The sequence below is a fragment of the Myzus persicae genome, unplaced genomic scaffold (genome assembly GCF_001856785.1).
Source record: "Myzus persicae strain clone G006 unplaced genomic scaffold, MPER_G0061.0, whole genome shotgun sequence".
NCBI lineage: Eukaryota > Metazoa > Arthropoda > Insecta > Hemiptera > Aphididae > Myzus > Myzus persicae.
In genome coordinates, this window is record NW_019104064.1 from 1 (window position 1) to 72,089 (window position 72,089).

A 72,089-nucleotide genomic window follows, 5' to 3' on the forward strand; every position below is an offset into this window, starting at 1 on the left:
AACTCGTTATTACAAATTTAGGGTTTTCAAAATTGTTGGATCTAAGTAAGATATTTTTATATTCCTTAATAACGGTATTTTGCAAAATCAAATGCATACAACTTATGTAGCTAATTAAGTTTATAAATTTTGTGTCTCTCTACTTTCGTAATATCTCTCACTGTTTTCCAGCAAACTGTACGTATACGAGAATATTTTCATTTTTCGATAATATGAATTTGCATTCTCGTTTTATAGGTCTCCTGGTGGTCAAACGAAAAAATATCACAGAGGTTATAATATTCTACAAGTAATTCAACACTAGAATTAATTTTTTTTTTTTTGAAAAACTCGTTTTTACAAATTTAAAGTTTTCAAAATTGTTCGATCTAAGCACGATATTTTTAAATTCCTTAATAACGATTCTTCGCAAAATCAAATGCATACAACTTATGTAGCTAGTTATGACACATTCAAATTAATGAGAACAAGAAAGAGTTTTTCATCATTATTTGTAGAGAATTAAAACTGTAAAATTATATAAAAATTTTTCTTTAAATTTTAATAATAATAAATTCATAAAAAAAGTCTAAATACAAATTTTAAATAAATAATTTTTAAAGCATATTTTCATATTTTTAGTGCATATAATAGCGCATATTTCATGATTTTTTAGTGCTATAAGTCTCGATCCCTGAATTAATAATAATTTATGTTCTAAAAACTCACTAGGTATTTGTCGGTGCACGGCCGGCGATCTACCGGTACCTCTAATCACATTATAACGGACATAACGCAACAATTCTAGAATAAAACAATGAATAATATTATAATTACACTGGTAATTATAATACAATAATAAATATATATAACAGAGGAATGTGCCTAGTAAATAATAATGCAAAAAACAGTGGTGATTCGAGTTCACATTATAATAATTAGGGGCGATTAGCACCCAAGACATGATAGTTTATAATGAGAAACAGTAGCGATTAGCTCCACCGAAAAACAATTATAAAATATTGGTCGCTGTAACGGATGGTATTAAATTTGAATCCCATGATATCATATCATTGTATATGAAAAACGATTTTGAGCGGAGACGGTATATAAGTCAAGGATATTTTATATTATTATTACTTATTGTTAGTAAGGTATATTGAATTAATATTATTCTTAAATTATCAGTGATACTGGAAAAATATTAAATATACCTATGTAAAATTGAGCTGTTTTGGAACTGAATTACAACAAAATGATAAACGTTATTCTTTGTGTTAATATACAATTTTTTTCCAAATTTAAACTTAAAATGTCTATAAAAATGTTGTACTCATATATTTTTTAAATTTTTTAATTTTAGAAAAAACTGCTTAAGTAGGACCTTATTTTTAATTTTCAATCCTTTACTATAAAAATTGAAAACCTTATACATTTACGAAATCATTTTCAATTTCAATTTGATAAATATTGTCGAAATTTGAACTTTAAATGTTGATCAAAAAAAAATCATGTAAAAGGAATTAGAAAAAATGAAAATTGAAAATAACCGTCCACAGCTCAAAACAAGTCAAAATATTTTGAAAATCTTATTAAGTATATGAATTAATGAAATACACATTTGGTGTAAATTTCAAGTGGCAACAGAAATTCGTTTTTGAATCACAATAAAATAAGAAAATCGCTACAAATCAAATCGAGTGAATATCCAATGTTTAAAAATTTCAACTTCAAACTCTCATAGATATTTAATTTGACTTTCCGGTAGACAATTTTTTTTTTTTGATTAAGGTTGATAAACTTGTAAGAAATCTTGAATGAATTTTTTAAATCTAAGATTTAAATAGAAAAAATGTTATGAATTTCTAACTACAGTAGAACCTCGATTATCCGAACCTCCGTTATACGAACCCTCTATTATCCGAACTATAATTAGCGTATCCGAACGTTCTGTTATCCGAACATGAAAATTCGTATCCGGCCGGTCGGCCGGTTTATCGAATTTATCATAACTATCGTTTTTGCCTTTTTGGATTATTATTAGTACAGGTTATGTATTTTACGTGCGTCAATCATTAGTAGATAACCAAAACGCAACAGGCTTATCTAAAAAATATAATACATACATATGTAAATAAAATAAATGTAATGTACCTATTTCTTATAATGTATGATAATGTTTTTGATAATGTAATTTATGTATGTAATTCTAATAAAATATTAATAACAATAATAAATATTTAATTATAAAAATAGTAAATAGTTAATACATACGTAATTCTAAATTTTTTTTTTAAATTTCCAATATCCGAACTTTTGCGTATCCGAACTAGGTGCGGTCCCAATTAGTTCGGATAATCGAGGTTCTACTGTAATTATAATTCGCTAATTTTCGTGAATTTTACGAATTTTGTCAAAATTTAAGTTTAAACGTTTATAAAAAATTATTGTTGATTTACATTAACTAATCAACTTTATATTTAATTTCCATTAAGAACAACTTACAAGGAACCTTTTATTACATTTACAAGTTTTCCTGCAGAGCGAACATTTTTTTAGTTTAAAAAAACTAGATAATAATCGAACATTTCACATGCGAATAAATAGTAAGTTTAAGACAAATCAAATTATTTTGAAAATGTTATGGTGTATAAAAAATGCCAATTTAAATATTTAATGAAAATTTTATGTATCTACTGTCATTTTTTTTTTATAGTTATACTAAAAACCAAAATCAATTGTTCGAAAACTGGTTTTTGGGCAAAAATTCCAGTTTTCCTCAATATTTTGTTTGTTTTTCCTGAAAACTATTGGGGATCTTAAATGTTGACCTCTCTAAGCAACAACTAGATTCACTTTCCTACCAGAAAAATTGCTGTTGAAGAAAATGGAAGCACTTTAACTGCAAGAAACCATGATGACAGACACAAAACAAAATTAAATAAATATTTTAAAAACACACATCGTTGTAAAATCAATACATTCATCGCTCCGCTCAGAATTTAAAATAAAGTGAAAAATGATTATAATAACTTAACGGACAAACAAACCAAATTTTAGTTTATAATTATATAATTTATTATACTAGTATGTATACTATTATTATATTATATTTATATGATTAATATTAGTTAAAGAAATGTAATTCATTTTAATGTAATTCTAATAATTCATTTGGTAATTTGTATACTTATACGTACACATATTTGAATAATTTATATGTATTAATTTACTATTTACTATTTAGCATAGTAATGGACCATTGGTGAACAAATACCTACATTAAAATAATTACAAATGATGAGTTGAGAATAAAAGAATTTTTAAATCGCATAGGTCATTGTTGGTTTTTTAGTGAAGTGTAGGTAAGTATAAATAATAGTAATCAAATTCAAGTATAATATATTAATAAAGTAAATTATAAATAATAATAGGAATAATAATTACATTTTTTAAATGAATATTAATTTATTGTTTCTGATATGACAATATATATTATAATTCAAATGAAAATTTCATAGAATATTTAGTATTTTTGGACTTAACGTTCAACTTTTTCAAAATGGATTGTTTTTTAATTATCCTACTTAGCGACTAATATCCGAAATATTATAACCATATTGAACATCGGTAACGGCCAAAGAAATAGATCATTTTAATGGCTAGAATCTAAGTACGTGCATATTCTATTTGTACGTAGGAGGAGCATAAAATATTATTATAGAATTAAGTTTAAAATCAGTTTTAGAAACAATTTATGATTCATAGATTTTCCGTGTAGAGAAAAAATATCGAGTAGAATGCACTTGTAACATTGATTACAGAACGAAATACAACTACTAACGTGTATTTGTATAATTATACCTAAATTTCTTGATGGTATGTTCTGCCCGTCGGACGTATTATCAGTTTGTCTCGTGTTTATCACCGCGACACCGTCAATTTCTATTTATTATGTTTTGCACTAATCACACTTGCATTCGATGTGGAAATAAATATACTACATTACTCGTATTCAGTGTTTGTGTTTTTCACTATCTCTTCTGGGGGCCAATTCTTGAAATCGTGATAAACTTTGTCGCATGCGATAAACATTTTATCGCATGAAAATAAATATTTGGTATTCTTGAAAAAAGGTATGACTGTAATCGAACGAAAAACATTCGACTATTAGTCGACTGGGTAAAACTCGGTGACAAGACTATATCGCATGATAATTTATAAATATATGTCATACCAATAATCATTTAATAATTTTAATTTGATAACAATTAACAACTTAAATTTATATAATGTTGTATTGTGACTTATGGTCCACATTAAATAAATAAATATCAATACAATTTTGCATAGGTACATTGCCGCATTTACAGCGTCACGCGTCATCAAATTTGTGGACTGTTTTGTTATTACTTGTTTTTTCCCATTTTCTTTAATATTATAATTATAATGGCCAATTTTGAGGAAATGGCAATGTTGTTTGCTGTTAATAACGTCGAAGAACATCAAAATAATTTCAATAATGCGCATCATGAAAGACAAACACGAAATAAGGAAATGATTACGGATCCATTTAAATTAACCGATCGGTTATTCATAAAAAACTTTCGACTCACTAAAGAAGTTGTAAAAGATTTAATTATCCTATTAAGTCCCCATTTATCAAATTCTTTCCGTTCATCTGCGATTGATCTGAATACTAAAGTAAGGCATAGCCATTGATAGGGAACGGATTTGAATGCAATTACATTTTTTCTTTATGTCCAAAAACATTGCCAAACATTCCAAGCACAAAGTTAATTTCATACATCAATGAATTAAAAAATGTAACTTAAATCGTACTTTTAAGGTATTTTTCTTGTTTTTTAGAGTATTCAAATCCATAAGCATGCGCAGAATTTCTGGCAGGGTAGTCATACATAAGTATACATAAGTACATAACACATTAACACACACACACATATTATGTATATACATATAATATTCATATTCACACCTAAGTTACAAAAACTAATTTTGATGGGGTAACCTCATTTAACTACATTTACCATAGTGAAACAGTATTTTATGATTGACTATCAATTATCATAATAATAATATTGAATATTGAAGGGGGCCAAAGGAGTTCGCAGAGTAGTCAAGTGCCTACCATGACTACCCCGTGCGCACGCTTATGTTCAAATCCATTTCCTAGTCATTATATTATTATAATGGGAATTTTATTTAATTTTTTTATATAGGTAATTTTTTATACTACCTACTATACTGTATATTATTAATCAATTATGGTTTACCTATTTTTAATTTTCATAAATTTTTGTAACTTTAAATTTTTTGGCTACGGGCTCTTACCAATCGCCTATTGGTAACAGTAGATTTATGGGTCTATCCCAACCTTCTGTATCCCGCTGTATCAGTGAAGTTGTGACTGCATTAAACCTGCCCGAAATATTTAATGCTTGGGTTAAGTTTCCAAAAAATATAAATGAACTCAATGATATCCGTAATGGGTAAGTTTTAAATTTAAAAAAAAAATTGTTTGGCATGTTTTTAAATTATATATCATTTAGTTTCTACAGGAATACTGGATTTCCTGGTGTTGTTGGGTGTATTGATTGTACACATGTGGCAATCACACCCCCTTCAACAAATTTAAATTTAAATGAAAATCAACATCCCGAATACATATATGTTAACCGTAAGGGATATCATTCAATCAATGTCCAATTGGTAATATGTTGTATTAGATTTAAATGTTAACTATTAAATTATCATCCAATTTTATTAAAATTTTGATTGGAAAATATAATTGTTTTTAATTATTTAAACATTTTTAAATCATACAATTTTTCTGTGATATCATAAACACAAATGCTTTAAAAAATTCATAATCAGATCTTATTATTAATGTATTTAAATTTCTAAAAACTGTTTGTACTTCAACTAGGATAATTTAAATTGATAGATAAATGTTATTTGTAAAACATAGGAATAAACTTGTGTTAGTGCTATATATTAATAATTTGAACTTTGAACTAGATTTGTGATTCAAATTTAAAAATATTGAATGTCAACGCTTTATTCCCTGGCAGTACTCACGATACACATGTGTGGAATAACAGTAAAGTTTTACCAATTCTGCAAGAATTGCATAGACGCAATTACAATAATTTTTATTTATTAGGTAAATATTATGTCTATTGTCTAACAAGTCCCTTATTAATAAATTCAGTTTGGTATATCATTATTTATTTAAAAAATATATTAAGGCGATTCTGGATACGCTTTGCGTCAATGGCTATTAACACCTATACCAGATCCTAGCACTGAAGCTGAAGAAAATTATAATAGAAGACAAATGTCAACTAGGAGTATAATTGAACGCTGTAATGGAGTGCTAAAAATGCGATTTAGGTAGGATTTTTTTTCAACTTTTTTTTTTTTTTGTAATGATATTTTAGCAATAAACATTTATATATTTATTTTTAGGTGCTTATTAAGAGATAGGACACTGCATTATAAGCCCGAAAAAGCATCTTCCATTATAAATGCATGTGTAGTACTGCACAATATGTGTATCACAAATAATGTTCCTATGCCTGATGGTCCTAATATTGAAGATCTTGATAATTTGGGTATGGTGGAAGATCAAGACATCTTGGCTGATTTTAACCGAAACATAGATTTAACACTGGGAAGACAACAGAGAAATAGAGTAATCAGATATTTATCACATAGAAATGTTATATAACTAATTACATTATATGCATTTTTTCAACTCTCTTAAATCATAAGACAACCTAACAACACATAAATAAGTAATAATTTTTATTATTAAAAAACAAATTAAAATAAAATGTGTAACATATCCTTGTAAATATAAAGTATAAAATAAAAATGTAACCTTTTAGTAAATATAATAACATGTATAACTTATTAACTAAATAACTAAAAACAAAATAAAAAAAGTAATTTAAGTAGCCAATCTTTGGTAAAAAAAATTAATCAGTCATATAATTTATCATTAAAAATAAATTTTTCATTCTTTAGTTTCATCATAAAATTTTAGACTTTTCATGTATAAAAGTAGAGACTACGGTTTCTATATTTTTTAAGATTTTATTGTTTTCTTCCATAAGTTTTAATTTTTTGTCATAATATACTGCTTTAACACGACATTTTTCCTCTGAAATTTTAGCCAGTCGCTCTGCAATTGAATTGCTTTCATCTAATTTGGCCCCAGCAGTTAATTTTCTCTTTGAATCTATAATATTATACGAAATACGAAATCACTTATAAATTTGAGCAAAACTTAAAAGGTCAAAGATGCTTGAAAAAATTCAAATTTGAACTTAACTAGTTTTTTAACTAACTGTATATTTTAAACATTTTAATTGCTAAAAGATAAAAAAAAATAAAAAACTAAAAACAAAATAAAAAAAGTAATTTAAAAGCCAATCTTTGGTAAAAAAAATTAATCAGTCATATAATTTATCATTAAAAATAAATAAATTAATTAATTAATTAAATAAATTAAAAAATAATAAAAAAATAATTTTTTTTTTTTTAAACTTATTTGGAAGTTTTTACTTGGTTTATGAGCACTTGTAGTTGTTGTTAATGGTTCAAAAGTTGAAGGCTCGTAATAATTTTCATTCACAGCTTTAATGTTTAATGGGGGTTCATTATTTTCTTTCTCAGAATTACTGTAAGTGATTGTCTCTACCAACTCTTCAATACATAATTCATTAGCATCTAAAAACAATACAATACTATAGTTGAACATTACTTAACAAAATGTGAAATACATACAATAAAACATGAATTGGTAGGACTTATACAAATAAAAATATATTTAATTCAAAGACTATACTGTGTAATTATTTATGTACGATTGAATATTACTAGAATAAATGAAATATATATAAATTTACCAGTTAACACATCTTTAGTTGTATCATCAAAGTCAAACTCAACCACTGACTCTTCAGAATTAAAGTGACCGCTAACAGATGCTTGGCTAAATAAAGGTAAAATTTCCTTTTGAACTTCATTTAGTTCAATTTCGCATTTTGATCCACCACCTGTACCTCCTATGTGCCTTTTAATAGCTGCCGCTTTAGATTTTGTTATGTTTCTAGTATCTTGCCATGTCTTAATTATTACAATACAATTAATTTAAAGATAACTACTTTTTAAAAATTAAAAAGATTAATTCATAGGCTATTACTCTACTAAAAATGTAATACCTAATCAACTTAAATTAGTTTGGAGTCTCAACTTCAAATAATATTTATTTAAACATGTAAGATAACTCATTAAGAGTTTTTTAAGATAGATAACAACATTTAAGATAGTATGTAGTGGCCCTTAATTTCTTTTAATACAAGATTAAAGTTTGGTTACAGTATTTTTACTCATTTTTAGCAGAGCAGAGATTTTTAGTTCAGAAAAAAATAATTATAAATACTTATAAAATTAATATCTCCACCAAACAAATTAACTTACTTTCTTCCACTTATTCCAACTCTTCTCCGCACCTGGTAATGCATTTAATTGAATAGAGATGCTTTCCCATCTTTGTTGAGCAATTTTATGTGTAAAACTTTTAGTAAACTTGCCCGAACACAATTGTTGATCATTGGCCATTAGATCAACCAAATACCTCATCTGGGTTTGAGTTGGTCTCACTTTAGTGTCTTTAGACATTATAATATTAAAAATGGTAGTATGGTACTTATAACAAAATAAACAAAAAAAAAATATAACAAATACTAAACTGTAAGGTTGTAAAGTTAATCACGGTTTAGAGACTAGTACTATCTAGTACTATCTAGTACTTCTTATCTAGAACTAGTAAATATTATGTAGAATTCCGGATTATTTGAGGTTAAAATCTAGATTTTGTGTTGTTACCACAGTGGTTCATTCGGAATACTTTATCGCATACGACAAGTGATAAAATCTTATCGATTTAGTTCAAGAATACCAATTTTAAGTCGCATGCGATTAAAATTAGTCACCTTCGATAAAATCTGTGACTTTTATCGCATGTGAGAATTAGTCGCATAATTTCAAGAATTGGCCCCCTGTTCTTCCATCATCGTCAGCTACATAGGAAACCTCAAGCAACCAACATTACGTTAAACGGGTACCCGCACGCAACCGTACTATACATAGACAGCTGTGAAAGACTTATCGTAATTTCGTTACAATTGTATGAATATTTATGGCAGTACAAATAAACAAACGTACAATTAGGTACACAAAAGTTTATTTATACAGAAAAAAAATTTTTAAATAGCTATAATTGTATTTCATTTCACAATATGTGTGAATAATAATTTTAATAATAAAAAAAAATATAATAATATATATATAAATAAATATAAAATGAATATGACAGTAGTGAAAACAAAAAAAAATTAATTAAATGTCATGGTGACAAATTTTGATGGGTCATAATCCACTATTTCTTTATGTGCATTTTCATGATTAAAAAATTGTGTTCTGGAGTCAAAAAATCGACCAGTCGAATAAATATGTATTTGTTCTTCTGCTTCAAAGCTAGAAAAAGAAAATTAGAGTAATATTAATTAGAAATATTTCAATCGTGTATTATAAATTGTCATAATATCAGAGTAGAGGGGAGTTCGAATTCATAATGCATGGGTTGTAGTATTTAAAAATGTAATCCCTCGATATGAATAATTTCAAAATAATATCTATTCAGGTACGTTGCACCTAAGTACAAAAATAACTGCACCAATGATGTACAGTACCTACCTACATATTATATGGGTCACAGTAATACTGTAATGGATGAGTGATATGTCTACTAAATGATAAAAAATCGCTCAAAAAAATTAATTTGACTAAATATTAACATTCGGTGAAAATGTCATGTATCTATGGTTATTATAGAGTTAAACCAAAAATCAAAATCAATTTTGTCGTAAACCGATTTTGCATTCAAATACAGTTTAACCATAATTTATAATTTATTTTTTCCCAGACTTTCAAAAACTATAAGGAAATGTATAATTTTCTATTTATATTGATTAGATTCACTTTCCTTCCAAAACCTAACTGAGGTTTAAAATCGGAGCATTGTTATGAAAACTTATCATGTTGATCACAGACACTAAAAACACAAAATAAAGAAAGACACACACACACATCAGTATCTAAAACATTATAATATAAAAGCAAATAAGCAAAATGCAATTTTATATAGATATATAACTAATAACTTTTTTCTCCATAACCCAAACTTTTAATGGTATATATAAAACGAAAACAATTTAACCAGAGGTTTCGAAGACTCACTCTTCCCAAATTTACAATGCAGTTGCTTTTATAAATACGGACAAATAGATATTTTAATAAATATTAATTTATATTTACGTTTTAAACAATTTTTGTACGCCTGTGATGTACAACAACCGTTTTTTTTAGACATCATGAAATGTTTGAATGTTGGGCATACGAAGGTAATAGTCCCCGATTTCTGGATCGTTCATTTTTAAAACACATTTCAGCATTGTTGGCCTTGATTTTTTCCATTTTTTGAACAAAAAAATGTAATTATAAGTTAATACATATACTTGTTATAATAATGTAGAAAAATAATAATAATAATAATAATAGTAATTCAATATAGTATCAAAATCCACCAAAACAAAATACACAATTATGTAGGTACATCACAAAATGAGGTAGGTTATATCATAATAGATGTATATATATTTTTAATATAAAACAGATATCCATCTCATATAAGCTATTTTAAATTTTAAAAAAAAATCGACGGAATACAACACATCACACTCAACTCCTCAATAATTCAGTAGATGAGATAGGTGATTTAAACAATAGTTAATACCAATATAAATCATCATTATTCAAACAGACCAAATTAATATTATGCCTAAGCCTAACTCTATAGAACTTAGGCTAGAAAATAGACATTTTTAACGACGAAATTAAAGTAGTATTTTTATTATCATATTGTAGATTTTAACAGCCCTGTTTCAGAGTCAAAATATCTTATTCGTTATTACTACAGTCTGCAATATTGTAAGCTTATTAAATAACCTAAAATATATTGTATATTATTGTTGCAAATATATTATTGTTATTATAATTAGTGCTGTTAAACCAAAGAAATTAAACATTACTTAATATTTGAATTATACAACAGATTATTATTTTATAAATACGGTTCACTCGCAATGTGGACAAAAACTAACACTTAGTAAATAAACGTTTTATATTACTATTATTAATGACTTAAAATTGAAAATTAATTTATTCATAAGATTATATTGTAAAAACATGTTATGACAATAAATATTGTTTTCTAATAACTACCCAATTATAATTTAATAAATGTTATACATAGATCAGAGATATCTAATTTTAGTAAAATTGTATAACCACCAATGTCTAGAATAAGGCAATACTTACATTCCTCACAAGTCAAAAATTAAACAAAACTTTGTGTCGCTGGCAATGTGATCTTTCAATGAGTGATAGTTATTCTGTCGATGATTCTTAGCAGTTTCAAACGATGTGGTAATTTAGACTGAAAATTGTGCAATAAAATATATTAGACCCAAGTGATAGTAGATACCTCATGGTATAAATTAATAAATCATAATTAGAAATAGTAGCATTTTTAATATTACCATATCGGTTTTAAGAGCCAAGTAACGGAGCCGAAATATCTTATCAGTTAAACCAAAAATGTATAACATTGTACATGTACATATATAAAGATATTAGTAGCTTCGGTGGCTATGGCATATATATTATATGCCCTAAAATTGTTATTTGATATACAAAAAATAGATAGTGCCTATTTACTAAATTATTAATTAAGGTGTGTGTACTTTGAGCTTAAATATTTAATGATCATGTTAAGTAAAGTAGGTATACACACTGTCAATTATCAATAAATAATAAAAGTTCAATAAAATTGTTATGATACAAAAAAAAAAGTTAAAATTATTTGTATCATGTAGGTAAATATTGAAAAATAAGTTTATAATTTTTGAGTTTCAATGTTTCTTACGCTAAACTGAATAAACATCTAAGTACATAACAAAATATTGAGATTCTAAAAAGTTGTAAAAATTATATTACATTACTTTAAAAAATTGGTCTAACCATCATAATTGTTACACAAATCAAATTTACAAATTGACTATTTTTATCAAATTCATTTATTTATTTCCAGTATTATAAAATTAAAATAAAAAATTGTATAGTTTAATTGTGGCTAAGTGTCTAAATTATTTATAAAACAAAATTGATTTGTACAAAAGTTATTTTTTCATGTGCCAGGTCTTCGCTATTACACTTTATTTGTATATTTTGTTTATCCTCTTCATAAAATAGTCAAAATTAATTTTATTTCAGTTGCTTTGTTACTGTCATATTTTTAAATTAGGATGCGGTGCGATAAATTACTTTTTTATACTTATTTATATATTACATTTTATTAGAATAAAAAAATTGTTTTAAAATGTGCTTGTTTTTATTTTAAACAACATTTCTAATCATCACAATAACTCGAATAAGAATATTTCTCATATTACCTTGTCATCAAATAGCGCGTTGTCTAGAGGGGTAAAATAATGGATGTCTGAGGTGGTTCGTACGGACACTCCTCTAAGTGGCTCGTTTTGGACAATGGAGAGGTATTATTGGCGGGCACACGAAATAAGCAATTAACAGATTTCCCTAAAAAATTATAATTACATATTTATTATTAAAATATATTTTATGTATCATCCGTTGGATGTAAGATTGTTTATTACCTGTGGATATTATAGGTATACTTTAAGGGGATCGGTGGCGGTGACGACTGTCTTTGTCTAACACACGCGTTACATAAGAATTCAGAGGTGTTTTTTGGCAAACGTACCGATTGATAAAGTGAAGCGATAAGAATTCTGAAAACTGATTTGAATTTGTTGTCAAGTCTACTTGAGATCGGTCAGTCTACATTTTTGATTTTAGATTCTGAGTGAAACGATGAATGTTTTTTTATTTTTTATTTTTTTTGTATCGTTTCACTCAGAATCTAAAATCAAAAATGTAGACTGACCGATCTCAAGAAGACTTGACGACAAATTCAAATCTGTTTTCAGAATTCTTATCGCTTCACTTTATCAATCGGTAAGTTTGCCAAAAAACACCTCTGAATTCTTATGTTGCGCGTGTGTTAGACAAAGACAGTCGTCACCGCCACCGATCCCCTTAATAAAACTACGACGGTGGTTGCGTATTAGCCAAAGATAATGGCAATCCCCATTCGTCAACGGGTTCATGATATTCTATCATGAATATCGTGCATTTGCTTTCGACATATCGGAAGCAGTCTTCATTATTGCTGGCTGCAGCCACCATGTACGTTTGTTCAGTAAACGGACAGCCGTTTTCGATAGCATACAGCAGACAGCCAAAGTGACCGTAGCAGGCAGCTTCTATGCAAGTATCTTCTGTCCACGGGCAGCCGTTTTCATGCGCATACCGCAAACAGTCCAGGTCGCCTAAACCCGCCGCGTATTCGCAAGCGCGCTCCGACGTGGGACAACCGTTCTCGTGGGCGTAACGTAAGATTTCGAATCGGCCATAGCACGCGGCACTCTCATACGTCAGGCGGTTCCAGGGACAGCCGTTTTCGTGGGCATACCGTAGACACTCGATATGTCCACCGGATGCAGCTTCTTCGCACGTCGTCTCGTCCCACCGACAGCCGTTCTCGTGCGCATAAACCAAACAGTCAAGGTGACCATTAGTAGCAGCCGCCTCGCACGTCATCCGGTCCCACCGACAGCCGTTTTCATGCGCGTAAATCAAACAATGAAGGTGGCCATCAAGCGCTGCCAATTGGCACGTCACCTCGTCCCACCCACAACCGCTTTCGAACGCGTACATTAAACAATCAAGGGAACCGCCGCGTGCAGCCGCATCGCACGTCGTATCGTCCCACGAACAGCCGTTCTCGTGGGCGTACCGTAAACAATCCAGCCAGCCAGAACCTGCAGCCGCTTCGCACGTCCTTTTGTCCCACCGACAGCCGTTTTCGTGGGCGAAAATCAAGCAATCTAGATTACCACAAGATGCAGCCACTTCACATGTCGTCTCGTCCCACCGACAGCCGTTCTTGTGGGCATACCTCAGACAGTCAAGGTTACCATGAAGTGCAGCCCAATAGCAGGTCATCTCATTCCACTGACCGCCGTTCTCGCGGGCATACCGCAGACAATCAACACTACCACCGAATGCAGCTTGTCCGCACGTAATCGCGTCTAACCGACAGCCGTTCTCGTGCGCGTAAATCAGACATTCTAAATTACTGTGTGCTGCGGCTAAACCACAAAGTTCGTCATCAAAAAGAAAGCCCCGGGCGTGAGAGTACTTAAGACACTCAAGGTGTCCTCTGAAAGCGGCCTCTCTGCTCAGCCAATCGAATTCGTCGGAAACTGTTGTATAAATAGACACAGAAACAATGTATTAGAAACGTCTTTACAATCTCTATTCATATCTGTTCAGGCTATGATATCATTTACCTTGGGAATTAGGATCTCTCGTAATGTCAGTAAGAACTAACTTGCAGCAATTATCAATACTGATCTTTAACGTCCCCAGATCATCGTAAAATGCCTTTTCATCATCATCGCACCTCATATAAGCAAGGTTTTTAAGCGTAATCATCTTAAAATTGAACTGAAAAAAATCAATATATTTTATACTTAAATTAAAATAGGTATTTTAAAAATATGATATTATATACGTAACCTATTTAATAAATAACAAATACTGTTTAAATATTTATCCTGAATGGCCTATTATATATTTTACCTGGGTACTTGAATATAGTCGATAAATTAAAATCATCACTATCCATTATATTATTATAAACATTACAAACTATAGAAAAATGTATAACTTATAACAATATTATATGTTTGCGCACCACACCTCTGTTGCCGTCGACAATCGGCAACCCTCACCATGACGTTAGCAATCATGATTATGTTTAGTTTTTAGTATCTTTTTAACCTTTCGTTTATTGTCAGTGTGGCACGAACGTCAGAAATTTTTGGTAAAATACGTAATAGACTAAAATAAATAAATATAATATTATAGTACTTACAGCAAAAAATAATATAAATAATAATATTGGTGCTGTGCTGCTGTGCAACAGGCTGGATAGGTACAATATAATATTATGACAAACAACTTGGAAACAAAAAATGAAATAAGATTAATAACGACGTTGCGGATATGTAGACAAGAGCCAACTAAATAAAAAATTACGGTGGTCGAATGGACTATGGTTTTCGATCACTCCATCTAGCGCAGCTGTGTGGTGATTTACGCAATCTTAGTTGTTGTGGTGGTAGTAGAAGGCGTGTTTTTTTTTCTTTACTGGTTGAGCATCAACTACACAGTTATTGGCTTTACAAGTGTTGTATATTAACAATGAAGGTTATATGCTGCTATACAATTTAATTTTTATTAGTATAAAATTATGTTTTGAATGTTTGAAAACAGACTAAAGAAAAGCGTATTATAAGTGGTCAACGTGCAGTTATTTTATTCTTTGAATATGATAGTAGGTATTAATATTTCAAATCGATCTTTATGATTATTAAATTGTTACATTTCTTTCCCTATTTGGATACATAATGGATTTGTCAATGTAATTTAAAATTTTAACATAAATCTAAAACGCAGAATTTTATTTTTTATTTAATATTGAGATTGATTAGACTTGCTTATAGAGACGACAATCGTTAGTGTACTGTTAAAATACACCCGCAAATGTAATTATTTTTATTTTTAACTTTTATTACATATTTTACAAGTTTTTTTGACTGACCCCAAAAAACCCAAAAAGTTCAATAATATATTCATAATTATTAGCATATAAATAAATAAAGGTATATCATACTATTTTAACTATCACCAAATAGGTTGAACGTAGCGACTAATTAAGTATTCATTACGCTAACCTATATTTTTTAGCGTGCTAAAAGTATTTCGCTGCATTAAGTAGTAATCAAATAAATATTAATACAACTTCCAAGAAATAGGTAGGTAGATAGGTACCCTTGTTGATACTGAAACCAGATCAATTAATTTATCGTTAAAATAAATGTGAAATAAAAATGTAGAACAGATGGAATTAGATGATTATTAATTTTTCTAAATTATAAGGTTAAAACTAGAAAAACTAACATATTAAAGTAGATCGAGTAAATAGTGTATCTAAATAACATCAATGGTATAGGATACCAATTATTATGATGTTGATATAAATATATAATCTATCCATGTAAGTAATACAATATTTCGAAAAAATAAAACAGCTAAATGATTTTGATAAAATAATAAAACAGGTATAGTATAATATGTATCTACATTTAATTTGATTCTAAGATCTAACGATCTAAGAATGGAGTACAAAGCAACTTTCATTAGTACATAGTTATTTTATTTAAATTATTATCAAGCTGCATAATACACGTTTAATTATAAGATTAATTATTTGAGGGTCCCCAATATTTTCATTAGGTTCATGGCCCTTAAAATTGTTTAGCAGGGGCAAAAAAATATATAGATACCTGAAGTTCATTATAAAATTACTATCTTCAAAAATTCATGGCATTGCGTATGATTAGTGCTGTGCTGAGATAAAAATAAAATTACTTGGATGAAATCCCAGTGTGATGAATACATCTTTAAAATTAACATTTAGAAAAAATGGCCTTAAGGCTATTTCCGATATAGGATAAATATACCTACTAATTAAGTATTGGAACGGAACGGGGCAAATGTAAGCTGGGCTCGCTATTACCTTTTTTTATTGTAAACTCGGCCCAAAATATCAGGTGATGAAAAAAGTTGATTGTAAACTCAGCCCGGTAATTTTCATCGTTAAAATATAATAAGCATGACATCATTTATTTTGAGAATAATAAATAACGTATATAACATAAATTACATATGTGCTATATACTCAATCATACAAATTAATTCTGCTTTAACGAATTTACACACTTTTTAATAATAAATCTAAAAATTAAAATAAAACGAATTCATTTTTGGAGGATAATGAGAATCACTTCTACATTGTAACCACTAGTTAATGTTAAATGGATTTCAAAAGTATCGTGTAATTATTATTAATGAAATATCAGAAGATCAGTTCGTATTATTGTTATTCTGGCCAAGTTTACGTTATGGCAATCATTTTTACATGAAAAAAACCGGGTCGGGTTTACTGCTTTAGACCTTTTGTACATTGTATTTCCCCGGGCCGAGTCAAAAATCGCCCAGTACCTCCAGGACTATACGTGTAATGGTGTCTCGGCACCACCAATGCGGTCAGGACATTTGCGGTCGGCACCTTTTTCGGGTCATTTGCGATCAATTTACTTCTATTTACTTGGGTATACAATTTGAATGCTATATATAATGTATATAAATGTACAGCAGTATACTTAATTTGTGCCAATATATATATTTACTATTTAATTATACTTTAACTTCCCTTCACACTTTTCAAGGCTTAGGACTGACAGTATTTTTTACTGGCGTGTTTAAAAGCTAATTATTTTTATTATTATAAATAAATTATATGATAATAATTTATTTGTCAATCGCACTACATAATAGGTTACTCATTTGTTTTAAAACCTTATATCAATTATTATAAAAAATGCACATAATACATTTATCGATCACGGTACATATAAACATATAATACTAATACTAACATACATTACTAATTAACATATATGTACATAAACATAACCTTATTCTAATTTTTGAATAACCGCTATTTTTTTAAGCATTTGACTAAATCGTTATCTATTTCATACTCTACTACTGTTTTTTAATTCTTTCGTCTAAATGTATGAACATCTTTTTCTCCTATTACGAGTACCTTCCATATTTAAGTAGCTTATAGCATATAAAAGTTCCGAATTATCAGCCTCTTTATTATGACAGATATACAAATTCTTAAATTTTGGTAGTGGTGTATTTAATATTTTATTAAGTTTACTATTCTCACCCTAGCACCCTAGGGGATTACCTGTAGTTGACTCTAACACTTAAAATGAATTATTCATTTTTAGTTTAAATTTAAATTTGAACACTAACACACTGTAATACTGACAGATCGAACTGTACCAATGCGTATACAATACTAAAAACTGAGTAAATGCTACCGACGATGTTTTCAAATAATAATAAAATGTACAGATATAATAAATAAACCAAACGTTATAGTCCTATCAATTATGACATCGAATATGCATAATCAACCAAATGGCTGTAACACAAATCGGTTCATCCTGTAACGAAATGGCTGTATCACAAATCTGTTCATTCTGTATAAATAATAATGATACACTTTTTAAACACGTTTTCATAATATAATATGTATTTAGAATATAATATTATATATAGCACCTTAAATTGTATAGTCAGGTTAATAGAAATGAATTAACTTCAAATGGCACGAAAAAAAGCCGACCGCAAATGTCCCAGAACCAAGTGTAATATACTTCGCTGTGGGTCACTTAAACACTGACAAACACTGTATGTTGTTGATATAAATAATCCTCTACTTACGGCCTCTTTTGATAAAAGTCGTCGAATTGGGTTTCGTAAAAATAAAGAAAAAACGCTATAATGGAATACAAAACGATACCGTTGGCTAACACACACTACACACACAGGGTTAAGTAGAGTTAGGTATCTACTTGTCTCTAAAATGCACGGCAATTGAGTGTACGAATGTGTATGGCTTTGACGTTTTCATATTCCTAATTTTGAACCCTGGTATCATTAATCACGAAGATAGGAGATTGGCGACCCTTTGGTTCACGAACATAACATTATTGTTACAATAGAACGGCGCTGTATTATTTAGTATTCTTACCCATTGGCCGGTACACAAAAAAAAAACGTTTTCTTTCGAATATACTCGTCGTACGAACGACGTATCTAAGGAGTTTGAATTGAATGAAATCTTTCTGATCTTATGAGAAAAAAAATACAAAATACAAAACATAAAAAAAAAGTAATACCTATATGTATATTATTATATCAAACGTCGAAATCCGAAAATGACACTTGAAATAGTATTGATAAATTATCGTGAGAAATCGAAATAAGAAAAACCGGTTTGTGCTTTACGTCGCCTGAGTGATGTAGGTACATTTTGTTGTAGAATAATTTATTTAAAAAAAAACTCTTTTGTTGTAGGAGGGACTTCAATATAATATAAATCGATTAATATATCAAATTACCGGTAAACGATTGATATGATCACAATATTATAGAAGTGGTATTTTCAGTGTATTACGTATTAAGTTCCTATTTTCAAGGAAAAATTATGAAATATTCCATTCTACTCGAGTTTAAACTTATACATACATTTAAATAATTGAAATCAAAATATATATATTCTTAGTGCGTATATTACTATTAAGTGATCGTTATCGAGAAAACATGTTAATCGTTAAAACTGTTTACAAATTGTTTTCGCGTCCTTAGCGTTTTCGAAAGGTTAGGTGGAATTAGGTACAACATGAACATTGAACAATAAAATAATATATGATGCGGGTCAAGACTTGGGAACATCATTCCTAAATATACTATTCTAATTTTATGGTAACTCAATATGGTAATGTGTTGAACTATGGACAAAAAGATTGAATATATATAAACTGTAAAGGTACCCAGAATTCGAGTTAATTAGTTATACCTATTTTTTGTTATATCGTGTACTAAAAAAGGAACCAGTTCAGATTTTAAAGGAATGAAATCTTTTTTTTTGAAGAACAAGAACAGAACAAATTTCTTTCTAAAAGGTAAACACATTGTATATAATTAAATAGATTGTAGTTAATAAAACGAGCACCCACTATCGGATTTGAATTCACAGAACCGGTCTATGAGTAGGTGTGAGTCTATATGAGTAGGTATAATTATTATTAGGGCCTTTGAAAGCGAATCATTTTTACAATTTTGTATTCAGGCAATATTGTATAGGTATCCATTGGTAATGCTGTGTGTGTGTAGTTACTGATCATTACTGTGCATGAGTTTCCTGAACGCTTTGTGTAATTTAAGACTACGGCTAAGATTCTTGGAAACACGAAAAGTTCATATTTGAAGTCACGCTTCACTATATTATCAAAAAAAAAACGCTTCAACTCATATGGCTGTAAAAGACCCAAAAAGGAAATTAAAAATTCACTCAGTACCGAAACATCAATTTTAATTTTGATAACATATTTTTCTGACACTGTGACTTAAATATACTAGTTAAGGCCATCTGTGTGTCTTAAATCAAAATACTGACATCCATTCACAAACTTTGAATAATAATTTTGGATAATCTATAATTACGAACAATGTATAATTATTTATATGTAAGTCTTTGTAGTAAGTTAAATGTATAATAATGTAGATTTTATAACGTGTATAAAGTAGTAAGTTATATACTATATATACACTTTAAAACATTTATAATGGACAATATAAGTTACCTATCTTGGATTCTGATAATGCCTCTACATTTTTAATTGTATTTTTATGTTCAATATTTGAATCTGGATTCATACGAAAATGGATGTTTGTCTGTGTGTTAGCTGTGACTAATATTGTATGACTCGTAAAGAATGTCAATGGGAATTATTTTACTCATGACTCATTAATGATATCGTAGTTTGATTGAGAACACACAGAAAATCTTATCTATATATGATTCATTTAACTGACAAATAACTATATTATATCTATATGCGTATAATGAATTATATTATGATAATAAATTATTAAATCGGTATAAGTGTCTTAATAAACTCATTGTTGTATGAATAGTTTCATATAAATAGTTATAATAATTGAGAATTGTATATTAGTACATATTAAAAGTCCAAGATAAAAAAGTCTAAGCTAAGAAAGTACGGTACCTATAGGTAAACCGTATTGAAAATAGTGAATGAAAATTACCGTCTATAGGACGAACATAACACATGCAGGTACTTTAAAAAAGATTTAAAAGTCAGGTGCGTAGATTTAGTGATGATTTAAAAGTTGAAGCTTTGGTACATTTTAAATTTTAAATTCTATATTATTATATTATATTTTAATAGATACATTTTTTTTAAAATTAAATTTCGAAATGGAGATAAGATAAATTGTTTGCATAAAAATAATATGGGTATTTAAAAAAAAATGTTGTCTTTGTTTGTATATTTTTCAATATTTATATAGTTTACATTATAAATATTTCCCTGAGGACCAAAAATTACTATCCACCCATGGACTTGAACGTATTTATTTTGAATTCCGTGACCAAGTGCGTAGGTATTATTAGACTTAAAATTTTGTAGATCCGGGTGAAGCACACCAATATATTATAACTCCAATACAATATGAATCATTGACGCAGACCACACATGCGGGTGTAGCGTCCTTTTAATCGTGTGTGGTCAACTATGGTACGTGTCGTCCTTTTTTTCATGTTAAACCGATGCGTGTGCGCTTATAGGCGTCATATAGGAACGCACAGCAGGACATTACCCTATACGGATTACTTCGATATAAAAGTAGAATATTAAACATTGTAGTTTGGCCGGTACATATAATATTATAGAGAGGGGCACTTTATTTGTGTTCAGAAAAAGTATCAAAAATAATGTCTAAAAGGTCAAGTAAAATTCGCCATTATATTTATAATAGTTTATACCTATTTACTCACGTTAGACACCATGGCGAGTTTGTGTCTCCAAGCGGTGATAATACGATTATAACGTCGTTTTTTGGAATTACAGAAACGCACGAAATGTTCGGTTTTAATGGATTTTAAACGACCGTCCTTTTTTTCGGATCTTTGGATCATTCGTCACACAATTTATTTATGTATACCCGAGGGCCTGAGACATTGCTCACTGTCAATACTTCTCCTGCCATGCAATGCCAGTGTCATAGTTTATAGTATATACATATATGTATAGTGTATACTGTATAGGTATACCTATTATTATTATTGAAACTGTGACGACTGTACGACATTCGTTATACTTCACAATAAAATAATCAGTAACCATTTGGCGCCCGGTAACATTATAATATAATACCTATTAAAATGAACAATATTGTTCGACTCCATTTTGCCGATACTTCGTAGCACTTTGTGATGCGCACATCACGGATAACTGCGATATAATAAAAATACTAAATAATATACATAATTATGACACACGTGTAAATATATTGTAATTTGGTCCGTATGGATGATAATATCATAAGTACCTATTCACTTACGGTAGATTACCCACTGCCCAGCAGTGTTAACTTGGCATTAACTCACACCGTTGATAGTTATAGACATTCAAATACGGATTTCACACATTTTTTATGAAGTTATAACAAAGCACCGGACCGTCGGAGTAAGTATTTATATACTACTGATTTTGAATAAGGTAATCAATGTCTTACTATTATAATTATATTTATAACTGAGTAAACTAGAATGGATAATAATATAAAAACAACATAAAAATAGGCTATAATATAACTATAAACGGATTTCTTTAAAAAAATTTCCAAATTATGTTTTAAATGTTAGGCTTGTTTTTTTATTAGTCAAACCCCATTATAGGTCATAATAATGCTGTCATTGTTGAGCGTCTGATTTCGTAGTCTCGTATGGTATGTTTAGTAAAAATAGCCTTATAAATATCTTACATGATATTAGATACTATAGATAGTGGCAGATGCCTTTGAGTTTCTGAAGAATGACGTTGATGGTAACTTATAATTATATAAATTGTAAACTTTTATCATTTAGCCTATTATTCGGAACCATAATATTCTGATATTCGTACCAAAAGTATAATAATAACATAATAACCCATGTACAAGGTTCGAATCACGATAGAGCGTATTAATACACATTATATTTTACACTTACTGTTTGAGCCATCAAATAATGTCAGAAAGTATCGGTAATCGCCCGGGTAGGTTCCAATCCTCCAAAGACCGGCACACACACACACACACACACACACACACACACACACACACACACACACACACACACACACACACTAACATAACTGTGTTATCTGTGAGTTATTAACTATGTCCCTACATCAGGTAAGGTAATCGCAGCAGCCGCTGACGAGCTGGTTAGCTTAATTTAGCACGGCTGCCCAAGGTATCCTGTCAACGCAAGGATATTCAATATTGTTAAGTGCGCGAATCGCCGTGAAAACCATGTTTTTGAAAACTTGTTTTGCATAAAAATTCCCGTTTTCCCTTAATATTTTGTTTGTGGTGTCTGTTTCTTTAGAAAACTATTGGGGATTTTAGATTTTGACCTCCTGAATGTACCAACTAAATTCACTTTCTTATTAGAAAATTTGCTGTTGAAGAAAATCGAAGCATTTTTACTGCCCGAAACCGTGACCATAGACACAAAAAAATTTAAATAAATAAATAAATATAAAAATATACATCATTGTAAAATCAATACATTCATTGCTCCGCTCAGAATCTAATATTATTATTGGGTACTTCATACTTCTAAAGTATACTATTATATATAAATATGATAATATTATAATATGCAAACAATATTAATTCAAACTACTGGCTACTGTATTAATAATAACAATATAAATATAGTATAAGATAACCTAGGTCGACAAACCGGCTACAACAATATTAAATTTAACACCATCTACTATACAGTGAACCACCACCCACATATAACGTATCGTACAGCACATCGTTACACACTTATCAGCATTTTTTAGACAACAATTAGTAATTTATTTTAAATTATTAATGGCATCGATTAAAACAAATTTTGCCTAAGTCATTGCATTAACTGAACTATATAAAAATAAATAACTATTATAAATATATTATATAAATATTAATGTTTGAATCTTATAAATCAATACCAAGAAATAAATTTGCCATAAATACCATATAATAGAATAAATAGGTACCAACTGGTATAAATGACTCATCCATTACAGTGACTTATACTCAATACAAAGTTTAACCGACATCTACTAAACTTTAAACCGAGTGATTACCTATTTATTTTCATTTTTATAACAAATAAAAGGTTACGATTAAAAAAAAAAAAGAGGAGAAAGTGGACGTCGCCCTGCTGTACATTAGGAGTCTAGACGGTGGCTGTAATTGACGATATTAAATTTGAATTCAATGATATCAAATCATTGTAAACGAAAAACGACTCTAAGCGGAGACGGTACGTCAGTTTAGGACATTTTATACTGTTATTATTTATTATTAATAAGATACCCAGTAAGTTGAATTAATATTATTCGTAAATTATCAGTGATGATGGAAAAATACTAAATATACCCATATAAAATTGGGCTGTTTTAGAACCGAATTACAACAAAATGATAAAGGTTATTCTTTGTGTTAATATTCAAATTCATCCAAATATAAAATTAAAATGTCCGTAACAAATAATTGTACACATATATTTTTTAGATTTTTTAGTTACGAAAAAATCTGCTTAAGTAGAACATGGTTTTGAATTTTCACTCCTTAAATGTAAAAATTGAAAACTTTGTAAAATTATTTAACTAACAAATCATTTTAAATTTCGGTTTGAATGTTGAATTTGAAACTTTAAATGCTTATAAAAAAAATCGTGTAGGAGGAATTATTAATATTTTTAACTGCTATTGTTACAATAGTCTTATATTAAATTTTCATGATTTTTGATCCAACCAATAAAATTGTATTGACATTTATGGAAAAAAAATTTTAAAAAATGTAAAATGTCCGTCAACAACTTAAAACGAATCTCAATATATTGAACATTTTATCAAGTATGTGAACTGATAAAATAAACATTTGGTGAAAATTTCAAGTGGCTACAGTATTTCGTTTTTGAATTACAACAAAATAAGAAAATCGCTACAAATCAAATCGAGTGGTTATATATATATATATATCATATCCAATGTTGTAAAAATTTCAACTCCTAAGGCTCATACAAATTTCATTTGACTTTCCGGTAGACATTTTTTTTTTTTTTGATTACGGTAGAAAAACTTGTAAAGAATCTTGAATTAAATTGTTAAATCTTAGATATAAATAGAAACAATTTTATGAATTTCTAACAAAATTTAATTTGCTAATTTTCGTGATTTTTACAAATTTTGTCAAAATTCTATGTTTAAACGATCATAAAAAATTATTGTGGATTTATGCTCAACTTTTTTTTTAATTTTCATTAACAACAATTTACAAGAAACCTTGTATTATATTTTAAATTTTTTGACATATCAAAATATTTTTACCGACTCCAGTTTAAAAAATACACATAATAATTGAAAATTTCATATGCCTATAAATAGTTCAACACAAATCAAAATATTTTGAAAATATTATGGTGTGTAGAAAATGTCTACACAAATATTCAGTGAAAATTTCATGTATCTACTGTTTTAGTTATACTAAAAACAAAAATCGATTTTTTCGAAAATTGGTTTTGCGTAAAAATTTCCCGTTTTGCCTTAATTTGTTGTTTGTTTTTTCCTGTTGCTTTTGAAAATTTTAGAGATTTTAAATTATTACTTCCCGAATGCAGCAACTAGATTCACTTTCCTTTCTAGAAAAGAGAATGTTGAAGAAAATCGAAGCATTTTTACTGCAAGAAACCGTGATGACTGATGACAGACATTAAAAAATATGTATATATATAAAAACACACATCATTGTAAAATCGCTCCGCTGAAAATCTAAGTGGGTTAGAGGGTAACGCTCTGGTGTACATCAGGTGTTTAGATATGTAATGAATGTTTTAAATTTGAATTCGATAATATTACATAATATTGTATACATAAAAAGGTTCTGAGCGAAGACGATCCATCAGCCTATAATATTACTAAGTAGTTTTAAGCGGTGTTTCTGAATTGCGTGCGAAAATCATTATCTAGGTTGAGGTTATTCGCGACTGAACCTGCTAAGAGTTGCGTGCGCCTCCTCACACCATTTTATATTTATTTATTTATATTTATATTAAATATTTTTTTATTATATTAATATATGGACTCATTCAAATTGTTTAAAAAATAAATATTATATACATTTTTAATTTTAAAATTTAATAATTTAATAATAAATTAATTATATACTAATATACAACTAAATTTTATTTTTTAGAGCTTATGGGGGAGAGGGGATCAAAAATATAGTATTAATTCAATAAATAACAGTTAAAAATAAAGTTAGGATCGACAATTAAAACCTTAAGTTCAAAAATCACAATAAAAAAAAAAACAGTTTTAAAAATTAATCAAAAATTGTTAATGCAATGCCAAAAATAAACAAGTCAAAATATTGAATTCAATTTTCTAAAATCGTTATAATATACTTATCATATTATAGCCATGTACTCATATCTAATCGCCATTTACTATTCTAGCCATTCGCTGGAGAAAACCCAAGATACAGTAGGTACCTGTATTGAATTTACTATATAGTTATATTTATATTAGTACTTTTACAGCATAATATGTAAAGGTCGACGACCTTTTAAACTGATTAAAACCCCGGTCGTCTACTCAAACTTTAACGCACGCAATTCGGACCTGTCTCAAAAAATACTCACACGCAACTCCACCCTGTCATATAAAAACTGCGCACGCAATTCGGTTGTTGACCAAAACTGCTCATTTTTTTGGCACGCAATTCGGATGCAGCCATTTTATGATATTATTGTGATTAATGTAATATATCTGACTATTAGTCATAACAATATTAGGTACCATAGATAAATTAAATTCATTTTTTATCGAAAAAATTGCATTTCAAAATGTCATTGTTCGTTTAAAATATAATAATATACTCTATAAAGTTCAAGCGTCCATGAATAATATTTTTAAATTACAATAGCATAACTAAAATATTTATTTTTGTTTTTACTTGTAGTATGTAATTCTGTCTCAATTTTAATTGATACAAATCTCGCAAACAAACAAATCCGAATTAGGTGTAAAGCGCTGAGCGCATAAATATAATAAATACAAATAATAATAATTAAATCGGGCGCCCTTAAATCTTACAGCTAAGAAACAAAATTGGCTCTGGCAGTCTAAATCAATGACGGCAACCTAAACATCGTGTGCCATCATTATGCAATAAATTCAAATAATAATTCATAAGATATAAAAACAAAATAACACGCACAGCCAGGTAACTGGTACCAACAACCGCGCCGATTAAAAGTGGCAATACATACATTTGACCTGACGGCGGCGGGGTGAGAATAATCGATGCTCGAACGCTTGCGGTCTACGGTGTGCGCGAGTCGCGGTTATGATGCTTCGTGCGAGCGCCAACGATGGTGGATGGATGGCCGACGAGCACACCGTCAACACAACTTTTCGGCGGCCAACGTGCGACAAACAAATCGTCACGACAACGCAGCTAACTGCCAAGTGGTGTTCGCAGTTCGCAGCGGCGTGAAGACCCGCGAGGATGGTCAACGACAACGGCGCGTACAAAAAAAAAAACTGGTTGCGCGGAATTACGTGCACATACGATCGTGCGCGCGGTCGCAGAAACGGGCAACCGGCGTACGGTATGGCGCGACGCGGAAAAACGGCGCGTTGGCGCGTTGCCGCGTTCCGCCGCGCTGACGTGTGGAGCCAAAAGCTAAGAGCGACGACAACCGACAACGGCCGACGAACCAAACGCCGAGCGCGCCATGCCCGGGAACGACGGGTGCGCCGCAACCGGCAGGCGGACTTACCGACAACTAAAAACTTTTGCGCCGGTTGCGCCGCCAACGGGCGCGTTGTCAACCCGCGCCCGTGGTTCACCGCCCGGCCGGCCAACCGGTCCGCGTACGAACACAATATGCTTTTTTTGAATTGTTTGCTTACAGAATGACCTACGTAAGTGGAACTTTGTTTTAAATCGTCAACAAAAAGCTATACAAATTTAATATTTTATCAACTTTAAACTACAAAAAAAATTTTACATTTTTAATTTGAACTTTAAATGCTTGTACAAAAATCTTGCCAGCGATTTTTAATGTTTATTAACTTTGTGTGCTTTGTATTAAATGTTCAAGCTTTATGGAGCAACGAACACGATTTCATTGTCATTTATAACAGAAAAACTTAAAAATGTAACATTTAAAATGCCTATATAAAGTTAAAAACGAGTCAAGATATTTTTAAAATTGTATTAAAATGTAACGATTCTTAGACCCAGGTATGTCTGAAGATATAGTTTGAATTTACTCGAGACAGCAATCAATTGCCGCCAAATATATTTAGCAAAGAGGTTACAAATTACAATTTGGTTTAATGTGGTAGCTACGTGTTGCTGACGATCCGGTTGTGGTTCATAGTTGTTTACCGCTACTGCTGAGGATATTCCAGGTTACACTATCTCGACTCATGCCCATACATTCTAAGCAGTTTTCTCGGTCAACTATTCAGTTATCATCCTTCATTCCCTTAACTCCGTTGTTGTTCTTATTTTTAGAGGTACATTTTTACTTAAATAATTATTTGGTATTTATTATTTATTTTTGTTTCCACGTTAATCAAATATTTAGGAGTGTAGCGTATTACACGAATCAGGAATGGCTGATAAAAAGCAACGGAACAGTTCACAACAGTTGACAGACGCCGCCGATGCGCAGAAGCACCCGAAAGTCACCGAAAACATTTCTACGACGGACAATTCTGGACAAATTCAATACATCCGGGACGATGTTAGGTAAGACAAAATAAAACGTTTGGCAATTACGGGCTGCTGCCAACGCCGAAACGACGGATAGGTTCACTGTTCTCTCGATAATGGTTTCAGGTTTGTCTGATAATTTCTTATTTTCGATAATTTTCCCTTGGCGAAATTGGTTTTTGATCTGCCTCCGTTCTTCCACCGATATTTTGATGTCTACTAATATTCAGTTAGAATTCGAAGTGTGCTTCTGTGTCTCTCGACATTTGATGTGCCCCCGTCGGTTTTAGTTACATTACTTGAACCATTTGCGTTTTGGTTACTCCGACCATGTTTCGTATCGCATTTGTTATTTCGTTTGCCAAATGTTTCAAAAACTAATACTATTATTGTTTTGCAGAAAAATATTCATCGGAGGGCTCAATAAAAAAACCACTGAGAGTAAGTTTGTTGCAAACACCTGTTGGTAGTTTCCAAAAATTGTAATCGAATACTTTTATGTATGTTTTAGAAGATTTAAATGAACACTTTAGTCAGTTTGGGGAAATCGAATTTACAAATGTCAAAGTAGATACTGCCACTGGTGAAAGCAGAGGTTTCGCTTTCATTGTGTTCAAGACGATGAAAGGCCAAGACAATGTTAGTAAAGTTTTGTTTTATTAATTTATTTCTTAAATTTTGTCAAAAATTTTAGGACAGATGTTTGTAATATAATTGGGTAATAAATTAAATATAATAATATAGTTAAATATAATTTATTAAGAAATTTGTATTCAACAAATATGGTAGGTATGTTCAGTTCAGAATGTGAAAAATAATTTTATAGTTAATGTGTGAATAGTATTCAGTAAGTAGGCATAATATTGGTTTATTATTTTGTGCATGACCAAAATATACTTCAAAATTCAATTGCTTTTCATACTTTATATATGAATATTAATCGTGATAATATGTGATAAAGATTTATAAAACAGATATATCAGCTAAAGTATATGCATTGAAATAAGATACAAATTTCTAACACTTTTATAAAACATATTTACTCCCATAAACCGTAGAAATTAATATTAAGGAAAGGGTATTTTCGAGGGTATTTTACTACAAAAATAGGAAATAATTATAATTTTGTTAAATTGTATCTCTTGTTGATGATTTTGATCAACAATTGAAGTAAGTGTGTACAGTTTTTTTTCAACTTACTTACAATTATACTTCTATATTGTTTAATTAATTCAACTTCCTTGTTGTAGTTAATCATTTGTTGTCAAAGTGAATGATTAACTTATGATTGTATTTAATTTCTGCATAAAGGCTTTGTGTCTAAGGAAGTTGAATTAATTTAACGATATAGAAGTATAATAATAAGTAAGTTGAAAAAAAACTGTACACACTTACTTCAATTGTTAGTTTTTCTTAAAGGGAATAAATCATATTCATTAGAATTTACACTGTGATATTCATCACAATAGAAAACAACTATTAATACATTATTACAATATTCAATTTTTTTATTAAATTGTATGTTTTACTTTCTATGTTGCATGCACCTATTTTATACTGACTAATGATTTTATGACTGTTTCTATATTAAACACTTGACTAATGTGTTAATTATAATAAATAAATAAATCAATACAATTTATCAATGTAACTTTTAACTTAAAATATAACTTAGTTACATAATTGTAACTTGTATCCAGTTACACGATATCAAAGTATCTAGTATCTTGTAACTAGTTACCCAGTTTTAGAGTAACTTGAGACTTGTAACCAATTACAATAAGTTGGGTAATTTGCCCAACCCTGTAAATATCAGTTAATCAACAATAAATCACTGATAATTAAAGTATAAATAATTACAATTTATTTTATATTATATTTCATTATACCATTGTCATTGTAATATTATATTTATTTATATTTATAGTTAAGCTCCTAATAATTATAATGTAATTTAATAATTAGGTATTTATTTAATATTCCAGTTTTTATTTCCCTGTGCTGTTAATTTATACGTGTATTCAAATATTCTGTGTGTAATTTAAAAATGTTGAAAAATATTTTTTATAGTGGTATTATTTTTTTTTTCAAAGGCTTTGGAGTGTACTAACCATGTAATCAATGAGAAGAAAGTTGACGTTAAAAAGGCTGTACCACGACAAATTAAGTTATTTGTTGGAGGATTATCTACTGACTTAACTGATGATGACATCAAAGATTACTTCAAACGCTATGCACCGCTGGTGGCCACCGAGATGCCATATGATAAAGTTAAAAACCAACGAAAACGTTATTGCTTTCTTACATATGATAGCATTCAGGCAATATCTGAAATATTAAAATTGCCTATACATGTGATTAATGGAAACCAAGTAATTAATTAATATTTATGATTACTGAAATTAGTTACTATTATTACTATATTTATTAGGTTTATGTAAGAAAAGCAGCACCACTCAAAGATTATGGAATTATGTTTCATCCTTTAAGATCTATGAGAGGAAAGAGAGGGAATTTCAGGGGCCAAAGAGGTAGAGGAGGTAATCATACATCATTACCATTTAATACGTAATAATTTATTGTTATATTACATTTAATATCTTTACAGGTTTTCCACCTCAGTATGGACACGCTCTCAGTGCTCCTGGTAACTACTATAGAGGTAAATGTATTTTCTGTCAACACTATACAGTAGAAATAATTTATAACAACACTACTTGTTGAGTTTCAACTGATCAAGTGTTCGCATAATATGATGTTCCTATACATTTTTCAATGATTTTTTGCAATGTTAAAATTAACGGCAACATGTGCAACAAACACGGTGTTTATTTTCTCTAAATGTCCTTAAAAAATCTAGAAATGATTAAACTGATGTCATCGATGGCAATCTACTAGGTCAGAACATGGACAAAGGAATTAAATTAAAAAACTAATAATTTATAATAAATTATTTTTAAAATTAATATAATATATGTATGTAGGTATTCAGCGAGTAAATTGTATTCAATATTTATGACCCACTGGTTAAGAAAAATTTTTCCTGGTCCATAAAAAGAGGTTATAGCCAATTTATAATATAAACACAAATTATTAACGCCAGTCATACATTTTTAATTAATTAATTTTTTTATTTAAAGTAAGGCTTCAACATTATTGGTTATTAGTAGAGCTCCGAATGTTAATGATCAAAATTCATTAAAATATGCATTTAAAAATTTCAAGATATGCAAGTATAATATACCTTAAAATATATCAAATATACTTATTTTTCAATAAATATATGCAAAAAAACATATTCAAAAAAGGTGTTAATATTAATTCAAAATCAGTTATAAACACAAAATGTGTAATAAATATTAAATCTATTTTAAACGATTACAAAAAATGTGATAATAGTAATTCAGAATAATTTGTGGTTTGTAAATGATTTTAAAATAACATCATTGCAAAATACATAATAGAATATAATTTTTATAAATATCATCTACACAATTTATTCTTAAGGTCGATTCGTCAGAGATATTTTTTTTTAAGTATACTTCTCTCAAAACTTTTTAAATTTAAAGTTATTTACTGGGTTTTTTTTTTCAATGGATTATAGCCTCCCATATAAAGTGTTTATGTTATATTTAAAATATTATAAATAAGCAAAAATATGCAAAAAAAGAAAGTCTATTTGTAATATAGACTTCATAAATCAAATTATGTCACACGGTGTATTTCTGGCTGCTCAAAAAAATATGCTGATTTTTCATCCAAGCCCTAATATGAGCCTACATTTGTACATCATACACAGAGAGAGAGAAAACAGGTTGACAAAATTAAAATGGAGTATATACAGATATTTACAATTTATTACTTAAATTTATGGTATGGATGAACTTGAATATTGTTTCTGTGTTTTCTTTGTTGGACGTTAGCCGGAAAGAAGTTGGATTGCAGAAGATTTTCCATGTTGTGGTATATTTTGAACAAATGTTCCAACCATATGGTGACAATGTGTTTGATAAAAAGGTTTTCAATGCACGCGTCGCATACTTTGGCAGATTCTTTGGAGATAAGGAAGGAGTGTGACCTATTCTGGCTCGAGTTCTGATGACTTCATCTCTTATTTTTAGATTTGGGAGGATAGGCAATTTTTTGATGAAAGGCTTGATGTTTCTTAGCTCATTAGTAAGAGGGACATCATGTTTCATTTTTAATTTATTCTGTGTTCATTTTTTTAGGAAATTATTATCAAAATCAATACAATGCCTATAGTCCTGACTACAGCTATACTTATGGTTATCCAGGTGCTGGTGCTCAAGCCGGTTAGTTTTATAATCTTTAATATTTTATTAAGTATTTCATAATTATTTCTTTTAGGTTACCAGTATTATGCCAGTGAACAATATGTACAGCATGGTGGTCGTGGAAATCGAAACATGGAGTAAAAGGTAAACTCTAAATATTGATTCTATTTCCAAAATAATTAAAATAAAAGTATTATATTTTCATTTAGAATTTAGAATTTTATTTTGACAGTTTTTTTTGTTATTATTGTTTAGTAATTCTTATTTTACATTAATTATCCACTCCCTTCACTTAAAATACTATTTATTTTATTATTTACTTATTAAGAGTTTTTTTATTAAATAGTTAAGATATTATATTATTAAGTTCATAAATGGATATTAATGTTTAAAAGGAGTCGGAAATTACTTCAGATGACTTTAAAAACACAAATTAAAATGAATATCATGAACTTTACTTTCAAATACACTTTCATGAAATACAAATTAATTACTTTTATTGAACATAATATGACATACAAAATTAATTTTTAAGCGTAGATAAACTATAATATAAAGTTATTGCATAAAATAATACACGTTTGCTCCAACATAAACTGCAACAAACCTAAAATGAATGTATGATAATTTTGTATGTTGTTGTATGTATATGCTAAACAAAGAATAATCATAATCCTGTTGATACAGTTCCTCTTAAATCTGTACCAAATATTTTGAGACTAATCTATGCAAAGACTATTAACTAATTTTATTTAGGCATCTCAACACATTTAAATTTTTTTTATGAAAAAATTCCTCGAAAAATTCACTTACTTATTCAGTTACTTACAGTTATTTGAAGTTATTATTACTATTTACTCTAATGATCTCAATGTTGATATCTAATTATTATTAAAATAAAAATTTAATAATTACTTTCAGTGTATTAGAAATACTGAGTTTATTCAATGAAAAATTGTATTCCAACAAGGTAAATGCCATTCTAATCAAGTTAAATTTGGAAAAAGTAAAATTTAAAGTTATTTTAGTGTTTATCTTTCACAAATTGTACAAATATACCTTATATATACTATGGTCTATAGAATTTTGAAGGAGAAGATATGTTTCAGTTCAATTTTTTTTTCAAATATTGTAGTATTAAATGTTGGAAGATTTTTTTAATAAGAATTTGGTTTTTGGATTCTCTAGATTTGCTCAATCATCAAGACGTCAGCTAAAGCACCTATCTCTGAGTCGTTTACAGTTTACAATCATCATATGCCATACTTTTTTGATGTACACTAACGTATGAATAAAAAATATATATATATAGAAATTGGATGATTTGGCTAAGGTGTATAATTACTTAGGGTCTACCAGGGTCTAATATATAATGATGCCTATTTATTATGCAATGCTTACAATTTGATGTCAATTTTTTTGTGTGATTTTTTTATTTATTTATATTTAGTACTTTTTTTTAATTAAAAACATAAAAACAAAAAAAATGCAATTTTGTAATTTTTAAATTTAATCATATCATGGACTTAACTTACAAAAGTGTTACTTTACAATAAATAAACCTTATGAGATAACATATTATAACGTATTTATTGCTTGTTCTACTTCTATATTTTATTCTTCAATTCCAATGTTTCCTGTTGTGTATTAGTTCATTAGGTAATAAATCCAAACTTTTGATAATAACAAAAAAGGTTTTCATAAAAATATGTTTTTTGGCTGGAAACCCTTTTTTTTATTTCTTCCCAATTTTTTGTAAGATTATAATTGTTATGATTACTTATTAACAAAAACATATTGAAATAGCATAATATAGAGTATTATAAAGTAACATGGTGTTATGGCTAAATATTGGATGAAATCAGATTAGAAATATCGTTTAAAATGTAGTTTTAAAAAAAACACTTTTCTTTCAATTTTTTAGAGACAATTTTCTCTGATTAATAAGGTTTAAAATATTCCTTTGGAAGAACATTTTAATTTAATAAATCATAATAATTAATTAATACAAATAATCTAATTCTCCCATGGCTAATAATTAATTATGTAATACATAATAATCATACAAATTATTTAGTACATCTAGTTCTACAAATAGGCAATAGCAATACAATAAATAATTTTTTGCTATAACAAATAAACATATTTGAAAGTTAAGAGATGGAAAGTTACGTGGCAACTTATATCATTTAACCCATCACTCAATAGTCAATACCACAAAACTGTAATGTTATTTGTTGTGTGTATGGCCATTTAAATAACATAATTTAAGACTAAAGAATTCTACACTAGACAAATGACAATAATTATTCAACAATAATCCAACGTCCCTTACAAGTTGTTAAAATAGCAGTTAAAAAATATTAGAGATACATAATATAAGAATTTCAAATTCAAATTTTTACAACGTTCATCAAAATTTCAAAAATTTGGGTACTATTTTATAGTTAAAAGTGTAAAAACTGCTTAATTTGTATAGCTATTGATTGATAATTTAAAAGCAGGTTTCTCATTAGCAGTTATTATGGTCACCAAAAAATCTAAAAAATATATAAACACAGGTTTTTTTATATACATTTTTAGTCCACATTTGGACAAAATTTGATATTTAAAAAATGAATAACAACTTAAGTTAATTGTAATTTGGTAACTACTTGAGACTTTTTAAGAATGCTATTACATTTTATAAAACACTGACATTTTCAAATGCAATTTTGGAAAAATGAAGGTCAACCTACCATATTCAATTTAATTTAGAACCAATATAGATCCAATATGTTCCAATTCTTATATTATTTTAATTTTATATTTTGTAAATTAAGTTTTCTCCATAAGAATAATCAAATAAAGAATAACCGTTTGAATATTTTGATTTTATTTTTTTATTTGCTAATAATAATTTACTGGTATTGTACTAGAAACAACACAAATATTGCAAATATTTATAGTATACAGTGCTATTTTTGATATCTACTCATTTGTTTGTTGCCGGCTATTGCCGATCATTTGGCCGGACAACTATAATATAAATAATGTGGTGTTCACAAACGATAGTATAATATTATAATGGTGTTAAGATAAGAATATATATTTGATAATAATAATATAACGTTTGCGCTTACGCGGACGTCTCCACGGGAGCAGTGCACCGCAAACAGTAATGATACGAATAACAATAATAATAATAATAATAATAATAATAATAATAAGGTGTTGCGTATAATAATGTGATAATAATATGATGATACCGTTTCGGCACAAGCTTCTCGATGGGGGACGGGGGTGAAGATTATCGGCGGCGTCGGTGACTGTCCGCAACAACCGATACGACGACGTCGACTTTGAACGGCGACACTGGACGGCGGCGCGAGTGACCGGATTATGAAATCCACGGCGCTGTTACGTAACCGCGGCACTGAGGGCGGCGTCGCGCGAAACGGCGTGGAAACAGCGATTTCGAAGTGGTTTGGTTGCGGAGACGAATCGCCAGGCGAGTTGACGAATACGGCACGTCGGAATCTTGCAAAACACGCCGATTGATCGTACGACGAATAATCGCGCGCGGGTGTCGGCCAAGTACACGCGACAATGGATTACCGTTGCTCAGAAGGTCACGATGCGACGTCGACGGCGAAACTCGAGCACAAACGCGCAACGCTAGTCGGGCCAAAAACGACACGGACGCCTGTGGAAATACCGAGGTGAAAACGCTCCAAACGATCTAGCGATGGCGCGAAGTAGCAATGGCAGTTAATTTTTCACAGTGATTGCAAAGTAGGCACTAGGCAGTCGCAGACTGCAGTTGCTCGGATATGGAGATACCAGTGATTGCGACTTTTTTCGTTTTCGATATTTTCAATCATGCACAGGGCGCTACTGATACTGACTGATACCGCGAATTAATGTGATATGCGATTTTGTGAAAATCGCAAGTGATATTATCATATTATTATTTTATCGGATATATTGTATTAATTACTATTGAAGTTTGATATATTTTAGTGCTTAGACTTGTAGATTAAAATTTAAATGATGTTATACTTTTATTCGGGCTTTATACTTTATAGTGACATTTCGATTGATGTATAGGGAATATAGAAAGTATAGTATTAGCACGAACAGTATGTATCACTGGTGATTAGTACCTATTAAACCAAACATCAATTAAATGGCCATCATTTATGGGAAATTGGGAACAGAATGTGTCAATGTTCATTGGACATTAGTGACTATTGAACATTAAATAAGAAATATTCAACTATCATAATTTTGTAAAATCTAAAACAAAAATCATTTATTATTAAATTATCGGTGCAGAGGTCTTTCGAACAACTAAAAAAAAAAATTGAATTATAAATTGTCAATTTACAAGTAATGACTAATACACTTCCTAATAATTTCCATTTTGATTTAAGAACAACAGCATCTGTGCTTTTTAGAATTTAAACGGCATCTTTGGTCAGATAAAATTAAACTTGCGTCCGCATGGTACCGATGAACTTAAACAGCACAACATTCTTCTCACCAAAATACCAAGATATGGAAAATTATGTTTTTGTTCTTTCCACCATACCAAAAGATTAGACTCTCAGAATTAATGCTTCTTCCATCTAACGCTGAACTTCTATTATTGCCCGTGATCTTGAAGTTCTTTCAACCAGTTGCATATGAGTAAGTTGTGTGTCAATAGTTTCCCAAATTGAAAATGTCCTTTCTTTAGGCTCGATGTACTTTTTACAGATGTCGAAAGTTCAATATTTGGTGTAGTACTAACTTCAAATCTATTCAAAAAAATTTATTGACTTGTGGAATCGATGATGTCATTTTTTCCAGTATTTAGCATACTAATGTTGTTTACAAATGGTACATTTTTAAAACGGGGATCCAGAAACTTACAATTACCTAAAGTATTACTTTTTTCAATGTTTCCCCGGCTTTGTCTGTCATTCATACCAGTAACTAAATTATTAATTAAACCATTTGTTCATTACATTTTTTCATTGATTAACACATTTTGAAGACCGTGAACTATCACAATCGTCAATGAACCTGTCTTGTACTGTTTGCCACTGGTTGCTTCAGTTACTTCTTCAAATGGACTTAACACTTTGCAAAAATTCTTTTACAGTTAACCATTCTTCTAAGTTTGAGTGTTCTGGAGCTTTGTCTAAAAGCTCTATTGTTCCTCTAATTGCCAATTCCAAATCAACAAAACGCTGTAGCATATAAAATGTTGAGTTCCAACGTGTTGAAACATCTTGTAGCATTTTTTTTGGTTGCTTTTGCCCTAAATTTGTTTGGTAAGTCATTAACTTGTGATGGGTAGTGGTACTTTTTCTGAAACATGTTGAAATCGCTTTAACTTTATCAATGAAACTGGATTCTTGTTTTAATGCAGACTGTACAATTAAATTAATGGTATAATCAAAACATCCAAGATTTTTTAATTTTAAAGTACTTAATGCATTTTTTATATTGTATGTATTGTCTGACACAACAAATACAATTTTTTTATCCACTCTCCATGTTTCTAAAACATTTTTAATCTCCTTACTAAGATTTTCACTTGTATGATTTTCACTATAAGGGTGACAACTCAACAAAACTGACCTAAGTACAAAATTTAAATCAATACAATGTATTGTGATAGCCATAAATTTTTCTGTATTTTTAGAAGTCCAACAGTCAGTCGTAATACAACCAGTTTCCAATTCTTTATCAATTAAAACTTTCATCGCATTCATACATTTTTCATATTCTGCTGGGATTAAAACTTTAGATATAGAATGGCGGTTAGGGATTTTATAAGTAGGATTAAGTAAATGCACAAATTCTTTGAAACCTGGATCATCAACTACACTGAATGGTTACAAATCTTTTGTAAATAGTTTTAAAAAAGAATGGTCCAATTTTTTTTGTGTATCAACAGACATTTTTTTTGGTATGTAGTTTGTAATTGATAATTGTTTTCTATTGCAATGGTTTGAAATACTGTCTTGTGCTTCAAGTTCAACTGGCATGTGTCTTTGATTGTCCAATCCTGTACCAATATTTACACCAGATGTCGAAGCCATGGTCATCAATAGTACTATCATTATCGCAAACTTCCTATTTAATGTGATCATAAAGAAAAAAAATGTAACCATATATATATATATTATTGTTAGATTGACTTAAATGTTTGTATTTATTTATTATATTCATATTTTAAAATTAATTTTTTTGTATTTTTATTATACTAATCATAATTATTTAATATGTTACCTATATAATTACAAATAGTATTATTATACTTAATAAAAAAAATTTTTTATAAAAGAACTTCTAAGCTAAGTTAAAAACAAAAGTTTAATTTACGTAAATCATTTAAGCCAAACTAAACAATAATTTAATTTATGTGATGTTACCTTTGTAGTAAATGAATATAACAAATGAGGATTTTATAAATGCTTTTTCAAGTTTGTTACGCTTGTTTTGTATGATAATTTTCTTTTACATAAATCACAAGGTACAAAATTTAAGTCAATTTTTGTAAAATGTTGCCAAATATTACTGGTTCTTTTATCTTGACTCATTTTTAATTGAAAGAAATATTAAAGTATAGTAATAATTACTATAGGTATATTAACTATAAAGATGTACACAATTTTACTTTGAACAAAGACAAAAACCACAATACACAGGTCAAAGGCGTAACAGACACCAAAATAAAATATTTAATGAACTGAGGTCTGAGACTAACCATAAATAAAACCTATATTGTTTTATAGTATTTAGAACTTACGACCTGCTTTTTACCCAGGTGCAGTTCTCAACCATTCAATTTTTTAAATCCAAGTACAATTGACCATTAATTTTTAGGTAATAAGTGCAATTTGACTATTCCCATTGTAACATAGTTATATTATAAACCATACTTTACTATTAGTAAACTAAAAAGTGAGGCAAAGGTAAATAAAGGTGCAAAACTCAATATTACGAGAACAAACATGGGTAATATTTATAAAAAGATTAATTGGTCGGATGAATAAAAAGCAAAATAGTTACCAAAATTGAAAGAAGTTGAATTTAATATTTAACGCAGTTGAAGAAAGTTCTTTGTATGCAGTCAATAATATTAACAGAATTAGAAATTATAATATATGATGACAATAATTTTTAACCAGTTAATAATAACAATTTGCAGAGAATATTACAAAATTTAATAATACCTCCTGATTATTTTAAACAAACAAATTAAATACCATATAAAAATGACAATAAATAAATAATGTCGAAGGACCTCCTATATGTAAAAATGATATATCCAAAATTAATTTATATAAAAATTATATGAGTTTAGTAAGAATAAATAAATTATATAATTAGTAAAAAAAAATATATTTACATATTTTTTTTTGTTTTTTTATTACTAAGTTTTTCCGATAAAGTAGTCCAACTTATTACTAAGTATTTATACTACAATATTTATAATATCTTCAATTATTCACAAAATATACAAAAATAAACAATATATAGAATAAGATATAATATGAAAATAATAATAAATAATAACATTTTTCATAAAAATTAATTTTTTTTAAATTATTATTGTTAAATAGTGCATGTTGGAGCCAAAGAGGTGTAAGTCTGTCACTTAGTTTGAAATATGAATTTTGCATGATTCAGTTGGTCCAAAGAGTTGATTCAGGGATTTATTTACATTAAAAATACCTATAATTAAATGAAATTGAGTTTTAATTTTTAATTTATTCTGAAGTATGTTCCTATGCTAATCAACTTAATAATTAGTAATTACCTTTGTTGGCTTAATTGTCAACTACAGCATCATCTTCAAAATGTAATCCATACCATAAAACTGAATCCTTAGGGATATCAGGTCTTTGTGTTCTAAGACAAAGTGTTGACTTAATGCGATTAACAACCTAATCATAAAACAAGATGAATTATTTCAAATTATTAAAATCTTTGGTTATTCTTTTCATATTCACTTCAATATTGGTTTTTATAGTGGCCACTACCCAAGGAATGTGGTTGCAAATACACCTGAGTAACCCTAGAGCATGATAGTTTTGTTTCTGGCCTGACATCCATTGATTTTCACAGTATGATTCGTCGACTACTATGTAGCCCAAGTTATTCGTTTCAATTAAATAACGCAATAAGTGCTGTAAAGATTCATACAAGTACATAATAAAATGTAAGTTAAAACCATAGGTGATTCAATATTATGTGGTATTCAATTTACTAACCGAGAAGTTAACATTAAAGATTACATCGAGTGTTACGTAGAGAATACTATTATGAGAACTCAACATATTGCACAAACGATGAATAGTGCTTTGTACAAGACCCCATTCTTCTGATGACGTCTCTGCATCAAGAACTTCTACGTACACATCTTCACGATTTAAACGGGTTATTTGCATCTACGGAATTAACAACTTTTTAAAAATATTTTTAACAGGTATTTTTTTATTTTATCAAAAATAAAACTCCATTAATCTATTACATTAACCCGTGATGATAGGCCAACAAAAACTATTGAGACCTTTTGCTGGCATATAAGTATAGGAAGTTGGAAACATGTAGTTCTTCCATATCCCTTGGGCAACGAAACAATCACGTCGGTTTCTCCTTTAAAACAAAAAAAAATATTTATTTGTGTATTATGAAATAAAATAAAACACAACATTGTTTTAAATTATTATAGGTACACTCATATTACACATCATGCACATTATTTATGTACCTATCGACAAGGCTGGGCATTAACGAGCTAATAAGTTAAAAAGTTAAGTTACTTTTATAACTTAGTTAATTAACGAGTTATTTTTTTTTTAAGTAACTTACAATTTAATTAATTTTATTTTCACGTTATACTATTTTTTCCTAAACCACAGATTTAAAATTTATTTAATTTTGTAAAAATTAATTTTCGAAAAACACATCCGAAATATTAAATATATTCATATATATTTATATATCAATTATAATTTATAATAGTAGGTATTATTAGAGTTGGGATGTTGATGAATTGCATTTTTTTCCTTGGACTCTATGTCTCTATACTTGCTATCTTAACTAAAAATTTGTTTATGCTTCCTTGATGCAGAATATTCTAATTTTATTTGGCAAATAATACGTAAAACACGTAAAAACCTAAAAGTCCGCTCTCTAATTATAATATTGTTATAAATATTCTGATCTACGTGGATACTTTTAGTCCCTGACCACTTTTTTTTTTTATGAAACATCTTGAACTTTTTTTAATGTCTCATTTTACATTTTAATTAAATTATCACAAGTTGTCAAACGCAATGTGTTTATTGTGATTTATATTTGAGCTAGTAATGCCCCATTTTTAACGGTCCACTATTAATTACCTAATTGATAGATGGCAATCTGAAACTTTGGATTAATATTGCAATGAATTCTTCTTCAAAAAATTGTTTTTAAAATATATTTCTCTCCTAACTTTTTCGAAATAAATATGTTACATTTTTTGGACGGATGATTTATATATTGTACTTACTCTTCAATATTTGAACAGTAGCTTTTCTCTGGGTCGGATTCTTGAAATGCCTGTGTTGAAAAAAATCGTCTAGCAACGAGTTAAGCACAGAATCCTCCGGTGCAGCGTTTGGGATGTCGTCGATCTGTAGCATACCTGCCATCTTGCCCTGAGTGATAATTACTATCAAAATGAAAAAATGTATCATACTCAAAAATGGTAGAAATTTGTGATTTGTAAATACAAGCAATGAAACAACATTTTATAATATTGAACGGATCTTCGCACGAAAGAATTTTTTTGACCCATATATAAAATAACATGTATATAATATTGGCCCCTTTTAAAGAGTCAAAATATAAGACATTAATTTGTGCATGGAGCCGAAAAATTTATTATCTGTGAAGATCCATTACCTTATATTAGACGATAACAAACGTAACGTACTTCTTCGAAATTCAAATATCAAAACGAGATGACGATGATAACAGCGGATTTACGACTTACAAAAATATGTACATGCATGCGAGTACCTAGCGCTGTCAGTGGTATCGGTTTATGACTATCGGTTGTGTGCGTAAGTGGTCTGTGAAAGAGCGTGACTGACTGACTATTGTGAGTCTATCGACGGCTGTTCCACTATCGTCCGTCGACTGTCGACTATCGTCTTCCCACTCCATTGAGCTGTGTAGAGTAATAGCAAGGAGAGGAAGGGGTACCGGTATAACCAGTATTTCGTCAGTACTCGTCTTTATTTGAGTTTATTTTGAATAAGACAATTTTCTAAAGCTATTTTTTTTATTATTTTTGTTTTAAGTAACGAAATCAAAAATCATAATTCAATGCGCTCTGTAAAATAAAAATCGAAAAAATCGTATGGTTATAGTTAGCTTAACAGGAGTCAAAATATTTTTGAAATTGTATGGTGTATAGAAAATGCTAATTTAAAAATTAAGTGAAAATGACATGATCTCGAAACCCGAATTTGCTTATAAATTTCCTTTTTATTTATTTATTTTTTGTTTTCATGGCAATTTTGAAAACTACTGAAAATCTTGTAAGTTTGAAATCCTGAATGCGTTGACTAAATTCACTTTTCCATCGGAAAAGATATTAAAAATGAAAATTGAAGCATAAATATTCGACTACCTATAGTGTACACACTACACAGACACAAAATAAAAAATGAAAATAAAAAAAGCATAATTGAAAATCAATACATTTTGCTTCGCTCGGAACCTAAAAGCATAAACTATTATAATATTTCAAAATTGTTATTATCCATAAAATTGTCAAGCTCTAATAAACGTTAATAACTATTATCTCGGTTACTATTATTATTATTACCTAAATAAATATAAAATACAACATAACTTTTATCTAAATGTTTATGAGTAAGCGTCACTGATAAAACAAATTAATATAAAAAGGTTCCAACTAATAGGATCTTCTCAAAAGTAAAAAAAAATTGTTCTATGAAAAAGAACCTTTTTATTCTTAGCCGATATACTTTTGTTTTTATTTTTTTGATCTATGACCTATGTCAATATATAGTCAACATGTTTTAGAGGACGTACCTACCTCAGCAAAAATTAATGTGGGCATTTAAGTTGGTAATAAATTGAAATAAATTCATTACAAGTTAATACAATTATTTCATGTTGAATTTTAAAAAACACTTAGCTGGACAATTTTTAAGTAACACGATGGAACCATTTTATTCTAAACCAGCGTAATATATACCGAGTGTCTTGCGACAACCAAAATAATATTATATTAATCTTTTAGAAGGCTCTATGCGATTGAATTATATACGCTGGTGAAAAATAAACATACTTCTAGTAGTCCAATTTTAATTGTAATACTAATTTGAATTCATTAACCTCTTTCTATGTTTTGTAGAAAAAACATTCAATTTTTTTTTGTCTCATTTTAAAGTAGATTTTAATTTTGAGAAATTAAGTAAATTCTTTTCCTTTTTAAAATATCGAATATCGACTCCTAAAAAACACAGAATGAAAGGTAATGAATTCAAATCTTTTTTTCAAAATTAAAATTGTAGGTACTTCTAGAAATATGTTAATTTTTTGTCAGCTTATTGGCTTTATTCATTTTAATATACTCGCGTAAGTATAAAAATATTTTCAAGCTTGTCTGAGAGATAATAAATTGCCTAAATGTTACCAATTAAACAATAGCCACTAAAAGCCGCCTTAAGCCCTTAAGAACGAATCAGACAAAGCCGGTATAGGCGCCGTACAGGTAGACGCCAGACAGCATTGTTGATTCCCTTGCAGAGTCACCTGCTGTTAGATGTACACTACAAGTGACGGTTTTCGATCAGGCGGCTATTCGTTCTGTTTTCTACCCCTAAAACCGAATGCAGCGGGACACGGGTCTCGTTCGTAACATATTAAAAGGAACATACACCATATATGTAACTACCACACAACGACAAAAACATTATTTATAGACATTTAACAAAGACATTTTACTCCGCCATTACTGTACGCCATAAAGGGCTGCAACGACCGAGTAACGGATGACTATATAATAATATGTGTGTGTGCAAGGTCTGGCGACCGACTCCGCGCGTGTGAGTGTCGTGGGGGTTGGGGTGGCCTACAGTTCTTATATACCTCGAGACGTCGACAAACGTGACAATAACAATGTCTATTGACATAATATTTATTATTCGACTAGCGTTAAACGTGGTTGGGTTGACTAATATTGTGTGAATGTGAACTGTCACGAAAGGGCTCTGTATCATTATTATAATATAATTTTTTGTAAGTTGATATAATCGCCATATTACCATACATTTTATTATACACAAAATCATACCTATAATGTATTGTATAAATGTATAATTCATATGTGTAGTTATTAATGAAGTGCTGAAGTGACATTTTTAAAAACGCAGACGGTGGGTACCTATAGAGGTCTATTTAATTCAAATAACTGTACAATGTTAGGAATTTAGCACTTACGTTTGAAAATGATGCTAAAAATCAATATATTGATGTATAATATGTATAACTAATTAAAATTTAAATGATAAAATGCTAAGTACGGTAAATATTATAAATAAATTTTAAAATGTTATGGAGATTCATTTATTTTTTAAGTTTGTTGTGTCTGTACCTACACGACAATCAACAAGTAGTCGAAATAATGCTTCCACTTCAACTTTGAATATGGTTTCTGATAGCAAATTGGATTTAATTGGTACTTTTAAGAGGTCAAAATAGAAAATCACTTAATTGTATCTTTTACGTAACCCATTTTTTTTGACCCACAGACATATTAAAACATATTGATGTTAAGAAAAATCATTATTTTAGATTATAAATTGTTACTTTAGTAAAATCACAAACTATAAATAGTAACTTATTATACAAGTTCCTAGTACCTTGTTAATTAAATTTAAAGTCAAATAAAATATACATCATCATCGGTTAAATAGATATAACTAGAAGAAAATGTTTGAACCGAATACCGAGTCGAATATTGTTTGTGACTTGAAGATCATCTTAACGAAATACTGAAATGTACTAACATTTATATTGGAACACGTAACACGTAAGCTAATATTACTTATTAATAACTAAAATATTATATAATAGATAAGGATTCTGGCCAACCTACCAGGCTATACATACCTTTAGTATTGAGTATCAACGGATTACCTACTTATAAATCAGGACTGGCAATATAACTCAATATTTATGAGTAGGTACCTAGTTATGTAGGTTTTTTTTCTCGTTTCATACACGTGTGTGTTTGTGTTTGGCAGAATTTCTATTGGGCACCCGTGGGTTTCTGCCATGCCCGGTTGGGGGATGGCGGCACTTGTTCTCCGGTCACCGCGACTTGTCCGGAGAAAAATGCCGCGCGGTGGCCGAGGATCGAACTGCGACCGGCTGCGAACCTAACCTTATGACGTAGGTAATACATTATATAATTATACGTGCAATGGCTATATAAATGCAAGCCATAGAATACTATAAAATAACCTATTTTACAATGCAATTGTAGTATTTTCTTAGGTCATAATCACGCACGCCTACACGTTACGCGGTGAAGTATAGGTATCTTATTATGATGTTAAGTCGTTATTATACGAGTTATAACTATTCATGTTTTAATATGCATATATTAAAACGAAATACCTACTCAATAGTTGACATCGTGTTTATGAAAATGACTTAAGTAAATAATAAAAAATAAAATAATGCATTTATGTTAGATGAAGCAAAATATTTGTAAGGAATATTCTTACTACATTTTATTTCAAAAAATTAAGAAGATATGTTATTATACTCATCAACTGTCTCGTACGCACTAAAACTGGTGAATTTAATAAATATACAAGTAGATACTGGAAAAGTAAGTGGGTACTTTAAAAATTGAAAAATCACTTTAGAGGACTCTACAACTGCAAGTTTTTTCTCCTTTATTACTAATGTTGAACATAACAAAAACTGTTTTATGCGGGGACCCGGTTTCACAGTTATAACTAAAAACCAATTTTTCACTAAGAATACAAGAGAATTTTAACTGAGTCGTAGAGTTTTAATTTTTTTGATAAAACCAATGTATAAAAAGTTATTTAAGTTTAGAAAATATAAAAATACCAGATTTTTAAAAGCATTCAGACTTATTTCCTATTAATGGTATCAAACAAATAAAAACTCTATGACAAAGAAAACATTGACTTCTAAATTGTGCACACTTTCAGTGTCTCTACTAGGATTATACAGACTGAGTGGTTCTATCCCGCTCAATACAGTTTTTGTTATGTTGTACATCTGTAAGACAGAGACAACATACACGGGTGCAGCATTCTCTTAACCATAAATAATATTAATAAGGATAATTAGCAATTTGTGTCAATATTATGCTCAATAAAATATTCTTGTAATATAAAACATTATTTTATGAGTTGGTTTGTAATTTACGTGGAAATGTGAGATTGGTGTATATTTTATCTTTTTACACAAACTTGGCACTTCGGACTTTACTGTGAGCCCGAATATATGCGGATGATTGTATTATATTTACACGCTATTCAGAATATGTAAAAATTATTAATTTGAAATGGTGGAATATTTTTATTTGACTTTTATACGCTTAACATTTACCAAACGCAGTACAAACGATAATAGCAAATATGAAACGAGACGGTGATAAAACTAATGACAAAATAACTACCGATGAAACAATATGTTATAGTCGGCATGTAGTAACTAAGATGTATTCAAAAGAAAACGTTTTGCAAACTAAGCAATCATATTAATAATAATCGTTATAATCATTATCATAAATAATTTAGAAAAAAAAAATAAGAACCTACGTTTGAACATTTCAAAATTATTCAAAGCAGAAATTATTAAGTCATTAAATTAATTGAGATACAACTAATTTTATATCTGCTTAAATGTTGGTCAACAATTATTATGATTATATTAATTAGTTAAAAAATATTATATTACAATGTATTTTTATCGAAACGTGAATGATAGTTGACAAAAAGAATGCCTAAAGTTAATATTAAATTTATGATTAATTCCAAGATTTTAAAAATACATTTTACAATTAAGACAATAAATTAATAGATGTTTAGGTTCCTATATAAATTGTAAAGAGCCAGGACATGTACTTAAAACTTTATGGGGGAACTTGGTCTCCTCAAGCACCCCTCCCCGATTTCCACCTAGGTAAATGTAAAAATGTAGAATAGTCGAATCCTTCAATATAAAATCACATATGGGTATAGATCATTGGGTTTTAATATTTCTAAAGACGTCCACGATCCACAGCCTTAATAAAAATTGTCATAAACCCAAAACAAAAATCCAGACAATTCACTCGAATGGTATTTTTTTCAAACATTACATGCTAAAAATTACCTATTTTTTTTTCTTGCATGCCATTAAATTACGAAACATTGTGGTCTAATTATTTTTTATTGAAATTAAAATAGGAATAATATATTAGATTATAGGTACAGAAAGTATTTTAATTTTACGTTTAATATATATTATATTAAATAGATATTTTAATAGTTTATTAATTTAGGCTTAATTTTTTTTTTTTTTTTCGATGGCGACAACTTATAAGGATGCTTGTATTGCAATTAAACATTTTTTGACCAAATGAAAATTTTTTTGTGTACATTCATAAAAAAATAATTATAATAATCGAGAATTTCATATGCCTATAATAACTTCAACACGAGTCAAAATATTTTGAAATATTGATGATGTAAAGAAAAAGTGGGAAAAGTATGAAAATGATAAAATAAATATTCAGTGAAAACGTCGTGTACCTACCTATCTACTATATTTTTTTTTGTCCCAAAAGGTAATGACAAACAAAAATACCCATCCTTGTCATACATTCATCGTTAAGCTTAGAATCTAAAAATTGAAAAATTATGCAAGTAAAATGTTATTATTTAAGTTTGACAAGATTCATTAGGTAGTTGGTTATTATTGACATTTACAAATAAATTACAAAATTATAAATTGAAACTGTATAACAATTATTAAAATTATACTTAATTATCTATAATCATATAATTATTTTAAATTGACAAATTCGACAATTGGTCGTTCACAAAAAAAGAAACAACACAAAGCATACATCATTTTTTAAATTTTAAATAATTTTAAATATAACTATTTTTTAAACCTGTGGAATTATATACTCGTAATATGTTATTGGTGAATTATATGAGTTCATGTAATTGCACTTACTACAACTAATAGATACGCATTAGTTATTACTGTTAAATTGTTAATACACGCTCGATGCGCGAACGACCAACCAATTTTTTACGTGAACCAGCTTGTAATTTTCACCTGAATAATGATCTCATCAAAAAAAAAAAAAAAAATTGTTATTGGAATTAATTAATTTTTCATTTACAATTTGATCTCCTACCGTCATTATTTGTAGAAACAATATATTTTTTAGTCGAATTTATTCAAATATATTCAAACTCAATAACAGCGCTCACGGAAACATTATTGACTTTTGTACTACCTACATCGGTCAGGTGATTTTATTTAAATCTCTCTCTACTTTTGTAGGTACCTCAAGAGTCCAAACTGAGACCTACATTGTTCAATATATTCATATCTGATATACCGCAGTCACCAAACACAAACATCGCCCTATTCGCAGACGACACAACTATTTACAGTGAATCCCGTAACGTAAAAGCGATAACTAACAACTTACAAGATCACTTACACTTAGTAGCAAAATGATGCAAAAGCTGGAAAATACAAATAAAAGCTTCAAAAAATACTGCAGTCATATTTAGCTTACGTCGCTACTCGCGCGACTCCACCACCTCTAAGATTCGACAACGATTCCATACCTTGGCAGCCTTTTGTCAAGTACCTAGGTGTCACGCTAGACAAGAGGTTAACCTGCTGGCCTCACATACCTAGCTTCTAAACTGCAACAAGCACACCAGCGCCTCTCAATGCTATTTCCTATCCTAAACAAAAAATCAGTTATACAAAAAAATGCTCATTATTAATTTACAAGCAATTATTACGCCCACTAATTACCTACGGCTGCCCTAAGGGCTTAGCCTCCTTACGGCCAAATCAACCCACCCTCAATCACCATCACGATTATAATGAAAAATAAAAATGTTATTATTACTTTTTACAATAATTTTATTATAACGTGTGTAATCGTATACAATAAATCGCGTTTTAAAAATAATTGATCTGAATTTTTTTTTCGCTATGGTTATAATATATTCTCATAACTGAAATCTATACAATTTATATTATATATTTTTTTATTTCGTCATTATATTGACGGTTACTTGATTTTGTTTTCAAACGAGTTTATTTTAACGTTCCTGAGAATCTTTTAGAAACTTACTATACCTACCTCCGTCAAGGATATTATTGTTAATACAGGCACCCACATCTAGTAGGGTATATCGCTCTTAAAATTTGATCGTCGGTCGATGTCAACCTGATTTTTTATTTTAATGTAATTTTATAATTTCTAGTGGTTAATTGTTAAAATTGTGATATTGTTTGTTCAATTGTTGTAGTTAAGGCCGCGGAATATTGATTGGTGTTGTATTTATAAAATTTTAGCTATCTCTCACCAATAAAAAATCTCAAATTGTGCCTATGGTCTTGGGTTTCATTTGTAGAAATATCTCATTTTTCGGTCAAGTATATAGTATCAAGAAGGCTGGATGTCCTTTAGGCCGCTGGTAACCCCCCATGTTGTACATTTATAAGCCAAAGACAACACATACGGATATAGCGTCCTCTTAAATATTATTCTTGATTTTTTTTTTTTGTGAGTGATTATAGACGAAAATGTATGAGGAAAATAATAAATATTCGAATATAAGTCCTTGATTTTAAATACAGTTACTTTTAGAAACTATATTATAATTATCTAAGTACTTTTTCAAAATATTTTTAGGAAAATATATCCTATACAAAAATATCCTAGTCAAAATATCCAAGGTCAAAATATCCTATGTATAAAATATTCAGGGATAAAAAAACCAGTGTATAAGAAAAAATATACAATACATAAGGACGTTTTTATTTTTACACCCTCTATTATTTTGTTCTCTCCCAGACCGCCCAGCATCCGTCCATAACCGAAGATGGTGCCGATTGCGCAGATCACCGGAACGCGATAGCAATCGCTATGTATACAGCTAAACAAGGGTCACCATTGTGTGTTGAGTCGGAATGTGCACCGAATCTGCGCCACGGACGCTTTGTGTTCAATTACAATACCGATACGAGTATAGTTACATGCTCCCTTATATATATATGTGTGTGTGTGTGTGTGTGTGTGTGTGTGTAAGAAATATTCATATATAACATGATTAACTAATATTGTTTAGAATTAACGTAAATCCTTAGTAATTAACGTTGTAAATCTTGTAAAATATTCATTATTATCTATTAACTTTAATTACTAGTTAATAACGTTAATATAAATTTAACATCTTTTACTGTTACATATATTTATATTAAATTATAACTACTCACATGTGGTGGTCAGTATTATATCCACTTAGTATCAATCGTCTTGCTATTATTTTTAATATTCTTATAAGCTTCACTATACAGAGCTGTGGCATGTGGTGGTATTTAAAGCTTGAAAAAAACTTTTACCAATGTAACTAATAATTTAAAACTTAAGCTAAAAACGGGAATACAGTGAATTAAAAATTAGTAGAACTTAATGGATAGGTAGTGTGATACCAACAAATATCGAACATGTATTATTATGATTTATGGGACTGAACTACGGGAGCATAATATGTTTTAGTAGTTTTAAAGTTGTCTCGCTAATCCGGACTAGATGGGACCGGGCTCTATCCGGATTATCGAAAATCCAGATTAAACGGAATGACGTTTTTTTTAACTTAATAATAAGCATAAACAAAAAACACCTTATGTATTTATACAAATTCAAAATCTATTGATTTACAGTTTTACCTTACAAATTATTATTGTTATTATTATTATGATACATGTATTACATATATACATATATCAATACAAATTTAAAGAAAATAAGACTGAACTCACTTGAAAAAATAATACTAACACAATACATATGTAATCGAAACGATAATATCTCAATCATGGGTATTCCCAAATGTATACATTATACATGAGTATTTACTAAAGTACGAAATATAGATTGTCCGGATTAGCGAGACTCTAAACTTTTTGAATCACTAAATGTCATAACTATCTGGTATTTCGCATAACCAGATGCGGGTACAAGAACCCCGATTCTTAAGTAGATAAGAAAATAAATAAATATATAAATACACAAAAGAATGTTCAATTTAAGTTTGTTCTTCGGTAATTAGTTTGCATTTTATTTTATCTTACAGACGAAGCATAAATTACTAGATAACCATAAAATATATTATATAAGCTTCTAGTGAAGATATACGAGGTTAGATTAAGCTGAGACTGTGGCGTGCCTAGGAATTTTTTATGTTGGATGTTATAACGAATGAAAGATATAAATGAATTGGAGTGGTAATACCAAAGGCACAAATAAAGTGATTTAACGGTCAGTGGTGGGAAGGGGGAATCTGATGGTTAACCTGGGCGTTTAGGCGAAGGTAGAAATTTTGACCAAAAAATTCATAAACAATTTTGTTATCATTTATGCCGTTTGGGCAAGTGAAATTGTTTTTACTTCCGTAAAATAATAACCAGACGACGTTCAGAAACGTTTTCAAAATTAATTAATATAAAAAAAATTTCGTTGAACAGCAAATTACAATTCAATATGTAATTAATATTTAATATTGTTATTCTATGCAACACCTAGGTATAGTAATTAATATATTTCCTAGACTATTTTAAAGAAGTTGGTACAATAAATTTGGTACACAAAGTATACCTATTTTATATATCAGTGCCTCATTATTCATTAATCATTATTATAATAATAGGTATTTTTTGGCAATAAAATTCTTTAATACATTCTTAATTTAAAAATAAAAGCTAATAATAGTAATATGGCCCGGATACGAAATATATAATAAATTCTTAGGTTTGCTAAGACAAAAATAAATGGCATGAAATAAATATTTCTACGAAGTCAATATTATAACTATTAAATAAATTGATTTTAAATTATTTTTCTTTTAATGATATTTTATAAATTACGTTTTGTATAATGATATATTAACTATTTTGTTAATCATTATGTTTGGTTTTGTGGTATTTAATCATTTTCGTTTATCATTTTAAGTTATAATTACACTTACAAATGACAGTCCTTTTTTGTCAAATATAACGACGTTATCATAACGTAATCATGAGTTTTGCAAGTCCTGATTTCTTTTATGTATATTGGCATCTTAGATATATGATTTTGTTTTATTAATTTTAAAATTGTCATTATGCTGCCTGTATATTATTGTATTATAATATTACTATATCAATATTCTTTTTGAAGTTAAGAGTTTACTATTAATTATTTACTATGTATTTTGCGTATGGCTTTATTTTTCAGTATTGACAATGTAGGTACATTCAATATTACAATGGGTATATAAATCAATTTAACTACAAACCAATAATTAATATTTACTTTTCGCATAAACGGTATTATCCGTGGAATAAGCAGTCACTCAATCGATATATACTAAAAAAATTTTTAATGTTTTAGCAAATGTCACCCAACAATAACAGATAACTACAAGTAATAACTAAAAATTATTGTTACACGAATAATTTTATATTATGTAGTTATTATAATATAACTTTTTATTCATTTTTTATATTCATACTACCTATCATACCTAATAATGTATTTATAATTTAAGTTTTAAAACAATAATACCAAAGGACACGAAATAAAAAATATTTCAGGTACCGATATTATACATATTTTAATTAAGTGACAAGGCATATGAAAAACTGTCTTTTCGTGTTATGGAGTAACCTATGAGTTAATTAATTTTATTGTCACCTTCATTATTTTCCTAAAACCACAGGTTTAAAATACATTCTATTTTTTAAAGATAAATTGTATAAAAAAAAAATAACAATAATCAGAAAAATATCAAGTATTATTTATGAATATTATAAGTAATAAATAATAATTTATAACGATTGTTATAGTCCTTCAAATTTACAGAGTATAATTATAACAGAATATATTATAACAAACAGAAAAGTTTTGAGAGTAACCACGTCACTGAGAAAAATAAAAATAAAACTTAGTTGACCATACACGTTTGTATATTTATTAATTGTAATTACATAGGTAAAATTATGTTTTTATTTATTCGTAGAATTTCAGCTGAATTGAACACCTAAAATTTGATATTCAGTGATTGCAATTTAAGCAAGGTTTTTTTAGGATAAAAATTATTAATGTGCTTGCAATAGACCTTTTTTAATAGGTACCTAAAATTTCCGGACCGAGGTAACATCAAAAAAGGTAACTAGCCGGCCCAGCTAACATGTGCCATTTATAATATATATAAACACCTAAATGTATAAGTGATAATTTATATTATGAATTATGTATTATAATTATTATTATTATTATGTATTATATAAATGAATTTGGTTATTAAAAATCGAATAGTACTTAGTTGTAGACAGTTAGGTAAGCAAATGCATGAAAATAATTTTAATGTTTTGTTGGATTTCGTCATTGAGTACCTATTAAAGTACATTAGTACTTCCCTTATTTTAATACATACATTAATCTAAATTTCAAGACCTGTATTAAATTTCTATGTAATTGCATATTTGTTAGCTTTAAAAAAAGTTTCAATTATATATGAAAAAATAGTAACTGATTTTTAACCAAGTTGAGTTACTTTTATCTATCTTTTAGTTAACTTGAAACTTCTAAAGTTTATAAAAAAAGATAAGTACATTTTAATCTAACCTTACTTACGTTTTAAAAAATAATAATTAACTTGCTGAGCCTTGTCGATCATAAAATACGTAAATAACTAATATGTAAAATGTTTATAAATAAAATAAAAGTTATAGTTTGTGTTTCGATGTATTGTAAAATATTTAAAATTACCCCCCCCCCTTCCCCCTTAAAAAAAATTGTAGTTATGCCCTAGCTGATGTGTATGTGGTGAATATTATTATGTCAGCTCTATATCTAACAATGTATAAATTTGTCTGAAATTTCGTCCAAAATAGACAAGCGACTTAATTGAAAAAAATAATAGATATTAATAATAATCAATTTTCTTTAACGTCTATGGCCATTAACCTGGGGGTTATTTTAATAGGTTTTTAACAGTGTGGGAGGGTATGGTAGGTTAGAAAACGTGTATATGTGGCGAGGATTTGTCACTAATACCCTGGTTTTAGCAGTCGGGTTCGTTAGTCATAGTTTGCAGAACTCGATTGTGAATAAGGCCAATTATCGCACCACATTATTCCACAATCTAAACATTTAATGATGACATTAACTATCAGAAAAATACAGATGACTGATAATAGTTTAAATTACATTGGTTAAAAATATAATTATTACGATTATTTCGGTACACCAATAAACCAACTATTTATTAATGTATCTATAATTATTATGCGTTTTCTGACCAAGGGATCATAATTATTCTGTCTCAGAAAAATACTTAAAAATAATTATTTAAAAGGTTAAACTAAGAAATGGCTTAATGACTTTTAAATTTACATTGACAAAAAAGAAGTGTTTAAAATACATTCCAAATGGTTCAAATAAAAAAAACAACCATTTTTTTATTTTACAAATAGCTTAAAATAAATGTCAATACATTAACACAGTGCATGACAGCGCAATGTATAAAATATACATTATACATAATATTTTATTCAAATCAAATTACATTTTTTTATGTATAATATATTTATGTATGCTTTGTACTTTGTAGGCATGTTTAGGTAACTGTACTATATTATTATGAACAGGTATAAGGTACAAGGGTAAACAAAAAATGTGGGCAAGTGTGTACAGCTCTTGGCTGCATCCGAGTTGGGTCCCAAATGTATAATTGCTACACTAGTTGGGTCCCGAATTATTTTAGGTACTATACTAGTTGGGTCCGGGATTTTTTTAGATACTACACTAGTTGGGTCCCGGATTTTTATAGGTACTACACTAGTTCGGTCCCGGATTTAAGTACTACACTATACTAACATTTTCCTTCCCATTTCAACAGACTTAGGACTGTCTATGATCTATTTAGACCACAGGTATGGTTAAAAATGTTTTTTACAGTTTTTTTTTTTTTGTTTTGTTTCTTTTCCATTAAAATATAAGTTATTAGAATTTTATAAAAAAAAAAATCACTTTTGTGTTGGTAAAAATATTTAAAAGGTTAAAAACAAAGTATAAAAATACATATTACATAATATAAATATAGCCATATAGGTGTAAATTAAAAAATATTAAAAATCACATGTGTGTTGGTAAAAATTTATACGACATTAATTTTACAAAATCAAATCGATTGATTATTCCTGCAATTTTTTTATTCATATTGTCAGCTATAAATTTTTCTTTTAGCAAAATGTAGTTTCTTTTTTTCATTACTTCTACACTTCTCATTTTGATATAAGTATCCATTTGTACGTTTTTTAAAATTTCTAGGAACTGATAAATATTTGGGTGTGCTGTGTAGAACATAGAATTAAAATGAGAATGGAATGATTCGCAGGAATTTGTGGTTCGCATTGTAGAGGCATTAAATTCTGACCAAATTTTTGGTGGAAATCTCGATTCTTCATTAATATAATTATCAAAAACATAATCAGTGAATTCTCGAATTTTACTGTCGTTCGGTTGGATACTCATTATATCTTCAATAAAACAATTTTCCACCTCTTCTGGGTGTAAAAATGGTAAGCCAAAAAAATATTTGAGATATTTACTTAATTCAGAATCACTTTTATACTCGTTTGTTAGTCCCAAATTTTGAATTTTCCGCCACCAGCTCTGTCCTAAATGGAATCTACACCCTTTAATATTTATTTCCGGCCATACTGATAAAATAGAATTATGAATAGCTTCTTCAAAGTCTACATATATTGTTTGAGGTAAAAATTTCAAATTAAGTTTTTCGCATTCATTACATAACATCCTAAAAGTTTGAGTATAAATTTCTTTTTGTTTATTTGGGAGTAGACAAAAAATAAGTGGAATATAATGATTATTATGTATTGTATGTATTGTAAACATTTGCATAAATATTTTTGGGCAACTTTTGAATGTGCCATCTACGTAAAATGTGTTCATGTTACTTAAAAAATTTAAATTTTCGACTGTGCAAAAAATAACTATGTTATATTGATTATCATTAATTAATAAAAAATTTTCTTGTCTGTTAGTTTTTATATTTAAATCGTTCAATACTTTGTGAACCTCGTCATAACTTTGTGGAATGTTTGGTAGAATATTTTTTCTCGCGTTATGAATATTTTTTTTAATAAGTGTACAATCGTAACGTGTTAATGTATCTATATCATTGTTTTTTATTTCGGAATGTAATAATTTAGAAGGTTTCTCACATATATCTTCTTGAGCTTTTCTCTTTAAATTATTATTTAATATCTGCCTATTTAATATTTTTTCGGAATCACAATTATGATTATGTGTCAAATTTTGATCAATAAATTGATTTTCGTTATATTTAAAAAATGACTTACATGATCTATGAATACATCTCCATCTTTCAATATCATTTTTCAGAAGTTTGTGAAATGAAAATTTATATCCTTCTATAATATATATTTTTTTGCCCTTTTCACTGAACATAACGTTAGAATCTTCCATAGTGCTAGTGGTTAGAATGCAGAACACTTACTACCAATATGTAACTATAGGTGTGCACCGTGTAAGCTATGTTGATAGATAACTCGTCGAGGTTTAACCGGCATTTATCGCTGTTCCAGATAGTTTATTATAAGATATGTCAAAAATTATCAGATATTACCGATAACACTGATATTATTACACGAATGTTCGAAAAATCCATGAGAGAAATATCCGATAATAGTCACATTATTATATACGTATAAGTACTTTTCATTTACTTTTCAATTTAATAAAATTGTATTAATATTATTGTATAATATTTTAAATAATAATCCAGGACCCAACTAGTATAGTACCTCTAAAAATTACGGACCCAACTAGTGTAGTATCTAAAAAAATCCCGGACCCAACTAGTATAGTACCTAACAATATCCTGGACCCAACTAGTGTAGTACCTGCGATTTAACCCTAATACTCGGGACCCAACTCGGATGCGCCGCAGCTCTTCTGTACATTAGGTGTCGTAAGTTATATATTAAAGCTTTGAGAAAAAGTGATTGGAAATTTCAAACTCAAATATTTTAAAGAGTTGTTTACCGATGCATTTGAAATTAAAAATTTAAATATTTATAAAAATACTTCATATTATGACTTAATTAAATATTATGAAATACTCTCCTCAGCCCAAAAAGTTAGACTTATGGAATTTTACGATTTATGTGATCACAAAACTGCCATATTTTGAGACGTGGCAGTAAAAATGTCTACCAATTTGAAAATATAAAACTAACGTTTTTCATAATACCTACAGCTACAATATCAGATATAATTTATGGTTTCCTCTCAACATCTAACACGAAAATGAGTTTACATTAAGCGCAAGAATGGCACAAATATAATTATATAAATAAAGAAATCTTGAATTATTATTTCAGTGTTTAATAGAATAAATTAAATAACATAGACATACTGACATATAACATATAACTAAAATATGGCTCTGTTGCTTTAGAAATTATCTAAAAGTTGAACAATTCAATACTGTTACACATCTTTTTGGTGCCAAGTTATAAATGATATTGAATGTGGCGTCCTTGCATTCTTTAGATCTAAACATCTAATCATTTACTATAATCGAAAGAAGTCTTAACTCAAAATTAATACATTTAGAGTTGTAGCAGTCTTGTTGTATAGGTGTGAATCATCTAAAATAAAATAATTATATTACAGCATAAAATATTACCAATTAATATTATAAATTTAGTTTTTTAATTTTTCTTCCTTTTTAAGCGGGTATGCAACGCAAACCTCGGTTGTCCTGACCGTACGCCACTGCAGTGGTCTGTTATATTACGTATATAAATTTTTCAATTACGTAGGTGTACTGAGCGAAGAACAGAATTATACTTACAAAATATATTATAATACACACACGTGTAGAGTTCAAATAGTACGGAGGTTCAGGTTTTTATTTTCTTATACTCTCTGAACTCTTCGTACAACAATAAATTGACGTGATATCTAACACACGAAATCACGATAAACGCATAGATTATGGACATACAATGTCTGAATGTTAGAGTGCGGTCAATAATTTGACATATAAGTGTTGCGTATTGTCTGATTATTTTAGGTACTGAGATGTGTTTCGTCACAATATGATACACATTACAATATTCAGATGATGAAAAGATATTTATATTTTTGACTGATTATCATAATAATATATATACTATAAATAATATTATCAATCATACTACCCGTAAATTATACTAGTATATGAATGCACACATATAGACATATATATAGGAATATTTCGAGTACACTTGTATCAGCTGTAGTTTGTATAACGTTATTTCATGGACTTATATAGTAAATTATTGTTGTACCCAAACGTTAAAACTTCAAAAATTCATATTATAAATTATGCACTGGATGAAAGCATATAAGAGCACCACAACCATGTCTGGTATTTCTTTCTCTCTTTCTCTTTAAATGATTAAAATCTACCGGGGAAAAAAATGTGTTTGTATTTTACATTTTTGAACATTCAGACGAAATAAAACAACCTGGAAGGTAAAAAGTAAAACGCCTTAAAATAGACACACAGGCAATACAACACGCGAAAACGACCCTGGTATAATTTTATTCCAGAAAGCAACAAGGTTCTCGAAAAACAATTTTTGAGAAAGCATATCCAATTGTTAGTTAAATTATGAAATTTAAAATAATCCAATTTGGAAATTCAAGTGGATGCTGTATTTTTCAAATCATTTTGAACAATATCAACAGAGTTATAGCCAATTTAACTATAAATTATTATAGCGTATTTTAACATTTTATTAGATAATATTACAAATTCTCATTACAATACACAATCCAATACCAATGGCAACCAATAAACAAAAAAATACTTATTTCTCTTATTACTATTATAATTTTAAAACAATGGCAACCTTATAAAATAACCTATACTTCCTTGGAACCTTGTTTTAAATTTTCAATTTGACCGCTATTGTAAAAATAAATCAGAAACTTTGTATTATATTTTCAAGCTTATTGTCCCTTTGAATAATAATTTATTGACATTAACTGGATGTCGCTCTGCTGTGCAGTAAGTTTCGTACAAGTGGATTTATTTATTTAATGGTGTTAAATTTAAATGCAATGATATAATATCATTATACATAAAAAAAAGTTTCTGAGTAGAAACGGTTTATCAGCCTACGATATTATATTATATTATATTATACTTCTATAGTTCTATTGTTGTTATTAATACCGTAGGTTGAATCATATTGTTTGCATACCGTCATATTTTTATATAATAATATACTTTAAAAGCTTAAAGTATGTACAAGGCGGCAAATAACATTTTTAAAATACAACAAAATAACTAAAATCATTATTCTAGGTTTAAATATGTAATTTTATTTGAATATGAACTTACATTGATTAACTATAAAAAAAATTGTGTGTATATAATTTTAAATGTTTTATTTACGGAATAAACTACTTACAGACAAACTTATGAAGATTATTGTATTACATTTTCAAATCTTAGATTCAAAAATAAAAATTTTATGTATTTCTAGCACAAAATAATTTTCAAATTTTCGTAATTTTTACTTATTTTGTCAAAATTCAAAATTCAGTTGAACATAAAAAACTTTTTTTTTAATTTCCACTCATAACAGCTTACTTTTAAATCTATACCATTTTTAATTCTCAAAATGCTTAATAGTTGTTTTACAAATAAAATATCGATAATATCCTGAGTGGACTTATTAATTATATTCTAGCATTTACATTTGTTAACATGTCAAATTACTTAAATATTAAAAGAACACCATAAAAAGGATTATTATTCTATACTTAAAACATGTCATGGTATGCGTAAGTAAACGTAGACAACATAATTATTATGAAATGATATAGATATGAATTAATATATACATTTTAAAACCGATTTCCAGGTTTAAATATTCAAATACATATTTACAAATAGAAGATGAAATACTTAATATCATAAAACATTAATTGAAAAAAAAAATATTTTTACAAGGTGTCTAGTCATTAAAAAACAGTGTTTTTATAAAAATTATATTTTAAAATATTTTTTCTTTTTATAATTTTATCATAAGTTTTTAAGTTTTTTACATTTATGAATTACGACCTACATTTTTAATTTCATCTTCGAGATCAGATTATTTTTCTGAGTATTTCGACGAATTTGGCATCAGTGGTGTATGAGTCTTAAGTATTCAAAGCTTAGAATATATTTTTTTAATAAAAATTATGTTTTTAACGATTTGTATACAGAAAAAAATCCACACACATATCAGAAAAACCTCCAATAATTATACAATATTTTATTATTCCACTCTCATCAGAATATAAGACAGATAACATTCTATTGTTGCCTCTCACATTTGAATGACATCCAGGGGTGCATTAAAGAGAAAAGGGGGGCAAAATGGCATTTGCCCTGAGCAGGAGTTTCTGTTAAATTTTATGCTTGTGTTTACACAACAAAAGTTCTTCACTGAACACAAAGTCAAAAATGAACCATACGAGTTGTATGAAGAGATAACTAATAATAATCATAATTATATAAAAAATTACTAATGTTGCGGGCCTTGGCATCTCGGCATACACAATATAATATTATAACAATATAATATAGAATATATTAACCTTTCATAATGTTATTACGGTCTTAAACTCCGTATATATAATTGACATAAATATTATAACAATGTAGTATAGAATATTTACTAGCTGCCCCTATCTATGTAATAAATCACGGGACAGGTACACGACTAGAAATCATGGACACGGGTCACTATCCCAAGAATCGGCAACAACAACCGAAACACACACACACATACAAGCTGCACGTGCCGCCGCATCAAAAGAACCGCCATCACTTATAAGGGAGCCTGTGGGACAGCCTGGGCAGATGTATCATAGCCACGGAGACCAGAGCAACTTCTCGTCACACGCGCACACGCTATTATTATACACTTACTATATTTTCTGCTAAATAAACGTGGTACTACAGTTCAATTGGCACTTGTTTGATTTGTCTCTAAAGCTTACGGCTTTTGGAGCCTTTGAGATTACGCACACAACACTAACACATTATACATACTACATAGGTAAAGGTTGGTACATAAAATTATTTCATATAGTACATGGACATTTATGTTATAATATACTATAGGTAGTAGGTACATATTGTATACAGTTATACAGACAATTATATATATATATATAATATATATGATAGGTATAATAGATATATATTGTGATAGTGTGTAATCTGGTTGTATAGCAGTATTAAGAATACATAATAATATAAAGTACCTATTGTATGAATACGAGTAGGCAGGGTAAGGAATAGATAACTAATAATTTATCTAGATAATGATAACTATACTACATTCTTTCTAGATAAAGATGAAAATTAATAAATTAATATCAGATAATTTTTCGTTTAATTTTGTAAGAAAATTACATAATTTAAAACATTTCAGAAATAATATAGCTTATCTTTGAGATGACAGAAAAGTACATAAAAAGTTATTCTATGATTTAATAAAAAAAAAATACAAAAAAACTAAAGTTTACATTTGAAAAAAAACAATTGATTTGTTTGGTTCAATACAATAAGTATTAATAATCATCATTAGCTTACTTTTTTTACACAATTCTATGAAAGAGGTATAGGTAGCTAATAAAGACAAAAAACGACATATACGGCCATACGGGTAGCAGGGATAGATATGTTCGATTTTGCTATAATTAGTTGTTTTTACTAGTTATTAGTTACTATATAACATTACGTATTTTTAATATTCCAGATTTATAGTGAACATTCATGTTAAAATACATGGTATATTTTATCAAACGTTTCTTTCCAATGTGTACCAAAAATGACGTAAATATAAATAATGTTAAAATAATTTTTTTTAAGTTTTTTGGTATACAGCGTGATTTTTTAAGTATGCTCACCCCATGTTCATGCTTAAATTATGCATATATTCAAATTCTGATTTTTGGAATTTTTAAGTGTAGTTAAATACGATACTCTCGTGTACTTAGATTTTTCACAACATTTAAGGATTAACCTGTGGATACCAACTTTTGTTTTTCAAATGACAACCTATATGTTTTAAAGCGAAATGTGATTCTGATAATTTTTCTGAAAATTTTTCCGTAGGTGTTGTAATCGACATTTGAACGAAAACTTCTTTAGTTATTCTTCTTTACATACTAAGGAATGAGGATAGTAATATATTTAATTATTAAGTACTAAATACTTTGTGAATGGATACGAGCTCGATAATTATAATTCAGTTAGGTAGTAATTATTAACGAATATCTTACATTGCATACCAAATTATAATTATCGAGCTCATATCCATTTTACAAAGCATTTTAGTATGATAGTCTATCTATTATCCTTATTCTTTAGTATGTAAAGAAGAATAACTAAGGAAGTTTTCATTCAAATTTCGATTACAATACGTCAACATTTTCAAAAAAATTATCTGAAACACATTTTGCTTTAAAACATATAGGTCCACCACGCCGTCCCATAACTTCAAAATCTCTGTGAAACTAGCCCTAGGAATTAGAATAGTTTGTAGATACGAATAAATTGGACAACCAATAATTTTGCTCGGTGTTCTTCACCACGGGACAATCTGTGAATAGTCATGCATTCGTGTTCATGTCATAAAATGGCAAGTCAAATAAAAAGGTTTCAGCGTAGAGTCTTGTCTGTGGTAGTGAGGTGAGTCAGAAAAGAATTCTGGAATAAATGTATTCAAATGTAGATAAGTAAAAAATCTTGATATCTCAAAATATATGATGTACAGGTAGGTATAATAGCATGTAATTCATAAAAAAAAAATAATAATAATGTAAATTCTTTATTAACCAATGTGTTATTGCACGTTTTCAGAGTATTATAATTTATAACATATTATGTTTAAAATACTTACCTAGGTATAATATTTATATAAAAATTAATTTAATCTTAAAAAAAAAACAATCTAAAATAAATGTATAACTTTAATATTTGTGCCATTAGGTTTAATTGTATTGTTAAGTTCACAGCTTATAGACAACTCAGACGATCAGTATTTCCTATTTGTTTCTATTTTATTGACAATAATTTAACACAATATTGACTAGCACAATATTACGTATCGAATTCCATGATATTGTTATTCAAATTATCGAGACTAACTATAGCCATATGCTTCAAGGTAATATGTTATTTATCGGACCACGCATTAATATTATTTACTTACTAAAATTAAATTAAAAAAATACCTTATTTATCCTAAATTAATTAGTCTTTCAATTACTTCAATCAAATAGATAATAGTAAGGTATGTAATACATTATTGTTTGGTTACTTGCGAATTTACTAAGAAAAAAATAGACTATGATCAAAGGTAAAATGTATTTATGCTACATACGGTTATTACAATTCATAACTATTAAGTAACATGCGATCTATCTATGAATATACATATATTATAATATTATATACCGCCTACTATATAAAGTGGAGTTAGGTTTGTATGAGCGCATCACATTTGGGTGAGGCACTGAGGAGGCACATCGATCTATAGATAAAATATACAGTACAGATAGATCGTCTAGTATGATGGTAGAGTTAACTAAATATGAATGAACCACTTATTTGAGAAACGACGTAAGTCACAATATATCACGAATTTACATAATGAGTGGAATGTGTTATCAAATGATAGACGGCTTATGTGTGAACATTTTCAAAAAAAAAATATTTAATTTATAATCAGTATAAATCAGTTATAAATAAGTATTTATAATTAGTATAAAAGAGAATTAACCATGTACCACTGGTAGCGTAAAAACAGTTTTTTCTTGTTTTCTCCGAATTACCTTTTATTGACTTACGTCGTATCTCAATAGGTAGTTCAAACAAAAATTCTTGGCAGTTGATATTTTTCAATATTTTACGATACAAATACGTTGAAATACAAGTACATTCTAGTCTTGAAAACCGCAATAAATTAAATTTTTTTCTTACTCCTTTCTGTGTTTTTGGGTTATGTTTGATGTATGTACCTCGAAAAATACATAAGCCAAGTTCGTTTTTATTCCCATTGATTTTTGAATTATAGAGACTTGACTGTACTAAGAACCTATATCATGAACATAATATTATGTATCTAACTGTACCGATTGGTTTTATGTAATTGAACACTCATAATGTAAAATGGGAAAGATATATTTTTACTTCGATTCTAGTTGTCAAAAAACAACATTAAAAGAAATGTATAATATATTTTAACTTTTTTGAATGACAACATACATTTTTATTTCATATTCCAAAGGAGAATAATATTATGTTTCTTAGTATTTAGTTAATACATGAATCACCCGGACCCGGTATATAGTAATCAAACAGAAGATGTACCAATATACGTATTTAAGAATGTATAACAAATTAAGAACTAATAAAGTAACAATGTTTTATCTTAAATGTTTCAATAGGCGTGTGGGTGTAACGAAAACAAACTACAAGTTCCGCTCAGAATTTTCAAATAGGTGCGATGATTTATCTTTGAAATCAAATATTCGAATATTAACACATAAACCATAGCTGTGAACTCAAATTAAATTATCAAAGGGCCCTATACATCAAAGATTTGAGGACAAAACATTTAAGTAGACTTTTTTTACTTATTTCTATAAAATTTATAATTTATATAGATACAATTGTATCGTTAACGATCTATGAGTTTTGCGAACAGCACTATATGGAATTGCATCTACAACACACCTACAAGTAAACATCTTTTTATGTTTACAAATACTTTACGGATGGTAAAATTATCATAGTAATTAGGTTTTATTAACGAGGGATGCAAAGATAAATTATTGTCATGTCAATAATTAACATGTCAAATAGTATTATATTGATAATTATTAATGTTTAAGTAAAAACTAAAATTTGAAATAAAAAATAATTTTATAATTTTATTGTTCAATGATAAGAATGAATAGGTCTATACTTGTAAATTATAATACAATACAATATTATGAATTATAGTGCGCTTGCATCGGCCAGTCGCTTATACGTTGTTCGTAATCGTACATATAAATTAGAAACTAGAAAGACACATTCACTCTTTATGTGATTTACTTAAAAAAAAAATAGATTAACTTTTTTAAAACTGAGTTAAGTTAATTTTTTTTCTGTATTAACTTTTAACTTATCGAGTTAAGTTTATAATTTGTTAACTGTTAACTTTTAACTTATCGATCTTGTGTCCTCTTGACTTAACTTGAGTTAATTATTTTCATTAACTTGCCCGCCTTTGCAAATTGAAATATCTAGATTCTATAGGCTATTGATTATTCTTCATCGTGTATCTAAAAATGTGTCTGAGAGAATAGAAGATATCAAAACAATAATAATTTTTCTTTTCAACCCAACCAATTAATGTAACTGTATAATATAATGTAAAAAATAAACACTTACAAATAAAATAACAAAATTGAAAAGACATACTATGAATGAAATAATTTTCTAAATATTTTTTTATTCTATTTATTTTTAGTTTGAATTTTAGTCTTTTTTAGTTTTTTTTCAATTTTTGTGGGTATGACAAAATTGTTGTTTTTGGGAATAAAACACATGGCGTATGCTATTCTTAGTGTTTTTATAGGTAAAGGTACATAATATTACATAATACATAACATGTATGGTCGATTATAAATTAAAACTATGTCGTTGTTCGAAAAAGTAAAAACTTATAAAATTATAAAAAGAAAAAAATATTGAAGATTATAATTGTTTATAAAAATGTTGTTTTTTGACAACTAAACGCCATGTAGAAATATTTTTTTCAAAAAACATTTATACTTTTTGAAATATTGAGTGATCAAAGACAAGAGAACACCCGGGTGGCCGGGTATGATAGCATAATTTAAAAATCCACAAATTAAAATATTATGCTATTATCATGATTTATAATATTATGTCCATCTTCAATTTGTAAATTTGTATGATTATATACCTATATTTTTATACATTTAAAATTTAAAGCCTGTGAGTTGGTATCAAAAATCCTAATTTCTAATAAATATTTAGTCATTGTTTGTACGGTATAATATATTAGTATCTAGGTAGTGAATATTTCGATTAAAATTTGACTTATTTTCTAAATAAAGGATTTGAATTGCACAACTAAACACGAAAATACCTTTTGAGTATTTAAAAGTCAAAATGGCAAAAGGTCTTATAATTTATTATAAATACGAGTAATTCTTGTTTTGTTGAATATTATGTTGTCTACTTTTACTAAGCATAGCAGAACACATTTTAAGTTCAGAATAATAATCCTTTTTGTGTTGCTTTTTTAAATATTTAAATAATTTGACATGTTAACAAATTTGAAGGTTAAAATATTATTAAGAAGCCCCCATTCAGGATATTATAAATAAATAAAACACACAACACACGGCTGTGAAATTACCACTCACATATATTTTATATTTATTATAACATTTTAATCCGTATTCTGTTTGTATTGTAATTTTTACGCTGCTGCACAGCAGAATGCAGATGTAAAGTCGTTTAGAACATTCTACCCAAAATTCAAAATGATCTTTTATGTAGTTAAAATTCTTGAAAATGTAGATAACAACTGTGCTGCAGCATACGGAAGGACCGTCTTGTGTAGGTATAAACCACATAGTTAAGTAATAGAACATGACCAATGTGCTGAGGCGGACTGGGCTACTTTACTACTGTAAAATTGCACTTTGGGCCGATGTCCTACAATATTTTCTGCGGCTGGTAAAAAAAATCCATCTGCGGTATAATATTATTATTATTGATAATTTTTTTACAACATATATTGAAAACACCTTGGTATACGACAGTGAACCAAAATGATCTATTCCACTCAACCAACTTTTAAACACTTATAACTAGGGCTTAGGTTTGAATACAAAATGTGTAATTTTTTTAAAGTCTCGTGTTTTTCAAATAAAAAATCCTTTTTATTCGTCAGATACATTTATTTGTCGTTTTTTGAGCACCTAACTATAATCTTTATCATTCATTAAATACATTTTAAGATTGAACTTAAGTAGTAATTAAAAAATGTTGTCCCGACCATTCATCATATTTAGTGACGCAACAATCACAACCATTTTAAGGTATTCCTAAAAAGTTATTCAATGGCGCTTCCAATACATCCACATCATTGTAAACCTTATATGGCAGCGTTATCTAGCTAGTAAAGTGAGCAGCTGTGATGGCCAGTTCTTCAAGTATGCGTTAGAGTTTGCGGCAGTGGATGGCGCTGCTGTTATCGAATTAATTTCAATCCAAATAATAATACTGGCATAATAATTAATATATGGAGGGGGGATTGAATTCACTATAATTTGACTACTAATTACTAAGCGATTACCGACTACATGCTTGGGTTGGGTTAAAATTAAAAACAATTTGCGAAATATTTTTTAATGTGTGGGTAAAAGCAGCAGGTTGCACAATAATACACATATGAAAGGTTCCTCGTAAGTTATTATTGGTGAAAATATATAAAAAAAAAAAAGCATAAGTCCACAATATGTTTTATGAGCAGCTGAATCAAAATACGTAAAATTTACGAAAATTTGCAAATTATTTTTTGTAATAAATTCATAAAAAATTTTATTTATAAATCTAAAATTTGAAAATTGAATACAATAATCCTCATAAGTTTGTCTGTAAGTAATTTATTTTGTAAATAAAAAAATTCAAAAATGTATACACATTGTTTTTTTCTATAGTTAAGAAGTATAAGTTAAATTTAAACGAAATTACATACTTAAGCCTCATAATTGCTTTAATTATGATTTTTAAATTATTGATAATAAGCAATTAAAAAAAAAATACCCGTAATAATACAATGTCACAATACACAACTGATAAATAAATTATTAGTAATTTGTACTTTAATAATTGCAGAATTTTAACATTTGTAGTGATAAAAACAACTGAATATTGTTAATGAAACCTATGTCGAGACAATCACGTAGCTAGGCTTAAATAATTAGGGTGATACCACCATAGTATCCTTATGGCAAATATTTTTCTTGAATGGCCATAATTTTTACTTATCCAAACCTCCCACCCACACTAGACACAATAAAAATTATGTTAAGGTATATCGTTCATGATATAATTTTAGATTCTGAATATTATAATTAGTACAATAGCTATTAAATTTGAATAAACAAATAAATTATAAATTAGATAATTTTCATCTTTATATTATATAAATCTTATACATAATGTCTATTAAATAGTTACAATTTACGTTAAAATAAATACAATTTAAAAAAATAATCTATACTAAAAAATGTTTTCGATTATAATGAATTAACATTTTTTCTCTTATACACGATCTATTTTTCTTTAATCCGAGTTTTATACGGTTCAGCTTTTTTGCCGCCAAATCAATTTTAAAATGAAATATTTATCCTTTTCTTACTATACGTGGTGTCAAAAGTTTTATATATTATATTATTATTATATGTCTGATTTCATTTCCATATTATATGTTTTTGAAATGTGATCAAAATCCGCGATACTCCGGTCTTTTGAGTCCCGATTAGGTTAGAAATTTGCCCTTTAGGCGAATTGTCAAACGGTCACAGGTCATAGGTTACTTCATAATACAGTTGATTTGTTTACTTTTTCCTCAGATTTTTTCTATTGAAGTGATAGAAACCAGAGATATCGGTTCCCATTTACCACAGTAATTTTATTTTTTAAACTGTTATGGGGTCAATGTTAATTTTCTAATTTTGTTGAACATGGTTATTTTCATATCGAAGTATAGTTATTTGGACATTTTTACATACAATGGTAAAATACCAGTGCCATAACAATTGGTTAGTCATTTGAAACTTGTTAATATTGGTTTAACATTTAAATATTAAAGTACAAAACTGCAACATTTTGATTTGTAGTACCTATTTATTTATATAGTATTCTTCTCTAGTCCTATAATTATATGGCTGCTTTTTTGTACATATGTTTAATATTTCAGTCGTATAATATTTTTGGTACCTAGAAGAATAATAGTACTCTAAGAGTTTTCGTATAAATCCATTATCCATATGGGTTAGGTAGCAGTAATTACGCTTTCACAACGGTGTCCAGCGTTAACGTCATTGTAAACATTTTCATAAGAAATAAGGATAGTCTTATCGTTTCTGCTTCATAGTTGCAGCAATTCAATATATAGTATGGTACACATTAAACGCTACGACAGGCATTGTCTTTTTTCACAGTACATTAGTAACACATTTTAATTTATTGCATTCGAGAAGCCAAAAAAATTGAGGGCAACCCGTAGGCCGTGAATTGACCTCTTGTATACATATTTTATCGTTTTAATCCGAATCCTGTTTGCATTATAATATTTGCACTACTGTCCAACAAATGTAAAGTCATGTAGTTCCAGTTCGACCACAAATTCATAAAAACGTTCTTTCTATAGTGAAAATTCTAAAGAATGTAGATAACTACTCTGTAATAAATGGAAAGATATCTGTTCCCGTACACCCAACAATTTAATTTTTTTAACTTTTATGGAGTAAATGTTTATTTGAAATGAAGTATTATATTAAACATGGACTCATAATATGGTTGTTTGGACATTTTTACATGTAATTAAATTACAAAATTTGTGTCAAATACATTATAATCCAATAACTATTTATTTTAAGGTAAAAGTTGTCTAATCTATCGACATTGACCCAAGTTGACCTTACAATCTATGAATTTTTATATGACACCAATTTTTATCATTTACTATGCATTTAACGTAGAGATGGAGAATTTACGTAAAAAAAATATCGGTAAATTCACAGGTAAATTTACCAATAATGTGGTAAAAATGGTAAAATAGTTATATCTTAGAGCCATTGTTATTTTACTATTATAAATTAGTAAATACGATTTGTATTAGATACTAATGTCGTATACCTACTTGTTAAATCAAGTTCTTTCTAATAATAACAATAATCAACAAAAAATTAAAAAAATTAAACGAAAATATCTATTGTTCTGTATTAGACATTAATAATTAGTTCATTTTATGAAATACTAATATTTAATTATTGATATTACAATTAATAAATAATTTAAATTCAACTAAACTAAACTATCAAAATTCTCATAGCCTTAGTTTACCTACTTTGGTCCAACCTGTTTATTATAATAAAAAACAAAACAAATTATAATTATTTTATACCTTAATAAAACAAATATTCAGTCTAGGCGTTTTTGATTTAATTTGATTAGAGGGGCCACATAACATTTGTTTAGGTAAAAAGTAATTTACCAGTCAAAAAAAAATTGGTAAAATTTACGGTAAATTTTTTTACCGGTAAAAATTTACCTGGTAAATTTACAATAACGTGTTAAAAAAAGCCAAACAATTCTTAATCATGCTTCTTTTAAACAGACAAAAGTAAGTCTGTATAGTGAAGGAAGGTATTTATGTTGTCAAAAGCTATTTTAAGATATGCTGTACGTATTATGGGGTAATTGTTTATTGGCTTATATTAGTTGTACAACAGGAGCCATTAGGAAATTTAGA

General features: G+C 28.4%; 5 protein-coding genes and 2 long non-coding RNA genes across 9 annotated transcripts; 2 read left to right on the forward strand and 5 right to left on the reverse strand.

Moving 5' to 3' along the window:
* Positions 1 to 1,932: 1,932 nt before the first annotated feature.
* On the reverse strand, positions 1,933 to 2,354 carry LOC111038268. The gene is made up of 2 exons (XR_002604962.1): positions 2,254 to 2,354; positions 1,933 to 2,085 (listed from the first exon to the last, which is right to left on the reverse strand). It is a non-coding gene; the product is annotated as an uncharacterized LOC111038268 (long non-coding RNA).
* Positions 2,355 to 4,363: 2,009 nt separating this feature from the next.
* Positions 4,364 to 6,850, forward strand: LOC111038275 (putative nuclease HARBI1). Its single transcript, XM_022321312.1, has 6 exons — positions 4,364 to 4,684; positions 5,294 to 5,489; positions 5,550 to 5,709; positions 6,019 to 6,163; positions 6,249 to 6,393; positions 6,469 to 6,850. Exons 1-6 carry the CDS (start codon positions 4,429 to 4,431, stop codon positions 6,728 to 6,730), a joined length of 1,164 nt encoding a protein of 387 aa, XP_022177004.1. The 5' UTR covers positions 4,364 to 4,428; the 3' UTR covers positions 6,731 to 6,850.
* A 609-nt stretch (positions 6,851 to 7,459) lies between these two features.
* LOC111038263 lies at positions 7,460 to 8,770 on the reverse strand. Its single transcript, XM_022321302.1, has 3 exons — positions 8,488 to 8,770; positions 7,914 to 8,133; positions 7,460 to 7,734 (listed from the first exon to the last, which is right to left on the reverse strand). Exons 1-3 carry the CDS (start codon positions 8,686 to 8,688, stop codon positions 7,496 to 7,498), a joined length of 660 nt encoding a protein of 219 aa, XP_022176994.1. The 5' UTR covers positions 8,689 to 8,770; the 3' UTR covers positions 7,460 to 7,495.
* A 616-nt stretch (positions 8,771 to 9,386) lies between these two features.
* Positions 9,387 to 12,851, reverse strand: LOC111038269. Its single transcript, XR_002604963.1, has 5 exons — positions 12,804 to 12,851; positions 12,582 to 12,726; positions 11,449 to 11,566; positions 10,387 to 10,530; positions 9,387 to 9,546 (listed from the first exon to the last, which is right to left on the reverse strand). It is a non-coding gene; the product is annotated as an uncharacterized LOC111038269 (long non-coding RNA).
* A 356-nt stretch (positions 12,852 to 13,207) lies between these two features.
* On the reverse strand, positions 13,208 to 27,718 carry LOC111038276. The gene is made up of 3 exons (XM_022321313.1): positions 27,323 to 27,718; positions 14,562 to 14,718; positions 13,208 to 14,474 (listed from the first exon to the last, which is right to left on the reverse strand). Exons 2-3 carry the CDS (start codon positions 14,704 to 14,706, stop codon positions 13,255 to 13,257), a joined length of 1,365 nt encoding a protein of 454 aa, XP_022177005.1. The 5' UTR covers positions 14,707 to 14,718; positions 27,323 to 27,718; the 3' UTR covers positions 13,208 to 13,254.
* Positions 27,719 to 27,899: 181 nt separating this feature from the next.
* On the forward strand, positions 27,900 to 34,365 carry LOC111038264 (RNA-binding protein squid-like). 2 transcript variants are annotated; one of them, XR_002604960.1, is made up of 12 exons: positions 27,900 to 27,980; positions 28,303 to 28,580; positions 28,652 to 28,815; positions 29,180 to 29,220; positions 29,291 to 29,418; positions 30,873 to 31,151; positions 31,211 to 31,319; positions 31,388 to 31,441; positions 33,009 to 33,092; positions 33,148 to 33,218; positions 33,996 to 34,044; positions 34,263 to 34,304. XR_002604960.1 is itself a non-coding variant. In XM_022321303.1 (11 exons), the coding sequence occupies exons 2-10, from the start codon at positions 28,491 to 28,493 to the stop codon at positions 33,213 to 33,215; spliced, it is 1,017 nt and encodes a 338-aa protein (XP_022176995.1). In that variant the 5' UTR covers positions 27,900 to 27,980; positions 28,303 to 28,490; the 3' UTR covers positions 33,216 to 33,218; positions 34,263 to 34,365. The 2 variants fall into 2 exon arrangements, 1 of the variants encoding a protein (XP_022176995.1); XM_022321303.1 differs by lacking the exon at positions 33,996 to 34,044 and having other exon boundaries at positions 34,263 to 34,365.
* A 6,310-nt stretch (positions 34,366 to 40,675) lies between these two features.
* On the reverse strand, positions 40,676 to 43,181 carry LOC111038273 (ATP-dependent DNA helicase Q5-like). Of its 2 annotated transcripts, none has more exons than XM_022321308.1 (7): positions 43,036 to 43,181; positions 42,610 to 42,771; positions 41,587 to 41,711; positions 41,327 to 41,503; positions 41,066 to 41,242; positions 40,873 to 40,999; positions 40,676 to 40,787 (listed from the first exon to the last, which is right to left on the reverse strand). In XM_022321308.1, exons 2-6 carry the CDS (start codon positions 42,749 to 42,751, stop codon positions 40,883 to 40,885), a joined length of 738 nt encoding a protein of 245 aa, XP_022177000.1. In that variant the 5' UTR covers positions 42,752 to 42,771; positions 43,036 to 43,181; the 3' UTR covers positions 40,676 to 40,787; positions 40,873 to 40,882. The 2 variants fall into 2 exon arrangements, with proteins under 2 accessions (XP_022177000.1, XP_022177001.1); XM_022321309.1 differs by having other exon boundaries at positions 43,005 to 43,181.
* Positions 43,182 to 72,089: the final 28,908 nt, after the last annotated feature.

Excerpts from the sequence above, each read along its gene's own strand:
- LOC111038264 (XM_022321303.1), top strand. The coding sequence starts at position 28,491 with ATGCCCATACATTCTAAGCAGTTTTCTCGGTCAACTATTCAGTTATCA. Across the intron at positions 28,816-29,179 it reads TACATCCGGGACGATGTTAG|AAAAATATTCATCGGAGGGC; the intron begins GTAAGACAAAAT and ends ATTGTTTTGCAG. Across the intron at positions 29,419-30,872 it reads CGATGAAAGGCCAAGACAAT|GCTTTGGAGTGTACTAACCA; the intron begins GTTAGTAAAGTT and ends TTTTTTTCAAAG.
- LOC111038273 (XM_022321308.1), bottom strand. The coding sequence starts at position 42,751 with ATGGCAGGTATGCTACAGATCGACGACATCCCAAACGCTGCACCGGAG. Across the intron at positions 41,243-41,326 it reads TCTTTAATGTTAACTTCTCG|CACTTATTGCGTTATTTAAT; the intron begins GTTAGTAAATTG and ends GAATCTTTACAG. Across the intron at positions 41,000-41,065 it reads CTATAAAAACCAATATTGAA|GTTGTTAATCGCATTAAGTC; the intron begins GTGAATATGAAA and ends TTTTATGATTAG.
- LOC111038275 (XM_022321312.1), top strand. The coding sequence starts at position 4,429 with ATGGCCAATTTTGAGGAAATGGCAATGTTGTTTGCTGTTAATAACGTC. Across the intron at positions 4,685-5,293 it reads GATTGATCTGAATACTAAAG|TTTTTGTAACTTTAAATTTT; the intron begins TAAGGCATAGCC and ends AATTTTCATAAA. Across the intron at positions 6,164-6,248 it reads CAATAATTTTTATTTATTAG|GCGATTCTGGATACGCTTTG; the intron begins GTAAATATTATG and ends AAATATATTAAG.
- LOC111038276 (XM_022321313.1), bottom strand. The coding sequence starts at position 14,706 with ATGATTACGCTTAAAAACCTTGCTTATATGAGGTGCGATGATGATGAA. Across the intron at positions 14,475-14,561 it reads GAGAGATCCTAATTCCCAAG|TTTCCGACGAATTCGATTGG; the intron begins GTAAATGATATC and ends TTTATACAACAG.
- LOC111038263 (XM_022321302.1), bottom strand. The coding sequence starts at position 8,688 with ATGTCTAAAGACACTAAAGTGAGACCAACTCAAACCCAGATGAGGTAT. Across the intron at positions 8,134-8,487 it reads GTTGGAATAAGTGGAAGAAA|ACATGGCAAGATACTAGAAA; the intron begins GTAAGTTAATTT and ends GTAATAATTAAG. Across the intron at positions 7,735-7,913 it reads AACTAAAGATGTGTTAACTG|ATGCTAATGAATTATGTATT; the intron begins GTAAATTTATAT and ends TATTGTTTTTAG.